Source organism: Rhinolophus hipposideros (genome assembly GCF_964194185.1).
Source record: "Rhinolophus hipposideros genome assembly, chromosome: 21".
NCBI classification, from domain to species: domain Eukaryota; kingdom Metazoa; phylum Chordata; class Mammalia; order Chiroptera; family Rhinolophidae; genus Rhinolophus; species Rhinolophus hipposideros.
The window spans coordinates 48,078,077-48,150,165 of record NC_138067.1 but is presented as its reverse complement, the minus strand read 5'-3'; the positions used below and the strand labels follow the sequence as shown (position 1 = coordinate 48,150,165).

The window sequence follows — 72,089 nt, the reverse complement described above, 5'->3', positions numbered from 1 at the left end:
TAATGATTCTATGGCAAAAATATGATGCAATCAGGGAACCCAGGACCAGTGTCAGGCGGGGATGGAGTATATGGTGGGGCTTGACAGGGTCAGGGCAGGTGTGAGAAATATTTACATATTCCCAGACTGACTGACAGCATGGGGATTCCTGCAGGAAGGGACTATGTCAATACTCATAGGACATGTTGGTTGTCATCAAAAGAAAGTGGCTGATGTGAATTTAATAGTCTACTTGTCTCTAAAGAGCATTCTCTTATAAAGTCTCTGCCATCACTTACTCAGATTGCACATTTTCCAGATGAACACAACGGGCTCAACCTCTTCCTGCTTTTCTTTCTATTCTCTCTCCTCCTCACCTTCATTCCCTGCTGTCTCTGTTTGTTTCCTTATTCCATATTGTACTTTAGTTTCATCTATCCTCTTTTGTGGTTTTCATTCTAGGACTTAAGAGCCAGTGTAGAGAGGATCAGCCAGTTCCTGGGCATGAAGCTAAGTCCAGAAGAACTGAACTCAGTGGTCAAGAATGTATCCTTCCAGGCAATGAAAGAGAATAAAATGAGCAATTACTCCCAAGCACCTGATAATTTTATTGATCACAGCAGAGGAGAATTTTTGAGAAAAGGTAAGAGAGAATTTCTAATTTTAGGACATGAATGAAATGGACAGCAAATGCCCCTGCTTGTATTGATACACTAAGATATGGAACAATGAAAATATCCAAATCTATAAAAATCACATAAGTGGTACCAGACCTTAAGAGTTTAAGGAATGAGTTTTGGTATTTATAAGGTTGTAATGAAAACTTAGTAAAAATGAAACATTGCTGATGAATAATATGTTACTTGGGGACCTACCTGGCCCCACCCATTTTACGCATATTTTCTCCTTAGAGAGTTTCCACTCATCCCGTAGAGTGACCTTCTTTTCACATATATGGACAATGGGAAGATCTATTCCACTGAAAGAAGCTAGCAGATAGGGGCCTTGTGGAGAGAAAAATGAGAGGAAAGACTTAGCTTGAGGCCAAACCTTCAGCTGAGTCCCCTATAATAAAGATCAAACATGTCCACTACATTCAAGGAATGAGGGTGTTGACTGCATAGATTTATTGGTTGGGGAAGATTTATTGGTTGGGGAGAACTCAATGATATGATGACATTGGACTATTTGCTGGATTATCCAAGGCAAGAGCATTCTAGGTAAGGAAACAGCAAGTTGAAAAACACTGGGTAATATAATTGAATGATATGCTGTTCAAATGTAGAGAGTTCAAAAGAAATGGAAGGACTGCTTGGGGAGTAGCACTCAATAGCAAGAATACCATTCCTACCTATATGACCCAGGGTAAGTCTAGTATGGGAGAAAAGAACCTCCACTATATTACTACTAAAGAAATGTGTTGTTAGTGTGAAAGGATCAGAGAACAGTCTCTCTTTAGTTCTTTGGAAGAACGTGGATAAAAAGAAACTTCTTTAAAAATGCCAATGGTATCAGAATTCCTCCAGCAGGCCTGGTTTATTGACAATGAAGAGCAGGAATACATTAACACTGTGAAAGGATCCAAAGGTGGTCCTGGGTCAGCAGTGAGCCCTTATCCTAGCTTCTATCCATCCTTGGATGTTGCTGCCTTGCATAAAGCAATAATGGTTAAAGGTGTGGATGAAGCAACCATCATTGACATTCTCACCAAGAGAAAAAATGCACAACGTCAACAGATCAAAGCTGCGTATCTCCAGGAAAAAGGAAAGCTCCTGGATGAAATTCTGAGGAAAGCGCTTGCAGGTCACCTTGAGGAAGTTGCTTTGGCTCTATTAAAAACTCCAGCCCAATTTGATGCTGATGAACTCCGTGCTGCCATGAAGGGCCTTGGAACTGATGAAGACACTCTGAATGAAATTTTGGCATCAAGAACTAACAGAGAAATCAGAGAAATTAACAGAGTCTATAGAGAAGAATTGAAGAGAGACCTGGCTAAAGACATCACCTCCAGACACATCTGGAGATTACCAGAAGGCTTTGCTTTCTCTTATTAAGGGTGACCGATCTGAGGATTTTAGCCTAAGTGAAGATTTCGCTGACTCAGACGCCAGGGCATTATATGAAGCAGGGGAAAGGAGAAAAGGGACAGATGTGAATGTGTTCAACACCATTCTTACTACCAGAAGCTATTCCCATCTTCGCAGAGTGTTTCAGAAATATGTCAAGTACAGTAAGCATGACCTGAACAAAGTTCTGGACCTGGAGATGAAAGGTGACATCGAGAAATGCTTCACGACAATTGTGAAGTGTGCCACAAACAAGCCAATGTTCTTTGCTGAGAAGCTTCATCAGGCCATGAAGGGTGCTGGAACAGGTCATAAGACACTGATCAGAATTATGGTTTCCCGTTCTGAAGTCGACATGAATGATATCAAAGCATGCTGTCAGAAGTTGTATGGTATCTCTCTCTGCCAAGCTATCCTGGATGAAACCAAAGGAGATTATGAGAAAATCCTGGTGGCTCTCTGTGGAGGACAGTAAACATTCCTTTGATGATCTCAAGCTTCTTTGATCAGAAGATTTTTTAATTATATCTTTTCATTCCATATTATAGACGTAAATAGGAAAGTTTCTTCAGCAGTATTAGTCTAGCTAACTGCCTTCTGAAAACTGTAGCCTATAAATCCTTTTTTGTATCACAACTCTGTATAATAGAAATAAGTTTTTGAAAACTATATTTACCCTGACTATAAAACCCCATAAACAGGTTCTAGTAACATTACCTGAGAAAGATGTCTATGTAACAGAAAATAAAATGATTTTACAGGGAAAAAAAAAGTGTTGCGTATTAAATGGGGCACACATGTAATCCTAACACAGTGCCTCACGTATAAGAAAGTACTTGATATATGTTAGGTATCGTTGTCATTGCCATTTGTTATTTCTCAATCCTCACAATATCATTATGAGACCAGCAGTAGGAACAGTCATATTAGACAGATGGCAAATCAAAACCAATGACCATCTGACTCCAAACAGGAAAAGTATAACCACTCGGCTATACTGCCTGCATTTTCCAGGTTCCCTGTTTATGATAGATTGGCAGTAGGGACAGACACAGAAGAAGTTCAAAAGAAATCTTGAGACCGTATTTATATATCTGATCTGTAATTGTTTTCTGTGTTTGACAGGAATCACTGGAGACTGGAAAAATCACTTCACAGTGGCTCAGAGTGAAGCCTTTGATAAAGTTTACCAAGAAAAGATGGCCGGGCTTCCTCAAGGCCTATTTCCATGGGACTAATGTCCTCATATTAGGTCTGAGTTGACCTAAATGCTGAATTTCCTGATGTTCTGTGTATGGCCATGCCAAACTTTCAGCCTACAATCCATTATATACTGAATGGAAAACAATCATGTTCCTTATTAACTTTAAGCCATGCCACCTCCAAAAAGTTATGTAATCTTATATGTGGAGTCTAAAAAACAGAATAAACAAAAAAACAAAATGGAAGTAGACTCAGAGATATAGGGGGGGAAAAAACTGATGGTTGATAGATGGGAAGGGGGTGAGGATGGGGGAGAAGGTAAAGGGATTAGAAAGTACAAATTAGCTACAGTATAGCCACAGAGATATGAAATACAGTTTGGGAAATATAATCAATAATGTTGTAAAGACTATGTAGGGTGTTAGATGAGGACTGGACTTATCAGGGGTTCACGCCATAGACTGTGTAGATGCCTGACCATTGCGCTATACACCTGAAACTGAAGTTGAATAACATGGAATATCAACTATTACATATATACATATATATATATGTATATATATATATGTATATATGTATATATGTATACATATATATAGTACAGCATAGGGAATATAGTCAATGGAATTGTAACAGATATACACGATGTCAGGGGAGTAGCTTTGGGGGGAGGTTATCACATTGTGAGGGGTGTAAGTAACTATGTAATTATTAGCCATTTTTTCTCAGTCTAGTTGTGAGGACACAGCTCCCTTGCCCATGCTGGTATTATAAGCCTTGCGCTCCCCTTGGCTGAGGCAGTCAGTCACCACTACTCACGGTGGCACACGGTAGCCCATGACAGCACACAGCAGCCCACGGCAGGCAGCTTACACCAACCTCCAGCTGCTCACAGCAGCTCAGCTCCAGGGAGAGCTATTGTTTACAATCTTAGTGGCTCACTGGCCCATATGGAAATCGAACCAGCGACCTCAGCATTAGGAGCACGGCACTCCAACCACCTGAGCCACGGGGCCAGCCCTGGAATACATTCTTAAATGTGGTTATGTTATACATCATTTTAATGCACATTTCTCACTTTGTTTTTTTGCTAATGACTTATTACTTGCTGTTTATTTTATACTATGGAAATTATGTTAGACAAAAAGCAAATTCAATCGATTTTCTTATTCGAGTTCAAAATGGGTTGTACAGCAGCGGAGACAACTCACAACATCAACAACGCATTTGGCCCAGGAACTGCTAACAAATGTACAGTGCAGTGGTGGTTCAAGAACTTTTGCAAAGGAGAAGAGAGCCTTGAAGATGAGGAGTATAGCGGCGGGCCATTGGAAGTTGATGACCAATTGAGAGCAGTCATCGAAGCTGATCCGCTTACAAGAGAAGTTGCCAAAAAACTCAACGTCGACCATTCTATAGTCATTCGGCATTTGAAGCAAATTTGAAAGGTGAAAAAACTCAATAAATGGGTGCCTCATGAGCTGAGCTCAAATAAAAAACAATCATTGTTTTGAAGTGTCGTCTTATTCTACACAACAACAAACCGTTTCTCAAATGGATTATGACGTGCGATGAAAAGTGGATTTTATACGACAACCCGCGATGACCAGCTCAGTGGTTGGACCAAGAAGAAGCTCTAAAGCATTTCCCAAATTCAAACTTGCACCAAAAAAAGGTCATGGTCACTGTTTGGTGGTCTGCTGTTGGTCTGATTCACTACAGCTTTCTGAATCCATTACATCTGAGAAGTATGCTCAGCAAATCGATGAGATGCACCAAAAACTGCAATGCCTGCAGCAGGCATTGGTCAACAGAAAGGGCCCAGTTCTTCTCCATGACAACATTCGACCAAATGTTGCACAACCAAGGCTTCAAAAGTTGAACAAATTGGGCTACGAAGTTTTGTCTTATTCGCCATATTCACCTGACTGCTTGCCAACTGATGACCTCTTCTTTAAGATTTTAAACAACTTTTTTCAGGGAAAATCCTTCCACAACCAGCAGGATGCATAAAATACTTTCCAAAGTTAGTCGAATCCCGAAGCACAGATTTTTACACTACAGAAATAAGCAAGCTTAGTTCTTGTTGGCAAAAATGTGTTGATTGTAACGGTTCCTATTTTGATTAATAAAGATGTGGTTGAGCCGGGTTATAATGATTTAAAATTCATGGTCCAATCCCGCAATTACTTTTTCAGCAACCTAATACATTGTTTTGTACACCTGAACTAATTTTTAAAAGTTATGTAATATTACACACATACAAAATAATAAAGAAAACAACATTTAAAAAGTCATGCAAATTCTAAACAGATTAATAAATAAAAGTTAATGCTTTCCCATATCTATGACATTTTACAGCATACCAGGAAACACTGCATATATATCATGTCATCCATAGCCATCCACAATCACATATTTTCTCTGTATTTTTGGCATCCCATAATAAATAAGAACTTAGAATTTAGTGTGTACATTTCTGTAGTGGATGCTTTTCGTGCTGTTCTCCAACTGCTGTGAACGAGACTGCGGAGTGCTAGCAGAAAAGTGCACTAAGCACACAGGAGACATGTTTCCTTGAAGGGCAGGCCTACTGCAAGGCAATCAGCTCCCAATGAATGATGTCTATGGAAGTTCTATAGACTAACACCATGACCTACGAAGCAATTACATTTGTGGTGTAATTTATGTTCAAGTTCTCTGAGGAACCAGAAGGAAACTAGTCTCCAGTCCCAACCATATCTATGCTGACTCTTTGTTCCTTCCATGTCATGCTGACGTCACTCCTGTTCTCTAGAGCACACTCATTTGTCAAATCATTTATACAAAAATGTCCATTTCAAGGCAGTCTCTAAGAGCTTCAAACAATCCTAAGGCTATTACTCAGGGAGGGAGAAAAGGAACGTCTGTGCCCTTGTCCCAGCATCTCAGAGCCCTGTCCTAGGGACAAGAAGTAGACAACACTCAGCACATGACACAGCTCTTTGGGGCCAAGAAACGACACCACCCTAAACTTCCCCTCCAGGAGGGAGAGAGAGGAGTGGAGTGGGTGCCTCCAAAGACAAGGTTTGGGAGACTCCCAGTATCTCTTGCTGGGCTGGATGGTGAAGACCTTTCCATCCTGGAGTCCATCCATAAAGACTGGAAGAGGTGGCTCTTCTTCAAATGTGTAGAAATCAATGCATGGCTCCAAGAGTCAGAAAGAGCTGGGAACACGAGGCCACCGAACGAACAACATAAAGCCCAGTACCTGACTCCAAAGAAATGGAGACGTAAGATTCCCTGAAAGACAATTCAAAATCAGTGCCTTAAAAAAGCTCAGTGCCTCATTTCACTTAGCACAATACCTGCTAGGCCCATCCATGTCTAATATAATATTGTGTTGTATATCAACTACACTTGAATAAAAAATAATGATGTAACTACATAGTTAAAAACACAAGTGTATTAACAAAAAGAAATAAACTGTATTTAGAAAAGAAAGAACAACTGTATTCAAAGAGAGGAGGAGGAGGAGGAGCTCAGTGCGCCACAAGAAACACAGACATCAAGACAAAATGGGGAAAGCACATTTTTAAAAATGAGGTTTTGGAGTGACATAGCAAGATGGATAAAGAGATGGTTCTTGTCCTCAGTCCCCCTCACAGAAAGAGCCATAAGCAGATGTCCAGACACAAGACTCCTTCGTGGAGATGCCAGAACCCAGGGCTGAGGCCCTGAAGCTCCCCTTGGACACAAAAATGAGGCAAACCGCAGTAGAGAAGAAAATAAGCATTTCACATTGACTGCGTCGCCCAGCCCAGGCTGGCACAGTGCCACACCGAGGGGGCCACTGAGCCCACAGTGTCTCCAGTGGAGACCACGCATGGGAGACCCACTTACATATTGCTCCATGGGCATCAATGAAGGAATCAGACAGACGAGAAGGGGACGGGGCTATCCACACCCTCCTTCCTATTAAAGGCAGAGCCTGAGCTGACATCCCAACCAGTGGTCTGCTCCTCCGTGGAGCCCAAAGGTGGCCCCACATGGCCCAGCATCATGGTTGGCACTTTTCACTGGTATGGGTCCCCAAGGGAGAGCCAGCCTATACCCTCCTGGCTTTGTTGCCCACTCTACAACCCCAGTCATAAAGGGAAGCACATCACTGGCCCCAGCAAATGCAGAGAAAGGCTAGAAAATATTAGCTTGGAGGTGACATCCTTTGGTGATAGGCTGTCCACCTTAAGGCTGCAGTATACATTATAACAATAGCTATTGTGTGGCAGGTAATGGCCACCAACATGTGACCAATCCCAGGCTAGCCTTCTGGGGAGAGCCAACTTAGTTAAGGTCACTCAAGACCAGCTGTCCCCCAGCCATCTGGCCAGCAGGGTACAGATACAGGGTACAGCAGCCGAGACCAGTATTCCCCAGTCTAGACCAGAAGAACAGTATTCCCCTGTGGAGGGGAGACTGTTCCATGGCCTGACCGCTGACTGACCCTCAGGCTGGACCCAGGCAGGAAAGGTCATTTGTCATGGATTCTCTTGGAGGCTACTTTCATCTTCATCACTGTGTGTTCTGACACAAACCAGCACCCCTCCCCTGTCTTCTGGTACATGCTGGGTTGGAAAACATTCCAGTTGTCCTGACTTGGACAAACATGCAAAAGAATATCCTGTACTTGGTAGCACTCATGGACTAGTGGGTGTGACTTGTCCCATCTTCTGCTGTGTGTAAATCTGTGGCACCTGCCAAGGGGACTGGAGATCTGTCTTGTCTTGCAGCCACCCCAGACGCTCTCCTATGTAAGTTTCCTTTAAGAAACTCTATTCATTACCAGGGTCTTTCTTCCATCTTTCCCTGCCCTGCACTTACAATGGTAGATCCTGTCACAGGGCCTTTTCCTGGGAGTGCGTGTACTAACACCTTCCCAATTCTTACACTCTTGAAGAATCATTAGAGCTCTTTTTTTATGCCACCAACTTTTGGTCTTGTGTGTTACATACACAGCAATAGTTGACTGATGAAGAGTATATTCCTAGAAATGGAATTGCTAAACACAGATAAATATGTATTATCTGCCAGCCTTGCTCTCTTCCCTCAGTGGTCCACGTTGACCAGGATGTGCAGGTAACAGAGACTCTGTTGCTGTGTGTCTGTGGTTATTACGGATCAGCTGGGGTAATGGAGAAATCATGGATGAAGAGAGGAGGGACCTGAGCTCTGTCCTTCAGCCTTGCTTGGGTTGGGCAGCAAAACTCTGTTTGTGTCCATAAGGCACAAGAACAGTCTTTATAATGCTGAGTCAGGATGTTGTCTCTTTAGTGGTTGAGGAGTCTGTCTCTTCTGAGAACTAGGACTTAGTCTCTGGAGCAGAAAGTGGGAATCTAGTGCCCATAAGGAGAGGTAGGGTGCTGTCTCTGCTTGGGCAAGGAATTGGTGGCAGTGACCAAATGGCCCATGATGGGGGTTGACCAGATGTTCCAATTGGAAAGTGGGGACATGCGTTGGCTATCCTGTGTGGGTTGGGAAAACATATTGCTGTGCAAAGTTAAGAGTTACCATAAGTAGAGCTACCCTGCGTTGGAGGCAAGGCTGATCAGCTGCGGCAGACCTGGGAGCACAGCTCTATTCACCATGAGGATGCAGGGAAGCCTGGTATGTGGCTTCCTTCCATTGCCCCCTGGTCCCAGGGCATCACTTTATTTTTTTTTCTTTTTATTTATTTATTTATTAGTTTCAGGTGTACAAGACAAGGTAATACTTAGACGTTCATCATTTATATCCCTCACACTGTGAACCCCCCTCCCCCCATCCACTATCCCTCCGACCTCACACTGAACCGTCACATTATATATATAAAATTATAGTTGGCATTCATTAATGTTTAGCTTCTGGTGTACAATGCCATGATCAGGCATCCACATTATCTCTGAGGTGGTCTCCCAAATAGGACGCATGTCCATCGGATACCCAACAAAATCTTTACAACATTATAGAATACCTTCCCCAAATTAATTTTCAAAAAAACCCTGAGGCCATCTTGTGGTTACCAGCTGCTTCCAAATCCCTTCACCTTTCCCCTTATCCCCAACCCCCTCCCACACACCCATCTAACCACTCTCGGTTTTTTCTCTGCGTCCCCAAAACTGTCTCTGATTAGTTCATTCACATAGTCTTTTCTTTAGATTCCATATATAAGTGAGATCATATGGTACTTGTCTTTCTCTTTCTGACTTATTTCACTTAACATAATGTTCTCTAGATCCATCCATGTTGCTGCAAATGATAAGATTTCTTTCTTCTTTATGGCTGCGTAATACTCCATTGTATAAATGTACCACAGCTTCTTAATCCAGTCATCTACCGATGGGCATTTCGGTTGTTTCCATATCTTGGCTATTGTGTAAAGTGCTCCCAGGGCATCACTTTAAAAAGCCTCGGCTTTCTCCACGGAAGGCACAGGAATTCTTCAGTCTGATGGTGCCATTCTCTAAATTCCTGTGCCCTAGAAACAGTAGAGTGAAGAGACCTGGTTGAGGTCAGACTGTGAACGATTGGTCCTCAATAAGCTGCAGTACCTTTCAACTCTAGACCATGACACATGCAACCCACCCTGTCCTTCCCTGTCTTCATCCACATTCTCTTCTTTATTCCTGCACCTCCAGATGAATGCTTCTTTCTAGAAATTCTTCACTAATCTGCCCCTTCTAGCCACCCAGCATGATCGTTAATCTCTGCATTGGATTCTGCTATAAAAGCCTTTGGAAGTCTTCAGTACCCCACTGTCATGTCCTTTTAAGTTATAATTTTCTATCTCCTCTCCCAGACTACTGGCTCCATGAGGACACCATACTAGCCACCAAACACAGCTAATCAGAAGGAATCGAGAAGACACTACTCATTTGGGAACCTCATTCCACTGCCTTTGTCAATTTCTCACCACCCTTTCCTTATGTGACCCTGGGTAACAGAATGTAGTGATATCTTCATCCCTCACCACAAATTCATCCTGCAAAAGTCTGAGTTTTAATACTGCATACGACATTGGGGAAAGGCATCCCTTCAAACCACATGAGCAGCAGTGGCCATCTAATGGACTGCCTGTCAAGGTAGACCTGGTGGTCCCAGCCTTGGCAAACTTAGAGACGGGGGCTCTGTCTCCTGGTTGTTAGGTCTCTGAATGTTAGGTCTTAGAGACCTTGACTTACAGACAGCGCCATGTCTGCAAGAAAACAACAAAATGTCTGTTGGCCTGCACCTGCAGACAGAGCCAAACTTGCGATAACAGAAAACGCCACAAAACAGCTAATGGCTACAGTCAGCACTTTCTGTTCAAACAATGCTACCCTGTCAGCACCGCCCCTATAAAACCCTCCTCATCCCCTTCCTCGGGGCTCCAAGTCTCCTTTAGACATGCAGCCTGGGTTGTAGCCATCTTTTGCTCAACCTAATAAACATTTGTCTCTTACAATAAAAACTTTCTTAACTTGCCTGACCATACGCGTTCCTTTACCAGCTGACCTATCACCGGTTTTGATGGAAATTCTCTAAGAAAGTCAGGTCTGGGTACAAAGGATACAGAAACTAAAACAGAACGTGCACCTAGCAGAGGTGGCCCTGTGGAGTCACCACCATGTAAATGAGGAGGGTGACAGGTTATGGCTTTATCATCAATGATAGTTGGAGTAACCACTACCATGTTTCCCCGAAAATAAGCCCCAGTTAAGATCGTCAGCCAGACGGATGCATTTAGTATGTTATGACAATGTTCCAGAAGAAGATGACATGACTGTATTTGAATGTAGATTGTTGTACATGAAAAAATAAGACATCCTCTGAAAATACGCCCTAATGCATCTTTTGGAGCAAAAATTAATATAAGACCTGGTCTTATTTTCTGGGAAATATGGTATAAGACCCAGTCTTATTTTCAGGGAAACACGGTAGCTAACTTTTTCAGGTTCTGTGGATTTTTACAGGTATCCAAATGTCAGTAAATAAGCAGAGATTCCAAGAAATAAGGATTTATTTACATCATTTGGTGGACTTAATGACCCTCATTCTCTGGCAATGTTTTCCAAGGTCACACAGTTAGTCATTGATTCAGTTGTGGAGCAGTCCCTTTCAATAGTACGAATAAAATCCAGACCAATTGTGACTCTAATAGAAATAGTTTACATTTATAAAACACTTGGTCTGCAAAAATCATGTAAGCCAGGTTAACGCATGATCTGGTGGTGTTTCAAAATGTTCCTGATTAATGAAATTAGAATTTTTAACTTCCTCTTCAAGTGAAGGTGCTGCTACTCATTCACTTGCAGTTTTCTCCTTCCAAGAGTTTGCCAGTTACTCGATGCTGAGATTCATGAGTTCAGCCAAGTTCAAGTAAGTCCAAATGAAGATATCACTACAGTTTGCCTGAAACCAGGTCTACCTTGACAGGCAGTCCATTAGATGGCCACTGCTGCTCATGTGGTTTGAAGGGATGCCTTTCCCCAATGTCGTATGCAGTATTAAAACTCAGACTTTTGCAGGATGAATTTGTGGTGAGGGATGAAGATATCACTACATTCTGTTACCCAGGGTCAACATAAGGAAAGGGTGGTGAGAAATTGACAAAGGCAGTGGAATGAGGTTCCCAAATGAATAGTGTCTTCTCATGCTGCTGATGTGACCGCTTTATGTGTGACTATGTCAAAATGACTCTGGGTGGTGAACACACAATGGGATTTATAGATGATGTATGACAGACTTGTACTCCTGAAACCTATGTAACTTTACTAACATTTGTCACCCCAATAAACTTTAATTTAAAAGAAAAAGAATTTCAACTTTCTTTCAGGCTCATTGTTAGTCCACCAATTTGAATTTGGTGTTTTCTTTTAAAATTTTTCTAATGTTTAAGAGTAGGTATTATTCTGTGCTTTATGACTACTTAACATTCGAGGGCAGAGAGAGTAAAAAGTTGATATACATTTGGAGAATGACCACTTACTTTGTTATTATGTGTCCGTTCATGGAGGCCATTACAACCACTGCAGGAGCATTGTGCACACCCACAGAGCTCTCCTTGGGAGCAAGATGGACAGACTGAATGACCATGTATGTCACCTGGTTGCTAGTGTGGCTAGTATAAGCAACATGATGCTAGTTGCGTTTTTTTTCCAACCACATTAGACATTTCTGGGCAATGGTTACAAGTATAAAAGGCTCGGTAAGACCCTATTAGGGGCTCCCACAACCAGAAGTTTCCCTAACACCTATGTGGCCAAATTCCCATGTAACCTGCCTTGTGTGGTGTTGCAAAGAATTTATGAAATGCCTCATTTTGTATGAGGTCTGACAATTAAGTTCGTGACCTTGTCACTGTGCACTTACATTGGCAGCACTCTACAAACAGCTCGGTAAGGTTTCATAATCTTGCTATATCAGTGTCTCACAGTTGTGTTCATGTCAACCTGTGGCGGTGTCTTGCTGAGTGGCTTTCATTATTGTTGTTGCATGTTTTAGTGTGCTTTTGCGAGAATGTTTGAGCTTGAATTAGAGCAACAAACAAACATTACATTTCTTGTTAAACTTGGCAAGAGTGGAAATGAAATCAGGGACATGTTAGTCCAAGTTTATGGGGATAATGCCGTGAAGAAAACAGCAGTGTACAAGTGGATTAAACGTTTTTCTGTGCGGAGAGGATGCATCACTGATGAAGAGAGGTCAGGGCAGCCTGTAACGAGCAGAACTAACGATAACATTGCAAAAATTAATCAAATTGTGCATCAAAATTGTCTGCTGAGTGTGAGAAGCATAGCAGACCAGGTAAACATCGATAGAGAAAGTTAGGAAAATCTTAACTGAAAATCTTGGCATGAGAAAACAGTGTGCAAAAATGGTACCAAAGGACTTCTTGCATCACGACAATGCACCAGCGCTCACGGCACTGTTTGTGAAGGAGTTTTTAGCCAGTAAACAAATAACTGTATTGGAACACACTCCCTACTCACCTGATCTGGCCCCCAATGACTTCTTTCTTTACCCAAAGAAAATATTGAAAGGAAGACATTTTGATGACATTCAAGACATCCAGGATAATACGATGACAGTTCTGATGGCCATTCCAGAAAAAGAATTCCAAAATTGCTTTGAAAGGTGGACTAGGCACTGGCGTTAATGCATAGCTTCCCCAGGGGAGTACTTTGAAGGTGACCGTAGTGATATTCAGCAATGAGGTTTGTATTATAGCACTTTTTCTAGGATGAGATGGTGATCTTAATTGACAGACCTCATATAAGGAAATGAGGTTGAGAGGCCTAACTGCTTTACTGTGGCCACCTGGTAACTGAATGGGGACTCAAGGAAATGTTAGGGTTTTCCTGCAACCCATGCTCTTCTCTGTTACAGGACTGACTATGTGGGCTTCTTGTCACCCCACAGGGAATTAAGGATTCCACTGGAATCACAGTGAGGAAGCCTCATGTGGTCCAGGGGGTCAGTGAAGTCCAGTCTGGAGACCAGACTGTTAATGCGAGGACTGGAGTGTGAGTGTGAGTTGGCCAAGTGAAATGGGTGGAGGGGAGTGCTGCATACAGACCGAAAGGCTTAGGGACGCCTCTAATCTGCCTCTACTCTGTACCTCTCATCACTCCCATGAAGAATTAGAGAAACAAACATCTCCGTCCAGAGTTTATCCTCTATCAACAGCCAGTGTTGGTCTGTGACCGGGGACTAAGTCTAGTTTGCCCATCACTTGCCTCATTGTGCCCTGACTCTGCCCTGTGTGGATTACTGACACATATCATGAAGTGCTTTCCAGATCTTTTATTTGCTTGTATTCATGATGTGCTGGTAAACATTTAACAATGGACTAGGGTGGAGTGAAGCCTTGACTTACAGCACTTGCCTATTTCCACAGTGTAAATAGTCCCATTGTGAAGGATTTCAACCTACCAATATAACATCAGTGAATGTGGACTTTGGAAGAGATGTACAATAGTATTACAACATGTAGCATTGCATGTTACCACCATACAGACACAATACACACAAGTAACCGCAGGAGCATGGTGAATGGAAAAAAATAAAATGGTACAGTAATTAGCAAATGATAAATTTGGAGCACTTATTACCTTTGTTTTTCTAGAATCAATTAATTGTAAGTTTTTCTAATTTAATTTATTGTAATGGCTGTGTTTAGCAACTGACTCACAGAATTCCTGAAAATATTATCATTAATCTGGTGACGGCTCTCTCCAGCACGGCACTGCTTTACTTATCTCCTACTGTAAATTCCCTGATGTCAGGGACATCTTTTTATTTGACACATTGTATGTGGTCACTGCTCTTGAAGCAGAAGGATAGGCACATAAAGAGACTAACCACACAGATTAACTGCTTTAAAAGAAACAAGAAGAACAATCTAGAAACACAAAGTGGGAGCAACCAAGTCACCCTGAAGACAAAGGGTCTAGAAGAGATTCTAAAGGCACTAGTACCTGAGCTGAGTCTGAAGAAAAGTAACCTAGCCCGCATCAGAACTGCTGAGGTAAGGAGGACACTTAGCTTCAAGGCAAAATGAAAGAGTGCCAAAAAAAACCACACCACAAAGCCATTCAGATGAATACTTTTTAAAAGGACAGGTTAACCAGACATACCAGCCATATTGCTCCTGGAGGCTGGATGACCGCATGCCTGCTTGTCAGGCAGCCTGTGCAGGGTGGACTGATTGCCCAGTAGAGCTAAAGGCTTACTATTAGCAGGAAGGACAGCCAGGGTCTGCTGAGATCCCAGGACCAGCTGACCTGGGGAGGGGAAGGCGGGCTGGAGACCCATCCTGTGCCTATGAATCATTCATTAGTTGTTTAATAAATGTTTGTTCAATGAACAAATAAATGAAGGAATCATTAAATAGTTAACAATACTGGTCATACATTATGGAATCATTATATAATACCCATTTTAATGTTATATATAATACAATGAGTATTACATATATTATTACTATATAATACCCATTTTATACATATTACATAACATGTATTATATGTAAGATATAATACCTATTTACATGTACATATATATTAAATATATGATGGGCATTATATACATTTATATAATTATATATTTAGAGAGCTGATATATATGGCTATTTTACACATATAGCTATTACATATTACATACGTATTTACATATATATTTTTAATGTATATATTTTACAAGTAAATGAAATAAAGTTTAAATGAGTAAATTGCCAAGTATTCTTAGATCATAAATGCATCTTAATGAGAATACCAAGAAATGTACAAAGATTTATGTGCAGCACTAAAAAGTTTTAATTAGTAAATATAGGACGTATCTCTAAAAATAGGTCACTTAGGTGACTCAATAAATCTTTTTTGCTTTCCTGTAATAAAATAAAATAAAATAAATAAGTAAAAAGAGGTCATTTATTAACTCCATGACAATACATGCACTGTGTTCAAAGGAAAATTAAATCTTCGACTTTGAAAATATTATGTTATGTAAAAGAAGCTATTCACAATAATTACACAGTGTGTGACTTCTATCTACATGAAAAGTCAAAATGGCAAATTTGTAGATATAGAAAGAAGATTAGTGATTGCCAGAGACTGAGGGAAAGAGGGCAATGGAGAGTGATTGGGAATGGCTATGGGGTTACTTTTGGGGATGATGAAATATTACATGATATGATAGTGCTGATGGGTACACAATTCTATAATTATACTACAAACACTGAATTGTACACTTTAAGAGGATTACATTAATGACATGTTAATTATATTTCAATAAAGCAGTTATAAAAATTATATTTAAAATTCTTTTTTAGACATCTACACATTTATATTTGTTCTTAATAAAGTAACCCATAAAATGTCAATATACGTCTCCTGAGAAACATTGACTTTCCTTGTATATGAAACATAACTTGTTACATTTTATTTTATTATTTTTTTTACTTAGACTTTTATCATTTATATCCCTCAAACTGTGTGAATCCCCCTCCCCCCATCCACTATCCCTCTGACATTGCACACAGCCATTACATTTCCACTATCTCTATTCCTAATGCTGTACTCTGCTTCTTGTAAGTATATACATACATATACATACATATATAGATATATAAAATTATAGTTGACATTCATTATTGTTCAGCTTCAGTTTCAGGTACAATGCAGTGATCAGGCATCTATATCATCCCTGAGGTGGTCTCCCAAATGGGACAAGTGTCCATCAGATACGCTACAAAATCTTTACAACATTATTGGTTACATTCCCCAAATTAATTTTCAAAACCCGGTGGCCATCTTGTGGTTACCGACTGTTTTCTAATCCCCTCACCTTCCCCCTTATTCCCACCCCCCGCCCCCAGCCCATCTAGCAACCCTCAGTTTTTCCTCTGTCTTCAAAACTGTTGCTGATTAGTTCCTTCACTTATTCTTTTCTTTAGATTCCACATACAAGTGAGACCACATGGTATTTGTCGTTCTCTGTCTGACTTATTTCACTTAACATAATGTTCTCTAGGTCCAACCATGATGTTGCAAATCGTAAGATTTCTTTCTTCTTTATGGCTGTGTAATACTCCATTGCATAAATGTACCACAGTTTCTTAATCCAGTCATCTACCGATGGGCATTTCAGTTGTTTCCACGTCTTGGCTATTGTGTATAGTGCTGCAATAAACATAGGTGTGCAAAAAGATTTTTGAATTAGAGTTTTTGATTTCTCCAGATAGATACCTAGGAGTGGAATTGCAGGATCATAAGGTAGTTCCATTTTCAGATTTCTGAGATACCTCTATACTGTTTTCCATAGTGGCTGCACCAATCTGCAATCCCACCAACAGTGCACAAGCGTTCCCTTTTCTCCACATCCGCGCCAGCACTTGTTGTTTGTTGATTTATTGAAGATAGCCATTTTGGCTGGGGTGAGGTGGTATCTCATTGTGGTTTTTATTTGCATTTCTCTGATGGTTAGTGAGGTTGAGCATTTCTTCATATGTCTGTTTGCCATCTGTATGTTCTTTTTAGAAAAATGTCTCTTCATGTCCTCTGCCCATTTTTTAATTGGGTTGTTTGGTTTTTTGGAGTTGAGTTGAGTGAGTTTTTTATAAATTTATGATATTAACCCCTTATTGGATATGTCATTGGCAAATATCTTTTCCCATTCAGTAGGATCCATTTTTGTTTTATTGATGGTTTTCTTTCCTGTGAAAAAACTTTTTAGTTTGATGTAATCCCACATGTTTATTTTCTCTTTTACTTCCCTCGCGCAAGGGGATATATCAGTAAAAATCTTATTCCGGGTAATGTCTGTGAAGTTTCTTCCTATATTTTCTTCTAGATATTTTGTGGTTTCAGATCTTACATTTAAGTCTTTAAGCCATTTTGAATTTATTTTTGTATATGGTGTAAGGAGGTGGTCCAGCCTCATTTTTTTGCATATGTCTGTCCGGGTTTTCCAGCACCATTTATTGAACAGACTGTTTTTACCCCAACGTACATTCTTGCTTCCATTGTCATAGATTAAATGGCCATATAGGCATGGATTTATTTTTGGGCTCTCTATTCTGTTCCATTGATCTATGTGTCTGTTTTTATGCCAGTACCATGCTGTTTTGATTATTGTAGCCTTGTAGCATAATTTGATGTCAGGTATCGTTATACCTCCCACTTTATTCTTATTTCTCAAGATTGCTGAGGCTACCCGGGGTCTTTTATGGTCCCATATAAATTTTAGGATTATATGTTCTATTTCTGTGAAAAACGTCGTTGGTAGTTTCATAGGAAATGCGTTGAATATGTATATTGCCTTAGGCAGTATGGACATTTTAACTATATTAATTCTTCCTTTCCATGAACATGGGATGTGTTTCCATCTATTTGTATCTTCTTTCATTTCTTTCTTCAGTGTCTTATAATTTTCTGAGTACAGTTCTTTTACTTCTTGGTTAAATTTATTCCCAAGTATTTTAGAGTCTTTGGAGCAGTTGTAAATGGGATTTTTTTTTTAATTTCTCCTTCTGATGTTTTATTATTGGTATATACAAATGCAACTGATTTCTGAATATTAATTTTGTATTCTGCTACTTTACTAAATTAATCTATCAGCTCTAATAGTTTCTTGGTGGAGTCTTTAGGGTTCTCTATATATGGTATCATGTCATCTGCATATAATGACAATTTTACTTCCTCCTTACCGATTTGGATGCCATTTATTTCTTTTTCTTGTCTGATTGCTTGTGGCTAGAACTTCCAGCACTACGTTGAATAGAAGTGGAGAAAGTGGGCAGCCTTGCCTTGTTCCTGATCTTAAGGGGAATGGTTTTAGCTTTTCCCCATTAAGTATGATGTTAGCTGTGAGTTTATCATATATGGCCTTTATTATGTTGAGATATGATCCCTCTATTCCCACTTTCTTAAGGGTTTTTATCATAAATGGCTGCTGGATTTTATCAAATGTTTTTTCAGCATCTATTGATGTGATCATGTGATTTTTATTTTTCATTTTGTTAATGTGGTGTGTCACATTAATTGATTTGCGAATGTTGAACTACCTTTGCATACCAGGGATGAATCCCACTTGATCATGGTGTATGATCTTTTTAATGTATTGCTGAATTCTGTTCGCTAATATTTTGTTGAGAATTTTTGCATCTATATTCACTAGAGATATCGGCCTGTAGTTTTCTATTTTTGTCTTTGTGTGTTTTTGGGATCAGGGTGATAGTGGCTTCGTATAAAGTGTTTGGGAGTCCTCCCTCCTTCTGGATTTTTTGGAAGAGCTTGAGGAGAATAGGTGATAATTCTTTTTAGAACGTTTTGTAAAATTCACCTGTAAAGCCATCTGGTCCAGGGCTTTTGTTTGTTGGGAGATTGTTGATTACTGATTCAATTTCCCTGGTGGTAATCAGTATATTCAGGTTTTCTGTTTCTTCTTGAGTTAGCCTTGAAGGTTGTACGCCTCTAGAAAATTGTCCATTTCTTCCAGATTGTCAAATTTGTTGGCATATATTTGCTTGTAGTAATTTCTTAAAAAATTTTTTATTTCTGAGGTGTCTGTTGTCACTTCTCCTCTTTCATTTCTGATTTTATTAATTTGGGTCCTCTCTCTTTTTTATAATGAGTCTGGCTAAAGGTTTGTCAATTTTGTTTATCTTCTCTAAGAACCAACTCTTGGATTCATTGATCTTTTGTATTGTTTTTCTTGTATCTATTTCATTTATTTCCACTCTGATCTTTATTATCTCCTTCCTTGTACACCCTTTGGGCTTATTTTGCTGTTCCTTTTCCAGATCCCTTAAGTGTGAGGATAAACTGTTGTTTAGTGACGTTTTTGTTTCTTTAGGTAGGCCTGCAATGCTACGAATTTCCTTCTTAGGACTCCTTTTGCGGCATTCCGTAGATTTTGGGTCATCGTGTTTTCATTTTTGTTTGTCTCGAGATATCTTTTTATTTCTTCCTTGATCTCCTGGTTGTCCCATTCATTATTTAGTAACATGTTATTCAGCCTCCATAAATTGTTGTGTCTTTCAGTTTTTTTCCTGTAGCTCATTTCTAATTTCATAGCACTGTGGTCAGAAGACAATTGGTATGATTTCAATTTTCTTAAATTTATCAAGACTTGTTTTGTGGCCTAACATGTGGTCTATCTTGGAAATGTTCCACATGCGCTTGAGAAGAATGTGTATTCTGCAGCTTTGGGGTGAAATGCTCTGAAACTATCAATTAAATCCAAGTGGTCCATTGTGTCACTTAAGGCTGTTGTTTCCATATTGATTTTCTGACTGGAAGACCTGTCCCTTGTTGTCAGAGGTGTGTTGAAGTCCCCTACTAAGATAGTGTTACTGTTGATCTCTGTCTTTACATCAGTCAATGTCTGTTTTATATATTTAGGTGTTCCTACGTTGGGTGCATAGATGTTTACTAGGGTTATGTCCTCTTCTCGGATCGATCCTTTTAATATTATATAGTGCCCATCTTTGTCTTTTAATATGTTCTTCATTTTAAAGTCTATTTTGTCAGATATAAGTATTGCAACTCCAGATTTTTTCTCATTTCCAGTTGCATGAAATATCTTACTCCAACCCTCACTTTCAGCCTGTGTGTGTCTTTTGATCTGAGGTGAGTCTCTTGTATACAGCATATAGAAGGGTCTTGCTTTCTTATCCACTCAGCCACCCTATGTCTCTTGATTGGAGCATTTAATCCATTTACATTTAAAGTGATTATTGATAGGTACATAGTTATTGCCATTTTTAAATTTGTGGTAAGATTGTTTTCATCTTTCTTCTGTGTACAGAAGTCCTTTTAGTATTTCTTGCAATGCTGGCTTGGTGGTAATAAATTCCTTTAGCTTTTTCTTTTCTGGGAAGCTCTTTATCTCTCCATCAACTTTAAATGATAACCTTGCTGGATAAAGCAATCTAGGTTGTAGGCCTTTGTTTACTATCATTTTGAGTATCTACTGCCACTCCCTCCTGGCCTGCAATGTTTCTGTAGAGAAGTCCTTTGATAGTCTTATGGTAGTTCCCTTGTATGTAACCCTCTGTCTTTCTCTTGCTGCTTTTAGGATTCTCTCTTTGTCTTTAACCTTTGCCATTTTAACTATAATGTGTCTTGGTGGGGGCCTATTTGGGTTTATCCTGCTTGGAACTCTCTGCACTTCCTGGGCTTGTATGTTGGTTTCCTTTATCAGGTTAGGGAAGTCTTGGACATTATTACTTCAAATATGTTCTCAATCCCTTGCTTCCTCTCTTCGCCTTCTGGTATTCCTATGATGCTCATGTTGTTGTGCTTGATGTTATCCCAGAGGTCTCTTAAACCATCTTCATTTTTTTTTATTCTTTTTTCTTTCTGTTGTTCTGTTTGGGTGATCTCTGCTAACTTGTCTTCTAAGTTGCTGATTCGATCCTCTGCTTCATCTAACCTGCTGGTAATTCCTTCAAGTGAGTTCTTTATTTCAGTAATTGTGTTGTTTAGTTCTAACTCGTTGTTCATTATGATTTCTCCATCCTTCTTTATGTCATCTCTAAGCTCCTTAAACATTCTTATCATCAGTGTTCTGAACTCTGTCTCTGATAGGTTGGTTACCTCTATTCCATTTCTGAAGGTTTATTCTGTTCTTTTATTTGGGACATGTTTCTTTGTTTCCCCATTCTGGCTGACTCTCTGTGTTTGCTTCGATGTATTATGTAGCTCTCCTAGAGTTCTTAGTTCTTGCTGGGTTATCTTATGTAGTATGTGTCCTTTATATTTGACTTGCACCACTTCTTCTTCTCTGCGTGTGCTCTAAAGGTGACTCTTGTGTTGTGTATATTGTCCTGTTAAAGTTGATCTTTAATTGCTTTTTGCTTGTGAGTAGGTGGGGTTGACTCCTAGGCTGACTAGTTATGAGACTTGGCTCTGCCCACAGCAGGATGTTCTGCTGCGTGAGGGTTGACCACTTAAATGTGGTTTGGCCTCTATGGGCTCTTGTGCCTGTAGAGAATTCCCTCTGGGTGTGTCACTTGTAAGTCAAAACCGGTAATATTCTTGTTTGGTCTGGAGTTGTCCTCTGGGTATGTTGAATCTTGTGCCTCTTAAGCTGGGCCCGGTATGGCAATTGCAGAACAAAGCACATCACCAAGCACAACAACAACAAAGAAAAAAATCAAATACCTTCACATGTAAAACAACTGATAACACACACTCAACACAGGCAAAGATATCAAAGATAGAAAGACAAAACAAAACAAAACCAAAAGCAGCGCCAGTCTTGGCTTATGCCCACCAAGTAATCTGCAGGTTGTCCTCTGCTGTACCAAAGAGTCCCCTGCGTATTGTGCAGGCAGAGCTGATCACCTGGTTCCCAGAGTGAGCTTGGGACTGCAGATTTAGATGCGTGGGGCTGAGGGGTCTGGATGGTAGTTTCTACAAAGTCAGTGCAGTTTCTGCTCTTGCCTGCACATATGCACACTGAGAGTAGCACCACCAGCCCTGTGTCCAGTTCTCCTGAGTCTTAGGGCACTTCTTCGGCGTGTGTGTGTGTGTGTGTGTGTGTGTGTGTGTGTGTCGGGGGAGAAAGAGCTGGGTCAGAGCTGCTGAAAGCCCAGAGCTGTGTCTGCCGCCTATTGCTGACCCCTGGAAGTGCCTCTGCAGTTGTACTTGCCCCGCCCTTGGCAGGCCAGAAAGGGTGGTGCTGGGGATGGAGGGGTCTTCTCTCTCTCAGCCCAGCCATGTCACACTCTTCCCACAGGCCACAAAAGGTGATGGCTGGGGGTGGAGGAGTCTCTTCTCTCCTAGCCCAGCAAAAATCACACTCTTCCCAGCCTCTTCCCTGGGTCAGAGCTGCACGCCAATCTTCCCAGAGCCTGAGCACTAAGGCTTCTCTGTAATCTGACACTACTCCTCAGTTCAGGGGCCAGTTTAAATCTCTGGAAGGGCGGGGGTAGGATTGGAAGAGCGGGGGGAGGGGTCCAGGTATGGAGTTTGTGTCCTTTGTCCGGCCAGGGCCCAACTGGAGGTCTCACTCTGGTTATTACCTCAAATGCTGGATATGCTGCCCCTTCGGTGGGAGAGATCAGCTGTGGGATGCAGGGAAAGAGCCCACCTCCTGGCTTTTGTGTTCTCTGTTCCATCCTGGGATCCCCTGCATCTCTGCAGCTGCAGATGCAGCCGCGTTTCCACCGCCGCAGATGCAGGTGTGTTTCCACAGCCACAGGTGCAGACCACGTTTCCACAGCCGCAGATACGGACCACATTTCCACCGCCACAGATTTGGGCCACGTCCCCACAGCTGCAGATGCGGGCCGAGTCTCCACTCCACTCCCTTCCCTCTTTCCCCTGCTTGCCCAATTTGCCCACCTTCAAGTAATCCTCGCACGAGTCTCTTAGCTGCTCTGCATGATGAGCAGAGTCCTTTGATGGGTTATAGATGTCCCGTTTGTGATAAGATCTGGAGGAGAACTCAAAAAGTGTGCCCTGCTGCCGCCATTCCTATGATGTCTAGTCCTAAAATTCTTTTTGTAATGAGAATCTAAGTTGAATCAACACAGAAAATTTCCTAGGACATGGTAAGTGAAAAACTAGTTTGTCAAACTACCTCCTAAATGGGCCCAATTTATATGTTGAAAATATGTGGAAGGTGCATCAAAATGGAAAGTGTTGTTTCTAAAAGGATCACCAGTGATATTTTCCTTCATTTGTCATTTTCTGAAATGAACATGTTTCTTATGAATCTAAAAATTAATAGTCACTTAAAATGACTAAAGTAGCTCTCTGAAACACTAAAAGGAAGTGGTGAAAATTGAACATCATTAGAAGATAAATTTAAAACTGCTTGAATGTCTCTGATAGCTTCCCAGAATAACACTAAGAAAAATTAATCATGAGAAAGGTAAATTTCAATAGCCTGATTAAATTTGAGGCAGGGTGGCTTTTAACTAAATTCTCATTTTTGCAAGAAGAACTGGCAACTCTCTTTTGCGGAGAAATGAGGTACCCCCTCTTTAAAGTTAAAATTCTTAGCAGTTAGTGTGTAACCCCCAAACCAGTTGAAAATGGTCCTATCCTGTTTCTAACAAGATACTCAGTTGCTTGTCAGACAACAGGCCAAAACCATACGTCACGCAGCCGAAGGACGCACAGAGGAGAAGACATTGACCTCCAGCTGCACAGGGAAGTCACAGCCCCCACACCCCCATCGAACTAAAGGACCGGGACATGACTGGAACTTGAACACCCGAAACTTTCAGAAGCAAAGGGTCAGCTGTGAAGGGAGATCTGGTGCTGATGCCCCTTTACCATAAATGGCCAAGTTCCAAAATCCTCGGATTAAAACCTGCCCCACCAGTGCTTCTACACTTCTATTCCCCCAATTCCTTAAAAACATGCCCGAACCCTGGATGGAGAAATGGATTTGGACTTTCTCCAATTCTCCCCGTTTGGATGCCTCTGGAAATACACCCATGCCGTGTTGCATACTCAATGCGTTAGTGATTGGTCTTACTCCTCGTCAGGCATATCAATTTGGGTTCCACAACAAGTGCAATCCCTGAGTCACTCTGTTCAGCCTTGTCAGTGATGGAGATGGAGAGCTTAGTGCCCTAGGCAAAAGGGGGGAAGGGAACTTTCCCTTCCTTAGTAGAGTTTCAGTTGCTAGAGGAAATTTCATCTCACACATCCAAAACTTCGTTCCAGCCTTTGAGCGAATTCTCAACGGAGATGTTGCCCATCTGATTAGCCTGCAACTAAACATTCATTTCACAAGTTGTTGAGTTCACTGACAAGCTGAAAATGCATGTTTCTGAGGAGGTTTATTTGCACTTTCTGTAGAGGCACAATATTCAAAGGAGTGTCCTAATTTATCAAGGTGTGTGGGAGCCTCGCTCTTGAATCTTTTTTTCCTTTCTCGTCCTAACTTGCAGCTGGGCCTCCTGCATTCCCTGTACACATCAGCAGGGTCCATGTTCCCATCCCCAGAACCAGACCTGGACATGACCCACATTTCCTGTGCCAGCTACATGCTTAGTTGATAGGTGGAGAACTTGGGCTGAGGGGCTCCCATTTGAGCAAGGCGGACCTGAAACTTCACTGAGGTTTTGGGATGAAGGTCTGAAGTCCTGCATTATTGGTGGAGGTCCAGCTATTAACAACATTGTTAATTCTTTTAACCCACGAATGCTGAAACAAAGAACTTCATTGTCAGGAAACTTTGTAAGAGAAGAGTGAAAGGTAGAGCTTAAGGACCACTGTACATACAAAACTTAAACCTATCACAGTAAACTGTACTGACACGTGCTCAAAAAATGAAGTGTGTTCACTGTTGATTCACAGTTTACTCTCCCAACCCCCAGGCACAGAAACAACGCTCATAGAAAGCAACCCAGTGAAGTTATTTACATATTGCGTTTAGCAAAACATCTAGCACATGCCCAGAGCGCAACAAATGTTAGCCATTATTATTATTAATGATGTTACAATTGAGACAATAATCACTACCCTTCAGGTTGTAGGGGAAATGCCGTGACAATGATGCAGGTAACGGATGGGGCAGATAATAGGCACCTAATAAAAAGTCACTGGATGTGGCAAGGTCTTCCAGAGAAGTAGAACCCATTGGCTCACCTGGTTATGGAGGCTGAGAAATCCCACAGTGTGCGCTCTGAACTGGAGACACAGAAGAGCCGTGACAAATTCTGGTCAAAGGGCAGAAGACTGATGCCCAGCTCAACAGTTAGTCAGAGAGACAGAATTCTCTGTTCCATCACCGTTTTAGTTCCTATTCAGAAAATGAATGGTGCCCATACTGGGAAAGGCCACCTGCTTTACGGGGTCCACTGATTCAAATGTTAATCTCTCCCCAGTACACCTCACAGACATACCCAGAAAACACATTCAACTAAATATCTGTGCTTCCTGGGACCCAGTCAAGTTGACACAGGAAATTAGTCTTCACAATCACCAAAAAAAGAAGAGAGGGGAAGATTTATTTAAAAATTTAAAAATTGTAAGACCACATGAGGTAGGATAGACGTCACAAAGCAGTGGGCCACAGGCTATAGCCAGCCTCCAGGTGTGTTTCGCCGATATAGTGTTTGCAAAACAATTTTAATTAGTGCTCATTTCTAAAAAGAGACACAATTTGCAAGAGTTGGGATTTCTTTTTTAAAAATCACCAGTTAGGGAAATTCTGGGTCTGCATGACCACACAGCTGGAGATTTGGGATGGCTTCCGCAATCCCCATCGCTCTCTGTCTCACACCCAGCCTGCCTCCATCACTTGTGTCATGTGTCTGGCCCCCACAGGGAGCCCACTTTGAGAACCCTGCCTTAGCAGCAACACCCCTAAGTGCTCGACGGAGCAATTGCGGGATGTGGCCACCAGGTGGCACCATGGCTGTGCTGTTCAACCATTAGATAGCAGGGAGCATTTCCCACCAGCCAGCAGCTCTCAGAAAAGCAGGTCATCTGTAGAGGTCCTACTAGGGGCTTGGAGCTTGGTGCCTTACTTCAAATCCTCAGAAGTGCACATAGGGAATTGTGCCTCCCACATAGCAGGGGAGGGAACTGAGGCTCAGAGAGCGACACTGCGACTCATTGTCCTCATTTTTAAGACAGGGCCAAGCATCTCTCTGGGCTACAGCAAAGATTCAATGAGATCATATGTATGTGTCAAGTGGTTAGCAGACTTTCTATTGCAAGGGTGTGCTCAGCAAACGCATTTAGTTGTTTTATTCTCACTGCTGTTTGGTTAATATTATCAGATGCATTGGACCAGCCAGTCCCTGCCTACAGCCAGGCTCTTTCCAGCACAGCCATGAGGTCCACTTTGAGCCGCTTCGTGGCCGCTGAGTCAAGGCTGTGCTTCTCAGCCTCCCTTGCACCTGGTGTTCTGGGCCATGGGCTATGCACAGAAGTGAGGTACCTCTTCACCCTCTCCACCAGTCACTCTCTTTCTTCAGACGCACAGCACTTTTCCCAGAAACCATCCCTGGGGTGACCCCTTGCCCTACCTCCCGTCCCCAGCTTGGGTCAAAGAAGTACTTACTTGCTCTTCGTCCCCTGGGATCCTGTACTTTCCTCATCATAGCACTTTTCACACTCTTATGGCTGCCCATGCATTTGTCTGCCAACGTCTCCCCATCCCAAAGGGCCGGGAGGTGCAGCCCCTCACCCCCGCAGGCACCCTGAGTTGGAGGAATGAATGAGGAGGTACTTCCTAGATTACAACGCCTGCTGACAACCAGGGCTGGGCAACTGGGAAACGTTTTTTCTCTCCAGCTTTATCAAGATATAATTGACACAAAACATTGTGAAAGTTTAAGGTGTTGATTTGATACATTTATGCTGCAAAATGATTGCCTTCATAGCAATTAGGTAACACCTCCAGCACATCACATAACTACCATTTCTTTAAAAAACTGGCACAGCACTTCCTGGGGTCAACCGAAGCCCAGTTTCTGGGATGGAGCTCCCCGCTCCTCCCCCACATGATTCCAAAATACAACAGATTAAGTGAATGCAATAATGCTACTGTGAAGCTTTATAACTACAGAGGACCAGACCCTGCTTTAAGTTAGTGGTTGTTTCAACGGTCCTGGTTTTATTTAGAGTCAAAAAGAAAGAAGGGGCTTTTCCTGGAGCAAGGAGAACCTTGTTCCGGTTCTGATACCAATTATAATGTGTGTGTTTTTCACACACCACCAGGCAATTCTCCCACACCAGCTAGGTGTTCCACAATTCAACTCAATTCTGACTCCATCTACTGGAGACAGCATCAGATCCCAAGGTGAGGGGCTTAGTTCCACAAGACTGTCCCCCTCCTCCCTTCAGACATGAACAAGTCCAGGTTATCACCTGGGCTTCTGATCAACCATCTATAGGTCACAGGTTGCCACGACTCCTTCCTTGGGTTTAATTTGCTAGAGCAGCTCATAGAACTCAGAGAAACATTTCACTCACTAGAGCACTGGTTATCATAAAAGGACACTACTCAGGATGGCCAGATGGTAGAGACGCACAGGGCAAGGGATGAGGAAAGGGCACGGAGCTTCCATGACCCCTCAGAGTTCACCATCTTTCCCAAATCTCCACCTGTTCACCAACCTGGAAGCTCTCTGAACCCTCCTTTTGGGTTTTTATGGAGGATTCATACATAGGCGTGTCTTTGGCCATTGATGATTGATTTCAACCGGGTCTCTGGCCTCAACAGAGAACGTTCTGAAGCAGCACCCTCACCTCCTTGACCTACCTGCCCAGAGCAGATACCCGCAAGGCGATGAGCAGCCAAGTGGCCCCATGACCAGTGACCTCTACACCCTCAGGTTCAGCTCCAAAGTGAAGAGGCGTAGAAACTCCGAGACTGACATAATAAGGCTTTCTAATAAATATTTCAAATAGGGGACATAATGGGGCCTCTACAGAAAGCTCTCTTCCTGCCCCAATCCTGTCCCGTGTCTCGGAAATATTGCACAAGGCGGCAGCGTCAACACCCGACCCACGGGTTAACATTCGGACGCGGGTTAGCTGGTGCCGCCGCCCACCCTCGTAGGATGACGGGTTAGCGGGTGTGCAGCCGCCAAAGCTCCCCGACGGCTGCGATGCCCCTGAACATGCTCCCGCACTGCACGCAGGTGAGGGGTGCGCTCGCGAGGGTGTTCGCCCAAGGGTCCCCGCAGGCAGGGGCACCCAACCAAGGCAACACTGGTGTCCACATGTTCCTGGTGCCGCTCCCCGGCGGCGTGTGCCCTCCCTTCCGTGCCCTAGCACAGACGTGTGCCCCGCTGTACCGCACCAAGTGCACGCACTTACCGAAGGCCTTCGAGCACCGGTGGCACTCCAAGGGCCTCTCGCTCCAGTGCACGCGCAAGCTGCTGGTCCAGGTAGGGGCGCCGAGGGAGGGCCTTCCTGCACAAGGGGCGTCCAAGGGCCTCTTGCTCGTTGTGGTGCCGCAGCAGCCAGGCTACTGCTACTCGTGCACCTTCAGGTAGGCGCCAGGTGCGCGCATGCGTAGGGCCGCTCCCCGCGCATCCTCCCCCGCTGAGGGCCCAGCGGGAACGGAGGCCTTCCCACACTCGCTCCACTAGCCCGGATTCCTCCGCGGGGAGATCCTGAGGTAGTTGCCCAAGTCCGAAATGCTGCTGGAAGCCTTTCCCGCAGATGACGTGCTGACCGGCCTCTCTTCCCAAGGAGCGTTCCCAGGCTTGTTGACAGGCTGGCTGGTGATACTCCCAAAATGCCTAACGTGGGTGGCCTTCGTCCTCCAGGATGGTCAGTTCCCTCAAGAGCCGCTCCAGTCCTTCCGGTGGGATCTGTCTCCAGGCCTCTTGGGGCTCAGGGGCTGAGTGACCTCCATCGTGTCCTCACGGGTTTACTCTCCAGAAATGTTCCTACTCTGGTGCCTCTCTGACTCAGACGCTCCAGCTGAAAGGGTTTGAAAATGCACATCATCCAGGGTGGGTCAGCATACGATAGACTACCTGGAGGAGAGGCCGCGGCTCAGAATCAGCATCACCTTCAAATTTGCTCTCCATCGCCCCAGGGGGAACTATGACATCACATGCAAGCGAAGCTGGGCTGTTACTATAGAGACTGGGAATCCCATTCGGAAACCCGGGTGGGGGAACCGGGTATCGCACTCACCTCCGAGGGTACTTCTTTGAAGCCCTCACTTCTGGCTTCGGGAACTAGGCCCGGGGCCCCTTGCAAATGCAGACTCGGCCTCCCCCTGCGCGACTTGTGACACTGCCCAGGTGACTGAGGCTTGTGGACCCCTGGACCCCGCTGACCTAGGATGCGCGCGAGGCCAATGCAATGCGCACGTGCACCCCTGACATTTTCTTTAAGGCAGAAGGCCTTCACCAATCGGAATCCTTTTGCACCCTGGCCCCGCCTCATTCTTCAGGCTTCCGGCGTCCAGCTGAATCCAAGGCAACCATTGGACTGAGGGATGGAGTGGGAAGGAAAGTGACCTAGAGACTTCTGAGTATTATAGTCTCAAAGGGGCAGAGAAAAATGAGGCATACTTGTTCATAAAAAAGAGATTATGTCAAATATGCCTACTTCCAGGGATGAGTTCTTGGATATAAAGCACTTGTAAATGTTTTCGCCAACTGTTACTGGGGAATCAGGATGGGAGGAGGAGGAGAAAAAGGATAGTCAGGTCACCACAGAGGCTTCTGGGAGTTGTAGTTCCGCACTACCGCCCACCCCACCCCACCCCCACCTCAACCCCAGATCTGGAAGTGGCCACCGAGAGACAGGGCCGCTAATGGGAGTGAGAAATGTCCCCAACCCAGGCATTCCCACTGTCTTTCATTGGCCCCGCTTACCAGGTCCTGCCACGGTGGCTGATCCGTTTGCAGACCTTAGGGTCGGTTGTATGGGGCTGGACCGTCACTTGCGGACGATTCTGAGTGTGTGTTGGTCGCCATGGTAACACTTGCTGCTCTCTGCCCTTTGTGCGGTAACGTCATGCACTTTGCCCCACACTGGGGCAGTGGGAGCATGTGTCTGGGGAGGGAGGCAAAAGGGCCACGTGTGGGAGGAGGAAGGAGCTGGACCAGCTCTTCCAGAGTAAGTTGCCGCTGTTGGGTTAGAAAGCTTAATTTAAATAATCAGTGGTATGCGTGAAAGCACCTAGCATTGTGCCTGACCTTCGCTGGAATTTATATACTCATTTCTGGTTTTTATTTTTGTCTCCAATTTGGTTGGGGGCAAAAATAAAATTTGGTTGAAAAGCTAGACTTTATGGTTTCGTGCCTGTGTGTGAATGAATGAATGAATGAGATACTTTGAAATGGAGTGGAAGCTGCCATACCAGAGGAACTGCCTTGCATGTGTCATGCCTCAAACCTTTGGAACGGTAAAATAGGGCAAAATAACTTTTGTTCTGGGACTAAAGCAAACTTGAATCCCAAAGAACTATTTGCAAAGGTAACAGACTACTGAACTGAAAATTAAAAACATCATTTGGAATTAACATCACTATGCTATGTTATTTGTACCAATAGCAATGCCTTCCTTCTATTGATGCAATTCTTCCCCATCCCTTTCTCATAAATACCCCCTTGTTTTGGTCTCCTAATTGGAACACTATTTAGGTTTATGCCTGAATTAGTGCATCCCAAATAGCTATTCCTTTTTTTTAAATCTTAAATAAATGGTTGTAGCTTTCTTACTTTGAACGGCCTTTTTATTTTTAAATTAACACTTGGGTCCAGGAAAACTAGGTCACTACTAGTTTTCAGGAGCACTCGGTCCTTGATAACAGTCTCTTGCTGTGCATTTATTCAGTCAACAGGTCATTATCAAATGCCCAACAAGTGCAAGTTGCCAAGGAAACAAACAGGTGAATGGCCTCCAACGTCGTTTTGAGCAAGGAGATGCAGAAAGTGAATCCCTGTTTGTTAACCTCAAAGTTATTGACATTTGGGTCTGATCACTCTTTGCTGTGGGGTGCTGTTCTGTGTACTGGCCTCCACCCATTTTGCCCCACTCATGACAACCAAAAATGTCTCTGGACTCTGACAAATGTCCCATAGGGGGCCAAGTCAGCCCTTTGGGAACCACTGCTCTTCAAGGGCTTTTCTTAAGCACTGCTCCTTTCAGATAACTTGAGCACATGGTAAGCTCAACAGCTCATGAACATCTGACATATGTGTGTGTGAGAGTAGCAAACACAGTGGACATTTGGAGTTCTCATCACAGGAAAACAAAAAAAATCATCAAAAAATCATCAAAAAAAATCATCAAAAGTCATCAAAAAGGCGGCGTGAGGTGAGCCTCTATAAAGCTGCCCTGGAATTTACAACTAATCGAACAACAATAACTCCACAAAGGGCTCACTGCAGAGCAGACAGGCAGGACGAAGAGGCCCACTACTAAATTCACCTAAAGGTGGGAGAATCGTGTGAGCGGGGGAGGAGGGAAGGAAGAAGTGCGGAGACGAAGCCGTGCGGGCGCAGGACACAGACCTAGCTCAGTGCTCCGAGCTCGCTGCATCCCGGAACTACTGCAGCTGTGGGAGAGGGAAGAACTCGGACTGCTAGGGCTCCGCTTATGGCCCACAGGGCTGAAGGGGCAGCATATAACACGGCTGAACCCAACGCTCATGGCAGAGACCTTGGAGAAAAGACTGAGGGAAGAAGGCTGAAAACGGTCCTTTAAGCCCTCACTGCCGAGCAGAGAACAGAAGCCTTAGGCACTGAGACTGGCCGCCCCCTCCCTACCATCCCAGAGCTCGCCCCGCGCCCACCACCGGGTGCTAGAAGTGGAACAGTAGCAGTGTCAGATCAAAAGAACAAAATATTTGCTGTTCTGAGAACTGTGGACCACAGACACAGATTCGCCGCCCAACTAGTTCCAGCAAAGGGGAGGGAGCTGTGGAAGCGGGACCGGCTGTGGTAGTGGTCGCTGCCATTGCTCTGGGTCACCTTTCACAACTCACCCCACCCCTGGCCCCACCTATCTGGGCAGAACCCTGCAGGCGTAAACAGAACTGCTGAAACATACGGGCTCTGATTCCAGTGCAGAAAGAGTTTTGGAACTTCAAAACTTCTCCGCATGCCCACAGGGACGTGGCTCCATATGACCCAGGAGAACTGTTAACAGAGGAGAAGCCTGTTTCCCAGGGAATCCCCTCATTGTGTGAGAAGCTGGAATAGTGCAGAGAAAACATAGCATTACTGTGTGAGACAGGAAAAAAAAGGCTGCAGTTGGAGAGAAAATAAAACATTCTACCAAAAAGTATTGAAAAACAAAAGAAAGACCTCTTCCTATCAACCTGTTACAGAAGCCATTCCTGTAGATGTCTAGGAAGGAAAATAATAAATCAGTAATTGCCATGAATAACCAAGTCAACAAGACACCTCAGAAAGAAAGTGAAAAGTCTCCAGAAAAGGAATTTAAAGATATGGAACTATGTGACTTAAATGACAGAGAATTCAAGGTTGTAGTTCTGAAAAAACTTAACGAGATGCAAGAAAACATGAAAGGCAATTTAATGAACTCAGAAATGCAATTAAAGAACAACATAAGCATTTTACGAAAGAGATTGAAATTTTAAAAAAGAACCAAATGGAATTTCTGGAGATTAAGAACTCAATAGAAGAAATTAAGAATGAAATAACCAGCTTAGATAGTAGAGTTGACCAGATGCAGGAAAGAATCAATGACATCGAAGATAGAAACCTGGAAATTACACAGATGGAAGAAGAAAGAGACTTGAGACTTCAAAGAAATGAAAGAACTCTACAAGAACTTTCTGACTCTATCAGAAAGAGCAATATAAGAATAATGGGCATACCAGAAGGAGAAGAAACAGAGAAGGGAACAGAGAATATATTCAAACAAATTGTTCATGAGAACTTCCCAAACTTGTGGACAGAACTGGATCCTCGAATCCAAGAAGCAAATAGAACACCTAATTACCTCAATCCCAACAAGCCTTCTCTAAGGCACATTGTATTGAAGCTGTCTAAAATCAACGACAAAGAAAGAATCCTCAAGGCAGCCAGGGAAAAGAAGACAGTAACCTACAAAGGAAAGCCCATTAGATTATCATCAGATTTTTCAGCAGAACTCTACAAGCCAGGAGGGAATGGAACCAAATATTCAAATTATTGAAAGAGAGAAATTATGAGCCAAGAATAATATATCCAGCAAAGATATCCTTTAGATATGAAGGAGGAATAAAGACCTTTCCAGACATACAGAAGCTGAGAGAATTTTCTAGTACACGACCTGCACTACAAGAAATACTAAAGAAGCCTATTCGACCACCATCAACAGGGACAATTTGTGGCAACATAAAAAGGGAGAGAGTAAAGGCCTGAACTAGAATATGGGAATGGAGAAAGTAAGTGTGCTGAAGAAAATGGAAGACTCTAAATATCAAACTTTCTTTTACATAAACTTAAGGGTAACCACTCAAAAAAAAATCCAGAACTGAAATATATACTGTAATAAAAGAAGAAACAGAGGGAAATATCATAGAATACCACCACACAGAAATAATAGACAACAACAAAAAGGCAAAGAAACAATGGAGACACAGCCTTACCAGAAAACTAAAGACAGAATGACAGGAAATCCTCACATATCAATAATCACCCTAAATGTAAATGGACTGAACTCACCAATAAAGAGACACAGAGTAGCAGATTGGATCAAAAAACTAAACCCAACCATATGCTGCCTACAAGAGACACATCTCAGCTACAAGGACAAGCATAGACTCAAAGTGAAAGGGTGGAAATTGACACTCCAAGCAAATGGTACCCAGAGAAAATCAGGTGTAGCCATAATGATTTCCGATGAAACAGACTTCAGGGTGAAAAAGATAACAAGAGACAAAGATGGACATTTCATAATGGTAAAGGGGACTATACAACAAGAAGACATAACAGTCATCAATATTTATGCCCCCAATCAGGGAGCACCGAAATATACCAAGCAACTACTAACAGAACTAAAGGGAGAAATTGACCAAAGCACAATTATACTAGGGGACTTAAATACATCATTGACAGCTATGGATAGATCATCTAAACAGAAAATAAATAACAGAATAGCATCCCTAAATGAAACATTTGATGGAATTGACATAATTGACATATATAGAGCACTTCATCCTAAAACATCAGACTATACATTCTTTTCGAGTGTACATGGTACATTCTCCAGGAAAGACCATATATTGGGACATAAAATGAGCCTCAGCAAATTTAAGAAGATTGAAACCATACCAAGCATACTCTCTGATCACAAGGCTTTGAAATTGGATGTCAACTTCAAGAAGAAAGCAGGAAAAAACATAAATACATGGAGATTAAACAACATACTTTTTTTTTTTTTTTTTTTTTTTTTTTTTTTTTGTCTCCTAAATAACTTTTAATATTGATTACATGTTGAAATAACATAGAGAATATACTGTATTCAACAGAAATATATGAGAATGAATTTCATCTATTTCTTTTTACTTTTTAAATATGCCTACTTAGAAAATGTAAAAATTACACATGGCTCACATTTTATTTGTTAGCTCTTTTCAAGAACGCACATCTCGGAGGCATTATGTTGATTGGGACTAGAATCAAACCTATTCACCATTGTACAATTACAAGGAATTTGAAATCATAATAAAAAACTAGAAATCTTGGCAGCCTGCATCATAATTCTGTTATTATTCCAGTGATTCTAGGATACCCATGAGAAAAGTCAAGAGCAAGAGTGGTGGGGTGGTACTCCCCTTATATGCATTATAGCAGGTAACTTCAGTTACAAAGGACAAGAAGTATGAATCAGTTCCAAATTAACTGAAGTACTGATGAAATTAACTTACACAGACTTTGATCATTCCATTTCTTTCTTAAAGACTGCCCCAAACCCATAGCTGCTAATATACAGTTTGCCACAAGAATATAACTTGAAGTTATTGTCATTTAGAAATAAACACTTTTTGTACAGCCCAAATCACAGAATTTTAAAGTAGACTGGATAGATAGCTTTGATTGAAATGTCTAGTCATTACAATGGAAACATTAAAGGAAGAAACTTTTTGTCATTGTAGGTTTTCAAAATGACCACTAGTTGACATAAACTCAAAGTTCCCAAATATTCTAAATTCTAAAAATTACCTTGACATACTTTCCCCCTTACCCACTCTCTTCTGTTATTCACGTTAATGTCTTTAGGTAAAGCAAACTGGATTTTAAGTAATTGAGCACAAAATTTAAAAACTACAGAAATGTCTTTATCAAGCACCTCTTGATAGTCTAATGAAAATTATTCTCCAAGGAGCAAAACTGTGTGTTCTGTAAAAACACATCGTAATACTTCTTTCTGTAATGTAAACAATTTTTAAGCTCTTCGGAGCACATCCAGATTTCCTGGTAATTTCAGGAGGCAAACTTTTCCTCCAAGTCTCTCTACTTTGTAAACCATAAATAACAGTCTCAAACAACTTCACTCAACTACTGGACCTCCAAAATGTTACTGTCAAAGTGAAAATCTGAAAAAAATTATAACATTATAAAAAATCATTCAAAATAAAGAACAAATTCCAAGGCAAAAGGATTTACAAATTTTGGAACTATAATCCCATTATTACCAGAATGTATAAAACACTGATCCTTTTGTAATTCTGCAAATTATTGAAACTCAGAATCCCAGTTTCAAAACAACTCGTCTTTCAGATTTCTGTTAACATCCTTTTAGAATAAACGTGATTTTGTTGCTGTTCATAACAGAAGGAAATCTTTAGCTTTGATGGTTCAGAACTAATTAAACAGAACTGACTGAGTCTGGGCCTGAGATAAGTATGGGATAGGAAGCGCACGGAACTCTACCAATGCATGCAGACCATACTCCATTAGAATAGTCCTGGGACTGCATCGAATGGGCTTTCAAAGAAGTAATTAAGTCTCCAGTTAAAAAATATTAAACATTTTTAAATGTATTGATTAATAAAATACAGAAAATGCAATGTCACCATATATGTGCATTTTCTAGGATTCACTTAAAATTCAGGCTAATATTTAACAGTATTTCAATTAAATTATGGCATTTGAAAAAGGTACTTCTGGGAAAAGATCACATAAAAGTACTTTTTTGGAGGGGGGATATGTTAGGAAAACTACAATAATGAAAATTAATATTGCTTTAACATTTCTAAAATCACATAAAAATGATCATCTTTCATTGCCATTTTAATTAATTTTGATACAGGGAATGTTACTGCCTGATTACTAGTAACCAAAACACACATAGAACAGACTTGTAACAAATATTCAGAATCAATTATTTTCATGAGCTAAACATTTCTGAGATTTTTAAGATTTGTGTTTGAGCATACAGTACTGTAATGTTGGCTGCATAAAATAAATAGAAAATCTTTTTGAGAGAAAGCTCAATTATCAGAGGCTGTATTGCATTTAACACTGAATATATACAGAAGGGAAAGCACTTCAATTAGAAATACTTCACCTGTTACCGAGTTCTCTCTTTTAATATGGCAACATTTCGCGGCTTTCCATTTTGACATTTAAAAATCAACAGGAATAGTGCTCCTCTTTTATCCTTTGGTTCCCAGTGACAAACAATGCAGTAATAATGCCTCTGGTTTTCAGTTCCTCTTGGATGACATTTATTAGCAGAGAGAAACCTGATGCTTTAGCTGAAATTTGGCAGCCCAAGAAGTGCACCAACTGCTCCAAAGTATCCCTCATGTTCTAGAAACAGTGCTTTCAGTTGACCTTTTGACCAATAATCCAGTGCATATGCCAAAAGTTTCATTGAGAGAGTATTGACACGTAAAAAGTTTCCAACAAAGACAACTCTGTTTATTTTCTCATTAACAGCACACATTCGTGCCACAGAACCAATGTTATTGGTGATAGTTACTAAAGTAGCTCTTGCTAGATCTTCTTTACTAACAGATTCTCGCTTCTCCTTATAAATCATATTCCCAAAACTAGATGCTACAGCCCAACCTGGCAGACCAAATCTTTCATAATCTCCTCCATAAATATCACGGACCAACTTGTCAGCTTGGGTGCTGTCACCTTTGGATGCCATTTCAAGAGCCTCTTCAAAACTTTCACAGCCAGTCAATAAACTGCATAAGCCCAGAAAAGTACCCCCTCCAAGGCTTGTCCCAGTCACTCGTTTATAGTTGTCTTTGGAATGGACTGCTAAAATGCTGACTCCCGAGCCAATGTTCACTACCAGCAGTGGATAGGGGTCATCCAGGTTAAAAGGCATCTTTTGGCATCGCTCAGGTTCTGAGGCATTAGCAAAATAATAGCACTCTGCTTGTCCATTGAAACTGACAGAATCTATATACAGCAAGCCCTTTACAAGGCAGTCAAGTTCATCCAGTTTGTGCAGGTGGAGGTTTCCAATTGTACGAAAATCTTTTTCAAACTTGTAAGCACCACCTCCTGTAGCACATAGCACCGTGTGTAATGTTGAGAAGTTTTTATCTCTTCCCATTTGGATAAAAGTAGGCAGGTCCTGGGTTGGAAATCTGATGAAGTGCAGGTTCCCTCTTCGGCCAAAAAGTGTTAAATCCTTCAGCTCAAGGTGTACGTCCCGAATACCAGTGGATCCATATGCGACATTGGAAGTCAAATATTTCCGGATGCTTTTCAAGCTCTCCACTTCTTCTTGTTCCTCCTCTGCTGTGATGTCAATGGGTTCAAAATATGAAAGCTTTACCAGAGTTCCCCCAATGTCCATGCCAAACCATGGGAAAGAAGGTTTCTTGGCATCCTTGATCTTCATGGCGACGGCCTGGCGGACGAGGGGCAGCCGCGGGTTCAGCGCACCGAGGGCAGTGGCGGCGACTCCGGAGGTGGCTGGGCAGCGCCGAGGCCCGGCGGGTCCCTCCCCTTGGGCCGGGCAGGCGGGGCGGGCCTAGGGCGGGGCAGCGGGCCGCGGTGCGGCCCAGCCTGGGGGCGGCCCCCCACCCCTGCGAGGGGCGGCGGACCGAGGGAGCTGGGGAAGGCCGCGGGCCTCGCCGCGCCGGGGCCCCCCCTCCTGCAGCCGCTCCAAACAAAAGGCCCGGGTCCAACAACATACTTTTAAAGAACGACTGGGTCAAAGAAGAAATTAGAGGAGAGATCAAAAGATACATAGAAACAAATGACAATGAAAATGCATCCTACCAAATGTTTGGAATGCAACGAAAGCAGTTTTAAGAGGGAAATTTATATCATTACAGGCCTATCTCAAGAAACAAGAAAAATCCCAAATAAATAACCTCATGTTACAACTTAAAGAACTAGAAAAAGAACAAGTGAAACCCGAGTCAACAGAAGAAAGGAAATAAAAAAAAATCAGAGCAGAACTAAATGAAATAGAGAACAACAAGACAATAGAAAAAATTAATGTGACAAAAAGCTGGTTCTTTGAAAAGATTAACAAAACTGACAAACCCTTGGCTAGACTCACTAAGATAAGAAGAGAGAAGACACTAATTAACAAAATCAGAAATGAAAAAGGGGAAGTTATCACGGACACTGCAGAAATACAAAAGATCATCCAAGAATACTATGAAGGACTATATGCCACCAAATTCAATAACCTAGAAGAAATGGACAAGTTCTTAGAAATATATAGCCTTCCAAGGCTAAACCATGAAGAACTGGAAAATCTAAACAGGCCGATCACCAGTAAGGAAATTGAATCAGTCATCCAAAATCTTCCCAAAAGCAAAAGTCCTGGACCAGATGGCTTCACTAGTGAATTCTACCAAACCTTCAAAGAGGATCTAATACCAATCCTGCTCAAACTCTTCCAAAAAATTGAAGAAGAGACAGTACTCCCTAACCCATTTTATGAGGCCAACATTACCCTGATACAAAAACCTGGTAAGGACAACACAAAAAAAGAAAACTACAGACCAATATCTCTGATGAATACAGATGCAAAAATCCTAAACAAAATTTTAGCAAATTGAATACAACAATGCATTAAAAAGATTATTCACCACGACCAACTGGGGTTCATCCCTGGGGCACAAGGATGGTTCAACATCTGCAAATCCTTCAATGTGATACATCACATAAACAAAATAAAGGACAAAAATCATACGATTCTATCAATTGATGCAGAAAAAGCATTTGACAAGATACAACATCCATTTATGATAAAAACACTTAATAAAATAGGTATAATACCTTAACATAATAAAGGCCATGTATGACAAGCCCTCAGCTAATCTCATAATTAATGGTGAAAAACTGAAGCCTTTTTCTCTACGTTCAGGAACATGACAGGGCTCTCCCCTATCACCTCTGCTTTTCAACATAGTGTTGGAAGTCCTTGCCAGAGCAATCAGGCAAGAGAAAGAAATAAGAGGCATCCAAATTGGGAATGAAGAAGTTAAATTATCACTCTTTGCAAATGACATGATGCTATATATAGAAAACCCTAAAGACTCCACCAAAAAGCTGTTAGAAACAATCAATGAATACAGTAAAGTTGCTGGCTACAAAATCAACGTACAAAAGTCCATTGCATTTTTATATACTAACAATGAAATCTCAGAAAAAGACATACAAAAAGCAATTCCCTTTGCAATTGCAGCAAAAAGAATAAAATACCTAGGAATAAACTTAACCAAGGATGTGAAGGACCTATATGCTGAAAACTATAAGACATTTTTGAAAGAAATTGAAGAAGACACAAAGAAATGGAAAGACATTCCGTGCTCATGGATTGGAAGAATCAACATAGTTAAAATGGCCATATTACCCAAAGCCATATACAGATTTAATGCAATCCCCATTAAAATCCCAATGGCATTTTTTAAAGAAATAGAGCAAAAAATCATCAGATTTGTTTGGAACCACAAAAGACCCCGAATAGCCAAAGCAATATTAAGAAAAAAGAACAGTGCTGGAGGTATCACACTGCCTGACTTTAGCTTGTACTACGGGGCGACAATAATCAAAACAGCACGGTATTGGCAGAAAAACAGACACATAGAGCAATGGAATAGAATTGAGAACCCAGAAATAAAACCACATAAATATGGACAGATAATTTTTGACAAAGAAGCTAAAAACATACAATGGAGGAAAGACAGCCTCTTCAATAAATGGTGCTGGCAGAATTGGATAGCTACGTGCAAAAGAATGAAACCGGACTGCTAACTGTCACCATGTACCAAAATTAATTCAAAATGGATCAAAGACTTAAGCATAAGACCTGACACAAGAAACTGCATAGAAGAAAACATAGGTACTAAACTTATGGACCTTGGGTTCAAAGAGCATTTTATGAATTTGACTCCAAAGGCAATGGAAGTAAAAACTAAAATAAACGAATGGGATTATATGAAACTGAAAAGCTTCTGCACAGCAAAAGAAACTATTGACAAAATAATGAGGCAACCAACTGAATGGGAGAAGAGTTTCGCAAACAGTGCCTCTGATAAGGGGCTAATATCCAAAATATACAAGGAACTCATGAAACTCAACAACAAAAAAACAAACAACCCAATTGAAAAATGGACAGAGGGGGGTAGTGTAGTTCCAGCGCGGTGCTGGAGTCGCTCCCCAGCTGGAGGCTGAAGTGACCCCTTGTTCTTTAGTGGCGTTGGTGAGGGAGACTCCCGGGACCATTGCCGCAACCGTGCCCTTCCCCGCGCAGAAAGGCACACATGGCATTCAGAGACGTGGCTGTGGATTTCACCCAAGAGGAGTGGATGCTGCTGAGCCCTGCTCAGAGGTCCCTGTACAGGGAGGTGATGCTGGAAAACTACAGCAACTTGGTCTCGCTGGGAATTCCATTTTCTAAATAAAGCTCATCACCCAGCTGGAGCAAGGGAAGGAAACCTGGAGAGAGGAGAGAAAATGCCTACCAGCCACCTGTCCAGCAGAACCAAAGCAAGAACTCCACTTCTGTCCTTTTTGCCCTCCGGATTTCTCCAGTCCTAAGTTCCCCATGCAGCACATGCTGTGTAATCATCCCCCCTGGACCTTCCCATGCTTGTGTGCAGGAAATCATGTCCAGCCAGGGGATCTGTGCCCAGGGGACCAGAAGAAGCAGGAACAAGCCTCTGATCCAAGTTCCTGGAGGGAAACAGCAGAAGGTCATGAGAGAGGAGCCAAGCTTTCATTTGGAAAGACAAAGAAAAGGACTTTAGCAGCATTTTCCACGCCACCCCAAAGGCAGCCAGTCAGCTCTAGGAATGGCATCAAAGGGGTGGAAATAGAGGCCAGCCCCACTCAGGTGGGGAATCCTGAGGAAACAGACAAATTGCTGAACAGCATAGAAGTCTTAGGATTTGGAACAGTCAATTGTGGAGAGTGTGGACTGGGCTTCAGCAAGATGACAAACCTGCTTAGTCACCAGAGGATACACTCAGGGGAGAAGCCATATGTGTGTGGGGTGTGTGAGAAGGGCTTTAGTCTAAAGAAAAGCCTTGCCAGGCACCAGAAGGCACACTCGGGGGAGAAACCTATTTTGTGCAGAGAGTGTGGGCGAGGATTTAACCGGAAGTCAACACTCATCATACACGAGAGGACACACTCAGGCGAAAAGCCTTATATGTGCAGTGAATGTGGGCGAGGCTTTAGTCAGAAATCAAACCTCATCATACACCAGAGGACACATTCGGGGGAGAAGCCCTATGTGTGCCGGGAATGTGGGAAAGGCTTTAGCCAGAAGTCAGCTGTCGTTAGACACCAGAGGACACACTTAGAGGAGAAGACCATTGTGTGCAGTGATTGTGGACTAGGCTTCAGTGATAGGTCGAACCTCATCTCACACCAGAGAACGCACTCAGGCGAGAAGCCTTATGCCTGCAAGGAGTGTGGGCGATGCTTTAGACAGAGGACAACCCTCGTCAACCATCAGAGGACGCATTCAAAGGAGAAGCCTTATGTATGTGGAGTGTGTGGCCACAGCTTTAGCCAAAATTCAACCCTCATCTCACACAGACGGACACATACCGGGGAGAAGCCTTATGTGTGTGGGGTGTGTGGACGAGGCTTTAGTCTGAAGTCACACCTCAATAGACACCAGAACATACACTCAGGGGATAAGCCCATCATGTGCAAGGATTGTGGGCGAGGCTTCAGCCAGCAGTCAAATCTCATCAGACACCAGAGGACACACTCAGGGGAAAAGCCCATGGTTTGTGAGGAGTGTGGGCGAGGCTTCAGCCAGAAGTCAAACCTCATTGCACACCAGAGGACACACTCAGGGGAAAAGCCGTATGTGTGCAGGGAGTGTGGGCGGGGCTTTAGTCACCAGGCAGGTCTCATCAGGCACAAAAGGAAACACTTGAGGGATAAGCCTTACATGTGCAGGCAGTGTGGACTAGGCTTTAGCAATAAGTCAGCTTTAATTACGCATAAATGGGTACATTCAAAAGAGAAGCCTTGTGTATGCAGAGAGTGTGGCCAAGGCTTTATCCAAAAGTCACACCTCATCTTACATCAGATGACACACCAAGGGGAGAAGCCTTAGGAGTGCAAGACCTGTGGGCAAGGCTTTAGCTGGTAGTCTCACCTTAACAGACGCAGGAGGATAAAATATCTTCACCACAATCCACCACTCCAACCTGACTCTCAAACCTCTTCTCTGTTTGGGGCAATCTTCTGACTCCTTACATGGTCTTTGAAAGTAGAATGGTGGTGAGGACTAAATCAACCTTTTTACACTTTCATGAAATGGAGTGGAAAAATGCATTCCATAAGTGGTCAGAGGACATTTGGCTTAGTTTACTTTCTCCACACTAAATCTTCGTGTTTTGTGGCCTTTTGTTTTAATAAACTTTGCTTCTTTACAAATCTGAAAAAAAAAAAAAAAGAAAAAGAAAAATGGACAGAGGACCTGAAGAGACATTTCTCCAAAGAGGATATACAAATGGCAAATAGACATATGAAAAAATGCTCAACATCGCTAATCATCAGAGAAATGCAAATGAAAACCACAATGAGATATCACCTCACCCCAGTCAGAATGGCTTTCATCAACAAAACAAATAGTAACAAGTGTTGGAGAGGCTGTGGAGAAAAAGGAACTCTCATACACTGTTGGTGGGAATGCAGACTGGTGCAGCTGCTATGGAAGGCAGTGTGGAGGTTCCTCAAGAAATTACGAATAGAATTACCATATGACCCAGCAATCGCTCTCCTGGGTATCTACCCAAAAAATCTGAAAGCATTTCTTTATAGAGACACGTGTACTCCAATGTTCATTGCAGCTTTGTTTACGGTGGCCAAGACATGGAAACAACCAAAATGTCCTTCGATAGATGAATGGATAAAGAAGTTGTGGTACATATACACAATGGAATACTATTCGGCGTTAAGGAAAGATGATATAGGAGCATTTGTGACAACATGGATGGATCTTGAGAGCATAATGCTAAGTGAAATAAGTCAGACAGAAAAAGCAGAGAATCCTATGATTTCACTGATATGTGGTATATAAACCAAAAACAACAAAAGAACAAGACAAACAAATGAGAAACAAAAACTCATAGACACAGACAGTAATTTAGTGGTTACCAGAGGGTAAGGGGTAGGGGGTGGGTGATGAGGGTAAGGGGGATCAAATATATGGTGATGGAAGGAGAACTGACTCTGGGTGGTGAACACACAATGGGATTTATAGATGATATAATACAGAATTGTACACCTGAAATGTATGTTAATTTACTAACAATTGTCACCCCAATAAATCTAATTAATTAAAAAATTGTTAATTTTGTTAGGTGAATATTATCTTCATTGAAAAAAATTTTAAGTAAGGAAAAATACATGAGTCTCTAAAAATAGCAACAAAATAGCAGTCTGTATTTTTTTTAAAAAAAAGTACAAGCACAATGACTGTACATATTAAAACAAACCAAATTTAAAAATTAAACCAGCAGTTGGGGCGGCTGCTTAGCTCAGTTGGTTAGAGCACGATGCTCTTAACAACAACGTTGCCAGTTCGATCCCTACATGGGGCACTCTGAGCTGCGCCCTCCACAACTAGATTGAAACAACTACTTAACTTGGAGTTGATGGGTCCTGAAAAAATACATTTAAAAATAAATAAAAGTGAAAAAAAATTTTTTTAATTAAACCAGCAGCAGCAACCTCCCAGCTCTCTAGGTGAAAATGAATAGAAATTGTTTGATCCTGGCAGGCTGGTGCTGGGGCAGTCCCAGAGCTCAGTCATGGTGGGAGGGATGAGCATTCTGTCCTTTCCCCAGAGGCCGTTACTCCCAGGAAGCAGCCCAAACAGAGATGGCCACAGCATCAGCAGCTGTGACCTGTGCAGTCACACCCATGCCCCTCTGACCTGCGCAGTTTGGCTTACTTCTTACTGGGAAGGCCAAGCCTTTGGCTAGGTCTTGGAGTGGAAAGCCCATGTCCTGGGCTCTGGCTGGTGCTCCAGTGGTCAGTTTCTTCAAAGCCATCCTGGATGGGGGCCCATTGGAATCTCTTGTTCCCTTAATGAACAGATGAGGGGGCAAGGAGTTGAAGAGATTTGCCTGGAAGGGACTTGCTACATCCCTTCTGTGAATGAGCAGGCTGTGAAATCAGAACTGTGTGGGATAAAACCTCATAGGGCTCTGTGAACTTGGGCAAATTAGTTCTCTTTTTTGGTCCTTGGTTTCTTGAGGAGTCAAAATGGACATATTGTAGCAATAGCTAATACTTTTTCATAGTGTTGACTAATGCCAGATGCTTTTCTAAGTGCCTTTGCATCTTGTAATTCCTACCATTCTACAAGATAGTCACCATTATTGGCCCCATTGTATAAATGAAGACACTGAGACCCAGAAAGTGTAAGGTCAACACAAAGTCACAAAGCTTGGATTTGAAGCCAAATATCCAATGCACACTTGAAACCAATCCTGTCCAGTAAACTTTTTGGCAGTGATGGGCATGTCCTCTATCTGGGTGCCCAATATGGCAGCTGCATGGGGCTACTGAGCACTTGAAATGAGATTAATACAATTGAGAAAACGTAGCATCAATTTTACTTCATTTTCATTCATTTAAATGTAAATAACTCCAGGTGCTGGTGGTTGCCATATTGGACAGCCCTGCTCCACCTATCACATTAGGCTGCTTCTCAGCCCAGCTGCCTGTCTCCCTCGTAGGGTGGCTGTGAGACTTAAGGAAGAACTATAGAAACAAAGCATTGAATTTGCACCAAATAGTCCAAATGTTGGGAGGTATTTTCTGTAGCACTCAGGAGTTTAGATTCTAGAGTAAGAAGAACAAACAATAATCCTAGCAGAACCTACTTCAGGTTCTGGTGATTGTTGCAAAAAAAGTTTATAAAATAGGGTCCTATGTCAGTGAGTGTGGGGTTGTGCTGCTGTCTTGGTGAGAGCTGTCCAGAAAGATCTCACCAAGGGCATGCCACTGGAGTTTAGATCTGAACTGGAGACAATCCGGGGCAAGAGTAGCTCAGACACAGTTTGTGCAAAGCCCCAGAGGTAGAAAAGTGGGGTAAGAATTTGAAGGACAGATAAGACATGGAAGCCTGGATTTTCAATCAGCCCCAGTGTCTTTTGTGCAGGATGCTATATCCACATGACGCATCCTAGAAGAATCTCCACACAGCAAATCAGGAAATGCAAAATTTCTGTAGTATCTGTTCTGGAAACCATGAATGAACTAAGTCAAGAAGAAAAACTTGAGCAAAACTTATTAAACATTCATTTTTGTTTATTTGTATTTCTTTACTTAATTATTAATGGAAATGACTTAAACTTACAAAACAAAACAAACTATGCCTTTCTAAAGCTATAATGTGAAAACTATCATCCAGCCAGTCATTTCAATAAAATGAACCCATTTACTGAATGAGGCTCCCAGAACACATTCCTAGAACAGCCCACAATGACAGTGCCAAACAGACATGTGTGCCTCCCCAGCAAGCAGGACAACACAGAATTCTTTAAAAACCTGTATAAAGGCCTAACATACCATTTTTGTGATATTGATTTAAACCTACTTATGATCTTTCGTGACCCAAATTCACAAAGCCAATAAGCAGGGAAGCAAGATTTGAATCCATACTTTACTTTCATATCAACAGCTTGGTGCGCTCACAAATCCTGAATGTGAAAATCCTTGAGGAGCTGTTTTTAGCTACTCAAACACTTGAATTTGTTTTTTGCCCCCAGCCCCCCATCCCTGATTTTTAAGCCATTGTTTCTTAGTCTAGTTGTAGGGCACAGCTCACTGGCCCATGCTGATATTATGAGCCTTGCACTCCACCTGGCTGAGGCAGTCGGTCGCCAGTCGTTAGTCACCTGCTCACAGCAGCTCATGGCAGCAGGAGCACAGTGCTCCAACCACCTGAGCCACCAGGCTGCCCCATTGAATTTTCATCCACTTAAATTTTGAGCGTGCATGCTTTCAAAGATTTTACAAATTCTTCTGACCAACAGAAGGGTAAATTTGAGGAGAGGCATGAGATAACCTGATCCTACAGATTGAGACAGCAGGTGAATCTTATGAGGGACAAGGTCAGGAGAAAGTGAGAACAGAACTGCAAGGTGGGGTACAGTGCCAGATGGGAGATTGCTTCCTAAATTACATAAATGTCTAACCACTGTGATGTACACCTGAAACTAATATAAAATAATATTGAATGTCCACTATAATTGGAAAAAAAAATAAATGAAATGCAGGGTGGGAAGATATGATGCTGTTCCAGTTCTTGGTGACTAAATGACACATCACCCCAAAACTTAGTGACTTAAACCAACAGCAATCATTTTAGTGTCACTCACGGTTTCTGTGGATCAGGAATCTGGGTAAGGACTCTGCTGGATGGATGGTCCTGGCTGAGTGTCTCTCATATGATGACTAGAGGGAGAACTACAAGGGACTGAAGGGACTGATTCAACGGGGGCTGGCCACCCTCTCTCTCTCTTCATGTTGACCCATGGACTCTTTGTAAGGAATGCGCTGGTTGCGTTTCCTCACAACATGGCAGCCTCAGAGCAATGAGTCAACTGAAGGAAACTCAGGCCTTCAGTACAAGTAAGGAAGAGATTGTTTTGTCCTGTCCATCACTGTTGGATACAAATAAGGTCACCTCCCAGTCTAAAGGAAGACATAAGCTAAAGGAAGTCAAACTCCATGAGGAACTGGCAAGTCTAGAACATGAGACTGGAGAGAGTGCCGTGACCAACTTTGAAAACCACAGCAGATGTGTTTGTGTGTCAATTGTGAGACGATAGAGGGCTGGACCTCTAAGATTTCTCTGTCTTCCCAGCATGCACACAGGCCTAGAACATGGTAGGTGCCCGGTATTTATTGAAGGCCTTGTAGGTGGCCTGAAGGAGGCTCACAGAGAAAGAGGGGTTGATGGCCTTACACTGCACCTCTGTAACTCCCAAGGGATGACAGCAAGAGGCAGTGAAGGCAAAGTTCTGGAAATGTGCCAGAGGCTGTTAGAGTCCCCTGGAGCTGCACCTACAATGGGGCAGTGGTGGTAGGGAAGAGACAAGTGTGGGAGGCAGCTAGCTCTTCCGCCAGGTGAGGACCGTGGGCATCTAGTTTCTGCACATCAGTGATCCGTCCGGTACTGAAGGGACTCCACAGCCCATGTCCCAGGAACAAGTGTCCCATGTCCTCCCCATAACTTCTCTTGGGAACGTGGAGATCAGCCTTAGGTGAACTTCCAGCTTCCCCCTGTCCCTGAGGAGTCACCTGCTTCCAGGAATTCTAATGTCTCACTGCCCCTCACATCTCTCCTTGGCTCTCCCTGTCTGGACTCTGCCACCCTCATGGTTACCCAAGTCCCATTTATTTTTCCCTTACTCCTTCTTCTGGTCCTTTACCCTGATACCCTTCTGGGATGATGGCTGGAATGATTAGATGACCATCAGCTGTAATCAGACGACCATACGCTGTGGCTGGGTGGCCATCAGCTGTTACCATCCAGAATCCTAAACCCGAGCATCCCACGGACTCCAAATGTGTCTCTGGACATCCCACAGACCTTCCCACTTAATTCCCCCTTCCGACCTGCTCTTCCTCTTGGGCTTCCTTTTGGGGCGCCCTGAAAGCCACCCATTTGCTTTTGTTTAGCACATCTGTAGCACATGAGCTCACATACCTGCTCTTTCCACTTTTTGAATGTTTCTCAGATTTTTGTCTTTCCCCATCCACTGCCTGACTCAGGCTCAGTCATCATACATCAGGATATCCTGGTCACTGCAGTGGCCTCCCCTCTGGTGCATGCCACCATGGACAGCTGTCATGCAGGGTCTCAGCTCCCGCTCCCCACACGAGAATGCAGGACATGGTGAGGCCAAAAAGGAACAACAACAGAGCCATAGATAGTGGGTTCATACCACTATATTCGTGATGGTGGCTGGTCGAGACACAAGAGCAAACATCTGCCAGTACGCCAACAAGGGGTCTTCCTGCACCCCAGTCTTGCTGGCGGTCCGGCGAGACATAGGACATGGGATCAACATGGTCCTCAATGTAATCTGCTTGCTAACCGCACTTGCTAGCCGCAATCCGCCCTCCGCTTCTCTGCCAACCAACCAACCCCCTAGCGTAGCCATGGCAGCTATATTAGTGGCTAATGGCTAACTGGTAACAGCTGATGGCCACCCAGCCACAGCGGATGGCCATTTGATTACAGCTGACGGCCATCTACTACCTGAGCCAGCACCTTTCCACGTGAGGCCGAGAGCCTGGAAACTGCTCTCTGGGGCTCTGTCCCCACAACAGCTGTCCCCACAGTGACTGCAGAATATATAAGGAAGTCCAACAACACAACAACAGCAAAAACTAACAACCCAATTAAAAACTGGGCAAAGGGCTTGAATAGACATTTCTCTGAAGAAGACATACACGTGGCCCAAAAGCACATGAAAAGATGCTCAGCATCACCAATCATTATAGAAATGCAAATCAAACCACAGTGAGGTACCCCTCACACCCTCGCTACCGAAAACGAAAACAAAAACAGAAAATAACAAGTGTTGGTGAAGATGTGGAGAAATTGGAGCCATTGTGCATTATGGGAGCACAAGGACAACAGTATGGAGACAGAATTACCAGCAACCCCACTCCTGGGTAGACACCCAAAGAGTTGGAGGCAGGGACTCAAACACGTCCACAGCAGCATTACTCACAACAGCCAAGAGGCAGAAGCAACCCAAGCGTCCATCAATCATGAATACATGAACAAAATGTTGTCCATCCATACGATGGAATATTATTCACCCCTAGAAACGGAAAGACATTCTGACACGTGCCACAAGATGGATGGACTTTGAGGATAGAATGCTGAGTGAAAGAAGCTACACACAAAAACAAAAATCCTGTATGATTCTATTTATATGAGGCTTCTAAAGTAGCCAAATTCACAGAGACAGAAAGTAGGATGGTGGTGACCAGGAGCTGGGGGGAGGGGACTGAAAAGAGTTCTGGGGGTTGGTGACACAGCAATGGGAATATGCTTACTACTGAATTCGACACTTAAAAATGGTTGAGATGGTCTATTTTATGCTATATGTGTTTTACCACAATAAAAAAAAAGGGAGGGAGTATGTTCATTTGAATTGATTCTTTGTTGTATTTTTCTGTTTTAGTTTTTTGTGGGCTTCATCAGTAACAATTAACGTGGGGGAAAACCCTAGGTGAGAACATTGCTGTCCCGTGATGCTGTATCCTGTATTTGGCTGAAATTAAGAGCTGTAAAATCTTTCCCTCCTTGGCACTCCACCTATTTTCTTGAACCCTTTATTCAATGATCCAGTTAAGTTTCTTTTTTTCCATTTTTATCTTTACTGTCTTTCTGTTTATTCTTTCTGAGCCTTTAAAAAATTCTTTCTGGCTCTCTTTGCCACATCTTCTGTGAGGATAAAGATCACTCTCAGCAATCAGGCGGTGGACATTCCAGATAGTGCGGACATCACTCTGAATGGACCACAGTTATTGTGAGGGGCCCAGAGGCACCCTGCAGAGGGACTTCAATCACATCAGTGTAGAGCTCAGTTTCCTTGGAAAGAAAAAGAGACTCCAAGTTGACAAACGGTGGGGGAATAGAAAGAAATTGGCTCCTGCCCACACTATCTGTAGTCATGTACAGAACACGATTAAGAGTGTTACACGGGCTCCCGTCACCAGATGAGGCCTGTGTGTGCTCAGTTCACCACCAATGTCATTATTCGGGAGAATGTTTCTCTTGTTGAAATCCAAAATTTCCTGGGTGAAAAATACATCCGCAGGGTCCAGATGAGCTCAGGTGTTGCTTGTTCAGTATCTCAAGCCCAGAAAGATGAGTGAATCATTGAAGGAAATGATATTGAACTTGTAACAAATTCAGCTACTTTGATTCCACAAGCCACAACAGTTAAAAAAAAAGAAAGAATATCAGAAAATTTGGGGATGGGATCTATGTTTCTGAAAAAGGCTGATGAGTAAGACCTAAGTTGTCCAGCTGTAGAAACACCAAGATGTTGAGTGATTCCTCAGACTCATTTGTGATATTTTGAAGATGCAATAAAAGCCATATGTTGATTTTCGAAAAAAATTCTTTCTGACAAGCAGAGAGGTTACATAATAGCTTAGCAGTTTATCCTAGAATTTGTTACAATTAAAAATATGTACACCTGAAACTAACATAATATCATCTGTCAATTGTAATTGAAAAAATTTTTAATTTTTTTAAATAAAAAAAATGTACTATGGGGACACAGTCCCAGAGAGCAGTTTCCAGGCTCTCCACCTCCCGTGGGGGCAAGGGGTGGGGTGCTGGCTCAGGTGGTGGTTGGCCGTTGGCTGTAGCCTGTTGGCCAATTGGCTGCTGATGTAACTGCCGTGACTGCGTTGGTTGGTTGGTTGGTTGGTTGGTTGGTTGGTTGTTTGGCAGAAAAACGGATGGCGGATTGCTGATTATGTGGATCCTACTTGTGTGTCTCACCCTGCCTCCAGCAAGAATATATAGTGGTATGACTCCCCTATCTATGGCTCCATGGGTGTTCCTTTTTGGCCTCACCATATCCGTTCTTTTTTTTTTTTTTATTAATTTTATTGGGGTGACAATTGTTAGTAAATTTACATAGATTTCAGGTGTACAATTCTGTATTACATCGTCTATAAATCCCATTGTGTGTTCACCACCCAGAGTCAGTTCTCCTTCCATCACCATATATTTGATCCCCTTTACCCTCATCACCCACCCCCCACCCCTTACCCTCTGGTAACCACTAAATTATTGTCTGTGTCTATGAGTTTTTGTTTCTCATTTGTTTGTCTTGTTCTTTTTGGTTTATATACCACATATCAGTGAAATCATAGGGTTCTCTGCTTTTTCTGTCTGACTTGTTTCACTTAGCATTATTCTCTCGAGATCCATCCATGTTGTCACAAATGCTCCTATATCATCTTTCCTTAACGCCGAATAGTATTCCATTGTGTATATGTACCACAACTTCTTTATCCATTCATCTATCGGAGGACATTTTGGTTGTTTCCATGTCTTGGCCACCGTAAACAAAGCTGCAATGAACATTGGCGTACACGTGTCTCTATAGAGAAATGCTTTCAGATTTTTTGGGTAGATACCCAGGAGAGCAATTGCTGGGTCATATGGTAATTCTATTCGTAATTTCTTGAGGAACCTCCACACTGCCTTCCATAGCAGCTGCACCAGTCTGCATTCCCACCAACAGTGTATGAGAGTTCCTTTTTCTCCACAGCCTCTCCAACACTTGTTACTATTTGTGTTGTTGATGAAAGCCATTCTGACTGGGGTGAGGTGATATCTCATTGTGGTTTTCATTTGCATTTCTCTGATGATTAGCGATGTTGAGCATTTTTTCATATGTCTATTTGCCATTTGTATATCCTCTTTGGAGAAATGTCTCTTCAGGTCCTCTGTCCATTTTTCAATTGGGTTGTTTGTTTTTTTGTTGTTGAGTTTCATGAGTTCCTTGTATATTTTGGATATTAGCCCCTTATCAGAGGAACTGTTTGCGAAACTCTTCTCCCATTCAGTTGGTTGCCTCATTATTTTGTCAATAGTTTCTTTTGCTGTGCAGAAGCTTTTCAGTTTCATATAATCCCATTCGTTTATTTTAGTTTTTACTTCCATTGCCTTTCGAGTCAAATTCATAAAATGCTCTTTGAACCCAAGGTCCATAAGTTTAGTACCTATGTTTTCTTCAATGCAGTTTATTGTGTCAGGTCTTATGCTTAAGTCTTTGATCCATTTTGAATTAATTTTGGTACATGGTGACAGATAACAGTCCAGTTTCATTCTTTTGCACATGGCTATCCAATTCTGCCAGCACCATTTATTGAACAGGCTGTCTTTTCTCCATTGTATGTTTTTAGCTTCTTTGTCAAAAATTATCTGTCCATATTTATGTGGTTCTATTTCTGGGTTCTCAATTCTATTCCATTGGTCTATGTGTCTGTTTTTCCGCCAATACCAAGCTGTTTTGCTTATTGTAGCCCTGTAGTACAAGGAAAAATCAGGGAGTGTGATACCTCCAGTATTGTTCTTTTTTTTTAAATATTGCTTTGGCTATTCGGGGTCTTTTGTGGTTCCAGACAAATCTGATGATTTTTTGTTCTATTTCTTTAAAAAATGCCATTGGGATTTTGATGGGGATTGCATTAAATCTGTATATGGCTTTGGGTAATATGGCCATTTTAACTATGTTGATTCTTCCAATCCATGAGCACGGAATGTCTTTCCATTTCTTTGTGTCTTCTTCAATTTCTTTCAAAAATGTCTTATAGTTTTCAGCATATAGGTCCTTCACATCCTTGGTTAAGTTTATTCCTAGGTATTTTATTCTTTTTGCTGCAATTGCAAAAGGAATTGTTTTTTCTATCTCTTTTTCTGAGATTTCATTGTTGGTATATAGGAAAGTAATGGACTTTTGTACGTTGATTTTGTAGCCAGCAACTTTACTGTATTCATTGATTGTTTCTAATAGCTTTTTGGTGGAGTCTTTAGGGTTTTCTATATATAGCATCATGTCATCTGCAAAGAGTGACAATTTAACTTCTTCATTCCCAATTTGGATGCCTTTTATTTCTTTCTCTTGCCTGATAGCTCTGGCGAGGACTTCCAACACTATGTTGAAAAGCAGAGGTGATAGGGGACAACCTTGTCGTGTTCCTGAACGTAGAGCAAAGGGCTTCAGTTTTTCACCATTAATTATGAGATTAGCTGAGGGCTTGTCGTATATGGCCTTTATTATGTTGAGGTATTTTCCTTCTATACCAATTTTAGTAAGTGTTTTAATCATAAATGGATGTTGTATCTTATCAAATGCTTTTTCTTCATCAATTGATAGAATCATATGATTTTTGTCCTTTATTTTGTTTATGTGCTGTATCACATTGATGGATTTGCGAATGTTGAACCATCCTTGTGCCCCGGGGATGAACCCCACTTGGTCGTGATGAATAATCTTTTTAATGCATTGCTGTATTCGATTTGCTAGAATTTTGTTTAGGATTTTTGCATCAGTATTCATCAGAGATATAGGTCTGTAGTTTTCTTTTTTTGTGTTGTCCTTACCAGGTTTTGGTATCAGGGTAATGTTGGCCTCATAAAATGAGTTAGGGAGTACTGACTCTTCTTCTATTTTTTGGAAGAGTTTGAGCAGGATTGGTATTAGATCCTCTTTGAAGGTTTGGTAGAATTCACTGGTGAAGCCATCTGGTCCAGAACTTTTGCTTTTGGGAAGGTTTTGGATGACTGATTCAATTTCCTTACTGGTGATCGGCCTGTTAAGATTTTCCAGTTCTTCATGATTCAGCCTTGGAAGGCTATATGTTTCTAAGAACTTGTCCATTTCTTCTAAGTTATTAAATTTGGTGGCATATAGTCCTTCATAGTATTCTTGGATAATCCTTTGTATTTCTATGATAACTTCCCCTTTTTCATTTCTGATTTTGTTAATTAGTGTCTTCTCTCTTTTTATCTTAGTGAGTCTAGCCAAGGGTTTGTCGATTTTGTTAATCTTTTCAAAGAACCAGCTTTTTGTCACATTAATTTTTTCTATTGTCTTTTTGTTCTCTATTTCATTTAGTTCTGCTCTGATTTTTGTTATTTCCTTTCTTCTGCTGACCTTGGGTTTCGCTTGTTCTTCTTTTTCTAGTTTTTTAAGGTGTAGCATGAGATTATTTATTTGGGATTTTTCTTGTTTCTTGAGATAGGCCTGTAATGATATAAATTTCCCTCTTAAAACTGCTTTTGCGGCATCCCAAAAATTTTGGTAGGATGTATTTTCATTGTCATTTGTTTCTATGTATCTTTTGAGCTCTCCTCTAATTTCTTCTTTGACCCAGTCGTTCTTTAAAAGTATGTTGTTTAATCTCCATGTAGTTGTGTTTTTTCCTGCTTTCTTTTTGCAGTTGATATCCAATTTCAAAGCTTTGTGATCAGAGAATATGCTTGGTATGATTTCAATCTTCTTAAATTTGCTGAGGCTGATTTTGTGTCCCAATATATGGTCTATCCTTGAGAATGTTCCATGTACACTAGAAAAGAATGTATAGTCTGATGTTTTAGGATGAAGTGCTCTATATATGTCAATTATGTCCAATTCATCTAATGTGTCATTTAGGGCTGCGATTTCGTTATTTATCTTCTGTTTGGATGATCTATCCATAGCTGTCAATGATGTATTTAAGTCCCCTAGTATAATTGTGTTTTGGTCAATTTCTCCCTTTAGTTCTGTTAGTAGTTGCTTGGTATATTTCGGTGCTCCCTGATTGGGGGCATAAATATTGATGACTGTTATGTCTTCTTGTTGTATAGTCCCCTTTACCATTATGAAATGTCCATCTTTGTCTCTTGTTATCTTTTTCACCCTGAAGTCTGGTTCAACGGAAATCATTATGGCTGCACCTGATTTTCTCTGGGTACCATTTGCTTGGAGTGTCAATTTCCACCCTTTCACTTTGAGTCTATGCTTGTCCTTGTAGCTGAGATGTGTCTCTTGTAGGCAGCATATGGTTGGGTTTAGTTTTTTGATCCAATCTGCTACTCTGTGTCTCTTTATTGGTGAGTTCAGTCCATTTACATTTAGGGTGATTATTGATATGTGAGGATTTCCTGTCATTCTGTCTTTAGTTTTCTGGTAAGGCTGTGTCTCCATTGTTTCTTTGCCTTTTTGTTGTTGTCTGTTATTTCTGTGTGGTGGTATTCTATGATGTTTCCCTCTGTTTCTTCTTTTATTACAGTATATATTTCAGATTTGGATGTTTTTTGAGTGGTTACCCTTGAGTTTATGTAAAAGAAAGTTTGATATTTAGAGTATTCCAGTTTCTTCAGTACGCTTACTTTCTCTATTCCCATATTCCAGTTCAGGCCTTTACGCTCCCCCTTTTTATGTTTCGGTTGCCACAAGTTGTCCCTGTTGATGGTGGTCTAATAGCCTCCTTTAGTATTTCTTGTAGTGCAGGTCGTGTATTAGAAAATTCCCTCAGCTTCTGGATGTCTGGAAAGGTCTTTATTCCTCCTTCATATCTAAAAGAGATCTTTGCTGGATATATTATTCTTGGCTCATGATTTCTCTCTTTCAATAGTTTGAATATTTGGTTCCATGCCCTCCTAGCTTGTAGAGTTTCTGCTGAAAAATCTGATGATAATCTAATGGGCTTTCCTTTGTAAGTTACCGTCTTCTTTTCCCTGGCTGCCTTGAGGATTCTTTCTTTGTCATTGATTTTAGACAGCTTCAATACAATGTGCCTTGGTGAAGGCCTGTTGGGATTGAGGTAATTAGGTGTTCTATTTGCTTCTTGGATTCGAGGATCCAGTTCTGTTCACAAGTTTGGGAAGTTCTCATCGACGATTTGTTTGAATATATTCTCTGTTCCCTTCCCTCTTTCTTCTCCTTCTGGTATGCCCATTATTCTTATATTGCTCTTTCTGATGGAGTCAGAAAGTTCTTGTAGAGTTCTTTCATTTCTTTTAAGTCTCAAGTCTCTTTCTTCTTCCCTCTGTGTAAATTCCAGGTTCCTATCTTCGATGTCACTGATTCTTTCCTCCATCTGGTCAACTCTACTACCTAAGCTGGATATTTTATTGTTAATTTCTTCTATTGAGTTCTTAATCTCCAGAAATTCTATTTGGTTCTTTGTCAAGATTTCAATCTCTTTTGTAAAATGCTCATGGTGTTCTTTGATTGTGTTTCTGAGTTCATTAAACTGCCTTTCTGTGTTTTCTTGCATCTCGTTCAGTTTTTTCAGAATTGCGATCTTGAATTCTCTGTCATTTAAATCACAAAGGTCCATATCTCTAAGTTCCTTTTCTGGAGACTTTTCACTTTCTTTCTGAGCTAATTTGTTGCTTCGGTTATTCATGGCAATCACTGATTTACTATTTCTCTTCCTAGACATCTACAGGAGTGTCTTCTGCAACAGGTTGATAGGTATGCGAAGAGCTTTTGAAGTTCCAAAGCTCTTTCTGCACCAGATTCAGAGCCCGTTTGTTTCAGCATTTCTGTTTACTCCTGCAGGGATCCGCCCAGATAGGTGGGGCCAGGGGCGGGGTGAGTTGTGAGAGGTGGCCCAGAGCAATGGCGGCGACCACCACCACAGCCAGTCCTGCTTCCACAGCTTTCTCCCCTTTGCCGGAACTAGTTGAGCTGCGAATCTGTGTCTGCAGTCCACAGTTCTCAGAGCAGCAAATATTCTGTCCTTTGATCCGACACTGCTACTTTATCGCTTCTAGCACCGGGCAGGTGGGGGCGGGGCGAGCTCTGGGAGGGTAGGGAGGGGGCGGCTAGTCTCCGTGCCTAAGGCTTCCGTTCTCCGCTCGGCAGTGAGGGCTTAAACCACCGATTTCAGCCCTCTTCCCTCAGTCTTTGCTCCGAGGTCTGCCGTGAGCGAGCGTTGGGTTCAGCGGTTTTGTATGCTGCCCCCTCAGCCCTGTGGGCGGTAAGCGGAGCCCTAGCAGTCCGAGTCCTTCCCTCTCCCGCAGCTGCGGTAGTTCCGGGAGCAGCGGGCTCCGAGCACTGAGCTAGGTCTGTGTCCTGCGCCCGCGCGGCTCCGTCTCCGCACTTCTCCTCTCCCTCCTCCCCCGCTCCCGCGATTCACCCACCTGGAGGTGAATTCAGTAGTCGGCCTCTTCGTCTTGCCTGTCTGCTGTGCAAGGAGTCCTTTGTGGAGTTATTGTTGTCCGATTCGTTGTAAATTCCAGGGGAGCGTTACAGAGGCTCACCTCACGCCGCCATTTTTTCCGCAAGTCCACCATATCCGTTCTTATGTGGGAAGCAGGACCAGAGACCCTGTGTGACACCTGCATGACATGTACCCTGATAATTTTGGTCTCCTAAAATTGCATGATAAATGAAACCAGTTAATTAGGTATTATGTAGTAATCACCATTTTATCTCTGTGCAATATTTTGAGGTTAATTATAATGATTTGTATAACAGTAACATATTTCATAACAAAATTTGAATATGCCATTCTAGTAAAAGTGGCTGACCGTTTCTAAGCACAGAAAGATTTCTTTTGACACCATACATAGTTATTACAATATTACTGACTGTATTTTTTATGCTGTGCTTTACATCTCATGACTACTTTGTAACCACCAATTTGTACTTAATCCCTTCACCTTCAGGACTGGTTATTTAAAATGTTGGCTGCAGAACAGGCTAGTAGCACCTGTTCGAAGACCATTGCTGCCATCTAGTGGACATTTATCGTAATAACTATACAAATGAGCTCTGAAATCAAGTTCCAATTTTACAATTTAAAATGTTGAAAATAATCAAGATGTGTATGCTAGTAGTGGCCCCAGGTTAGACATAGTCACCTTATTCTGTGAAAAACCTGAACCAGCGAAGAAACACCACAGCCCTGAGCTTTCCAATTCCCATTCACTCCTCAGACCTTGAACCCATACCTGTCCGAATTTTTTTTCCTTTAATGCCAATAACACAAGATAATTTCTCACCGTGAGATCTCGTTTTGCTCGCCCGAGTGGAGGGCTAAGAAGAGAACAGGATGGGAAGAAATACAAGCAAATCCATCCACTTGTGCTATCTGTGCCCTGTCCCCTTTAGATTTTTGAAAAGCCTTACCTTGTGCTGCTTGCAGGCATATTTTTAATAGACTGCAGGAAGGGTACATGAGACCTCCCTGAGCTCTTGTTGCAACTTCCTGTGACACTATAATTATTTCAAAATAAAACTAAAACAAAGCAAACCCCTACCCAGGTGATTCCAGGTCTAAGAACCAAGGATGAAGAGCACTGATTCGTGAATCATCTGCAGGGCACGTTAGGCAGCTTGCTGGACCTCACCCCCAAAGTTTCTGATTCAGTAGGTTTGGATTAGGGCCTGGTGGTTTGAATTTCCGACAAGTAGCCCAGCTGTGTACATGCAAGGGGCTGGCGGCCACAGCTTGAGGCAGGAGTGATCGAATGGTTTGTCAGGCATGGCCCCACTCATCGTCCTCCTAAACTCAGCTATATCCTCCAGGAGGGTCTTGAGGCACGGGGAACACCGTGTGAGGGGAGCAGGCCTTTGTGGACATGCAGCAGTGTCCATCCTGGGCATGGACGTGGGCGTGCAAGCCGCTAAATGGACTCACTGATTTTAATGAGAGCATGGGGCCCTGTAACTATAGCATCGCTATGGTTACAGTGGGTGATGAGAAAACTCTGACCTGGCAGAATCAGCCACACACTAGGATCACCGGAAGAGCTTTTAAAACTCCCAAGACGGGGGGCCACAGCCCAGACCAATCAAATCCTTGTCTCTCAGTGTGGCCGCCAAGCACTTGTGGACCTTTTTGTTTTCTTTCAGCTCTCCATGTGATTCCAACATGCACAAACTGGAAAATGGGGCTATTAAAAACAAAACAAAACTGTGTGTGGTTAATTGATCACAGAGTCCCTAGGGTTAGAATCAATGAGTATGTTGTATCATCAAAATATTTTCTTGGTCCCACGAAGGAAGTCGGACTGAATCGCGGAGGTGGACAGCCAGCTCCTACTCAGTTCCAAGACAGCTTACAACCCAGTTTGGGGATGAAAACGGAGTCCAACACGCTGATTATAGATGGTGAGCCTGCCTCAGGGAAGTCCTCTAAAGCCTTCTCCTAAAGGGACCTGAGGACTTTTGTAAATGGGCCACCCCTGGGGGAAGTGACATACCCAGACCTTTGAAGATTACTGGACCCTGCTGACGAGCTAAACCCACTCAAATGTGCTCAAAATGTCCCCACAGACCAGAAGTATTGGCATCGCCTGGGAACTTGTTTTTAAAATGCATTATCGGGACATCAAAAATAAGGGACATCTGAGAAAGTGTCACCAAGAGGAGTCTGAGGAGACGTGACAACTAAATGCAATGTGGTGTCCTGGAGGGGGACTGGGACAGTGGGCTTGATGTGAACACCAAGCCAAGGAAATGTCAATAAAGTATTGCTCTTAGTACGTTTCAATGTGTCGAGTTAGTTATCAGTTGTGACAAATGTACCGTTCTAATGTGTGATGCGAATAATGGGGGAAAGTGTGTGGGACTTATGGAAATCCTGTGGACTTTAGAAAACTATCGTAAAATTCAGTTTGTCTTAAAATTCAGATCCCCAGGTCCTGCCTCAGAGCCACCAAGTCAGAAACAGTGTGGGGCCCCTCATCTGTGGTTGACAAAGCTCTCAGGGGGTTCTCACGTAACAACATGTCGTCCCCTTGTCAAAGTAGGAATGCATGGGCTGCCAAATTTAGCAAATAAGAATAGATGGTGCAGGGGGGAAACAGAGAACAAAGGATGTTTAGGGCAGTGAAACTACTCTATATATTACGATAACGGTGCATACATGTCATTATACTTTTGTGCAAACCCATACAGGTTTTGCACTGCAAATTCTCCCTTTTGCAAATCAAATTCACCTTTTTGCAAATCAAATTCATCCTTTCGCAGATCAAATTTTTCCAAAAAAAAAGGTTTTCTTAATCTTTGTAATAAAAATAAATCCAATGTTAAGTTATTGTTAAAATTAAACATTTTATTGCATGTATTTAATAATAAACATAAAATACTTATTTAACATCAGAAATACTTATTTACTTATAGTTTCATTTATTTCTTGCACAGAACTTAATTTTTGAAAAAACTTCTTCAGTGGGGTTCATCATTGGAGAGTATGGTGGTAGAAATAATAGTGTGTCTTCTCTGACCAACAAGATCACATACCTCCTGGCATTTGTGGAGGCTTACATTGTCCAAAACAAACCAGATTATCTTCGTCCAATTCCTGCAATAATCTCTGAGGAAATTCGCAAAAAGTACTTGAAGTAACCATAGAATGTGCAATAACTTCATGCACATCATTCCCTGAATGTTTATTGCTGCAATTAGAGAAACATTTTGTTCTCTAACCGTTGGCACGGTGACACAAGCTGGTGTATTAACTTTCAATCGCACCTTCATTTTTCAAAAATTAAGTTCTGTGCAAGAAATATTTTGGCTGACCCATCAAACCATGAACATTTAGTAGATGTTATTAATCATTCTGTTGCAACTATTACTCCTACAGATTGTCATAATTGTTTTATGAATATGTATATGAAATGACCACGAGCAGCGGCAGGAGAACCATTATAAATGAAGCTGTAAGCAAATAAGTATTTCTGATGTTAAATAAGTATTTTATGTTTATTATTAAACACATGCAATAAAATGTTTAATTTTAACAATAACTTAGCATTGGTTTTATTTTTATTACAAAGATTAAGAAAACATTTTTTTGTGGAAAAATATGATCTGCAAAAGGATGACTTTGATCTGCAAAAAGGTGAATTTGCTTTGCAAAAGGATGAATTTGCTTTGCAAAAGGGTGACTTTGGAATGCAAAACCTGTGGAATGGACATTGCCTAAAGTGAACCTTGATGTAAACCGGGGACTTTGGGTGATTACAATGTATCAGTGTAGGTTCATCAATGGTAACAAATGTACTGTTAGTGGGGATGTGGACAATGGGGGCTGTGCACGTGGGGGGGACACAGCGTGTAGATGGGAAATTTTGGTACCCTCCTCTCAATTTGGCTGTGAACCTAAAACTGCTCTAAAAAGTTTATTTTTAAAAAACACAAGATGCTCAGTGAAATTTTAATTTCAGATAAATGAAAAATTTCAGAATACTGAAAAAACAAGTTGTGTGTTTGTTTTTTGCGTTTGCCAAAATAAGACTATTTTGAAAGTCATTTGAAAGACACTGAATAAGAAAGGAGACCTAAGATGCAACGGATGTAGAGTCTTATTCGTATTATGTCCAACCCCCACCAATGGTCTCTATCTTGCCAAAAAGTTGCTTTCTTTGGTGATTCCTATTTTTAGCTTCCTGGAGAAGAGCTCTTTTCCCATAAGCCATCTTCATTTTTTTTTGTTTTTTAGAGTAGAGCATTATTTCCAGGAAACAGCGTGTTTGTTGTAGATGGGTATTTTTAAAAAACATCAAGGTAGATCTAATATGTTCAACAAAGTTGGGGGAGGGGCTCTGCCAGAGGTGAAGTGGAAAGGTTCTCTAGTATTTCCTTATCAGCTTGCTGAGACCAGTAATCCCCATGTGGAGATGGCATCCAGGAATGTGGTCCTTGCAGAGTTGTCTTTGCTTCATAAATGCTAATCATGTTAAAGCCGGTGCAGAGCCAGCTCCTCCTCTGTACCTGTCTTGGAAGGAGGCTCTGTAAATCTCCAGTTTTAATGTTGACAGCAATGCCATAAATTATTGGAAAGTGACTTTCATTTTCTTTCCGGTCATTTAGTTCTGTCACACATGTCACTAAGTGAATGTCATCTTTTCCGTCAAATTCACTAAGAAGCTTATGAGTAAGTTCTTGTGACAACTGCCTCTCGTCACTGAAGCTGCCCATGAGATGCACGTCCAGGCTCCCACACTGAGCGTGGGCGGAAAGGATTTCATGAAGTTCATGATGAAGGGCACCTCAGCCTTGGTATGGGCTCCATCCCAATGTGTCAAGCAGGTAGCCCCATTACCTCCAGAAGCTGGTGGGCTCAGACCAGCGCAATCGCCCTCAGGCTGCCGCCAACAAGTTGTTTATTTGAAATTCAAATTTCACTGGGACTCTCGCCACCCTACTGGGATCAACCTATTTTAAATGAAAGAATGGATAACAGGAGACAGTCAGCAGCCTGGGTTTAATTATGAAATATTTATTGAAACAACTAACAAGTCTTGCTTTCATTGCACTCAGTTAACACCACAAAACAAAAACAAAACAACCCCAAAACTTAAGGAAACCAATAGGGAAGAGAAGCAAGTATTCAGAGACTTTAATTCTAGACACCCTCATGGTGTCGCAGAAACCTTGCAACTGCTTAACATGTCATACATCGGTTTTCAACATAGGTGAGAAATCACCATTAATTTCCTTCTTGGGCAGAAGGGACTCAGGCTTGACGGCAGAATTTGGGGAAGTCACCTTTAAATGTGTTTTTTGGTGGCGTTTAAAAGTTCCCAGCTGCCGGAAAGCCTGGCCACATTGGTGGCATGGGTAGGGCTTCACCCCAGAGTGGGTACGCAGGTGAACGTTGAGGTTCCCTTTGTGGTTGAAGTGTTTGTCACAGACTTCGCACTGGTAAGGCTTCTTGTTGGTGTGGACCCTCTCGTGACCACGCAGGGTGGAGTCGTGGGTGAACCGCTTGAGACAGAATCTGCAGCTGTAAGGCTTCTCCCCGGTGTGGATCCGCTGGTGAGCGCGGAGGTCTGAAGGCTGCACGAAACCCTTGAGGCAGAGCATGCACATAAAGGGTTTCTCTCCTGTGTGTTTCCTCTGGTGAATACTTAACTGGGAGTTATAATTAAATCTTTTCTTGCATGTGCCACATTCAAACGGTGCCTGTCTCCTGGCTTCTCTTCCAACAGGATGACCAGTTGGTTCCCCGGTGCTTGGTGAACGCCCTGAATTCGACCTGAGTTGTCTGGTGAATTTTTCTGTGATCAACGATGTGTCCCCTTCTTGAGTTACCTCTTGGGGAATGGAGGTGTTGGCCCGTTTTATTCTTTGGCGACCCCTTGGACTCTGAGAGTCTCTTCTTTTCCAAGTCTGAGTCAAAATGTCTGTCTCCAAAACACCTGTAGAAGGTAGGTTAGCATTCACATTTTTAATACAAGTTGCTTCTTGGGGATTCTTCCCGCTCTCTGCCCTCACAGAATCTTCTGAAAGAAGGAATTCAACACAGAACATGTACTAACGAGTGTTTTTGACAATACCAAACTCACTTGAACCAACACTGATGTTCGCTTAGAAATTTCCCGTCGACCAACAAACCCGAGAGACTGGATTGCAAGACACTAGAAAGTCAGTTAATGGAGGCTTGTCCCCAAGAGATGGTGATGGATACCCAGCCCGGTACCCAGCTTGGGAACAGAGTCACTGACTCCTCTAAAGTCCCAGTTTCCATACTCACCAGGACCCTTTGGAGTCTGGGGCTGTCGACAGGTAAGTCCCATCATTGCTTCCCCATCATCCATCAGGTTCTTCTCCAGGTTCTGCATGGGTCTCAGACCCTCCAGTTCACCTTTTCCAGGAATGCTGTCTGGTAGGAGGACTTTCTGCCCCTGACAACAGGCAACCAGGTGTAATTACAAACTGTCTACATAGGGATGTGGAAAGCTCTCTTCTCCCCTGATCTCCCTGATCTGATCTGACACACCAACTTTCCTAGTAACACAGTTCTGTGGATATGCCCACACATCCTTGGGGCCACGCCCATCACCCCCCGATAATCACCTGACCCGGACGTCTGTCGTTAACCTGTACCCACCACACCTTTAAATCAAGTCCATGTGTTTCAGTTTTTACTCTTAATTCTCTGATGATGTAATACGGCTCCCTGTCATCCTAAAGTCTTCCTGACCCTGACTGTGGAAGCAGAATGACTGTAGACCCTGGTCTCCTGACTCAGCACTACTGATATTTCGGCTGGGTCAGTCTTTGTCTTGGGGCCCATCCCGTGCGTTTAGGATGACAAACAGCATCCCTGGTCTCTATTCACTCAATGTCATTGCAACCCCCATCCCCACTTTGACGACCAGAAACGTCTCCAGACATTTGCAAAGGTCTTCTGGAAGGCAAAATGACTACAGCGTGGAACCGTTCCTTTAATTTAAGGAATTGACAATATTCCGAAAACTGGTCCTTTGGTCAATTGTGGTTTTTATGGAACACCTTTGAGGAAAATGAGCTTTCAGGTCATTGACCTGTGGCAAGTTGACCTGGCACCATTTCATGGAAACTTTCTTTCTTCCCACCCCTAATACTGAAAGCTTGGACGGCAGAGGGACAAAGGTTGACGAGTCTTTATCAACCACATTGACTTGGAAGTGTCTAGGAATTGAATGCCTCCATGGGAATTGCTGGAGAAAATGGGTCCACTTCATTCCTGGGCCAAATGCCCAAATTCCTCTAACAGCTACTACACACACCATGTCCTTTATCCCTCCTGCCACCTGTCCCCAGACATCAGGGCATCACACTCACCTGCACCCTTGACATTTCATTGATTCGTGGCAGATTCTGCAGCTCTCGGCAGACCTCCGGGCTGTTCTCAGGATGTATCTCCATGTCACTCCCAGAGGACCAAGGCTCCCTGGACACATCTCTGATGCTGTCCGTGTCACTGACCTCAGTTTGAGCCATCTGAACATCTGGATTTCGCACAAGAAATTTCTGTCCTTGTAAACTGATTATGGTCTGTGGGGAGAAAATAAAACAAGAACCGGATGCAGCACCTCGTGCTGCATCCTACTCGGCACACACTTTACTGGAATTACTTGTTTAAAATCACAACCTCCCAAGTTGTGGCAACCAAAAGTATCTCCCAGCATAGCCAAATGCTCACTGGGGTGGTGAGGTGGACTCACCCCACCCCCGACATTGCATCAAGATTATGTTGTGTCACCTTTGAATTGTCACAATGACATCTGTGATTTGAGTCTGGCCACAACATCTAATCAACCTGATTGCCTCCCCATTTTTTCCCACCTCCTCAGCTAAAAATCAGCTCAAATGTTGTTATCCTAATACATGCTTTGTCCGCCCCTGACCTAGGAAGCTAAGATGTGGCGCGGTGAAAATCTTGACACCTTGCTAAAGAGATGCTTCAAATGTTTGGGGTTTGCGTGTCACTCAGCTGGGTTGTAACACCTTCACGATTATTCCAGATTGACATTTTATAGTTCCCCACAGCAATTTTTCCACCACGTGGGCAAAGCTTATAATTCTCACTCTCAGCTCACACCTAAAGTTGTGTAAGGATTGCCCTGCTGGACTGTCTTAGTTCCATCCTGTCCATGTACAAATGTCACCTCTAGACAAACTTATATCCCCAAGATGGGAGCAAATGTGCATCATGTGCTCCACCAGGTCTCATCCTTTCCTGGATCCCTTGACCCTTGCTTCCTCCACCCCCTTTGCTTCCTTAACTCTTTCTTCAAAGCATGAGGGTACTCAAACCACAATGATGAAAAATGTCCCCATGGAAGTCTCCCCTAATCCAGTGGCTCTCACTGGGGAGTCGTTGACCCTGTGGGACATATGGCAATGAGCAGAGATTTCCCCCCATGACTAGGGAGGTTGTGATTGGTAGAGACCAGGGTTGCTTCTACACACCCTGCACTGCATAGGACACCTCCAGAGCACGGGGCCGTCCCCAAACACCACTGTCAACTTGAGAAACCGTGATCTAGTCAAATGCCCACTCTCCCACCCAGCCCTTTCTTTCTCCTCAGCATTCGCTCAAGACTCTAATTACAGTGGACTGGTGTCAGGTTCCCTTTTCCTTGAACCTCTGAAATGTCCCTTACACAACCGTCTCCATGAATGGTAGGGCAGGTGATGGTAAAGTGTGTAGACTCATGAGACCCATTACCCAGGTTGAGACCACTGTCCAATGACAGAGACTGGGTCACTGTTTGGCTATATCCTGTCTGTGCCTGTTTCTTTACCAGTAGTAACCCCCCCCTCCTCCCTGCTGTGACAACCGAAAAAATCTCTAGACATTGCCAAGGGTCACCGGGAGGGTGGGGGTGTAAAAATCACTCCTATCTGAGAACCACGGGCCTAGAATAGACCCCTTCTGCCCTTTCTCGTCCAAGTCCACCTTGCAGCCCCCATACCCACTCGCCCTTCCCCAGACTGATCACGAAGGTCCTACTCACCCATTTCTTGGGTTTGTCTTTGTTTCTCAGCATGTCCTCCAGGTCTTGACAACTGTCCACACCACTCTCCTTGACTAAGACCTGGAGCTCCAGGGGCATGGAGATCATAAACTGCTCCATCACCAGCTTGTCCAGGATCTGTTCCTTGGTGTGGATATCTGGCCTTAGCCACAGGTGGCAGAGCTCACGGAGTCTCTGCAGACCCTCCAGGGGGTCCGCCTCCTCTGAGCTGGTAAATGTTCTGAAGGTAATGTGCCAAGTCTCCGAGGTACAGTCCTGCTTGTCAGACACGTTGAAACCTTGGGGTGGTACGGACTCTAGCAGCTCCCATCCAGGGCTGTCTTGGGATGTCCCACAGCCCCATGAAGATGTCTGGTCTGCAGCCATATTTACCAGAAATGTGACTTTGAACAAACGCTTCCTGAAGCCAGTGCCTAATGAAGACCTATGTGAAGGGATTTACTCTGTAAGAGATCCAGAATTCCGGGCTGAGGGTGGAGAATGCATCAGATTAGTTTAACGTCTTACTCCACCCTTCCCTGTTCTGAATCCCACCTCCCACTGGACACCACTTCTGCACTGGTCTTATACTTCACACCATGGAACTTCATCCATACTGCTATTCTGACATCCGCTTTTTACTATATGTGCCAGTTGCCATGTCTGAATGGGCTCTGATTCCTAAATGTACAGAGATGGGGTCAGTCTTCTCATCTGTAAACTGGGACAGTGTTGTTCTTTTTACTATACATTAAACATGGCCATGATGTATGAAGCTTCTAAAACCTATTTGCATAGTAATGTCAGTTTTCGTAGCTTCCCATCAACACAAAGTACATGGATTTGACTGGTAATATTTAATCACTGCGTTTAGTCATGATTCTGTAGGAAATTACAGAAAAATATTTACAACCTGGAAATTCCATGTGGTGTGGTGACACTGGAAATATTAGCCTAACATTATCCCCAACACATTTCCTACAAGCTCCTACAGATACTTTGTTAACAGTGATCAAATGCACTACATAAAATTCACTTTTTTAGCTCTTTTATAAAAGTGTACAGTTTTGTGCCACTAAGCGGCTTTGTGATGCTGCGTGACCCTCAACACTGTCTCGTTCCAGAATCTAGTTTTCATCACCCCAAAAGAAAACCCTGCGCCCATTAAGCAGTCCTTCTCGCTCTCTGCACACACCCTGACCCCCCTACCCGTGACAATCCACTAATCTGCTTGGATTAATGTATCACGTATACATAATCTCATCCCAGAAAATGGATTAAAACCCAATGCTCTTTGAAATTTTCAGGAAGCAAGATTTTAGGAGTTTTTCACAGGTCCTGAACCTAGCTTCCAAAGACAAGGGCCACCCTCTGTGACTCTCCAGAGACCCATTTTATTCCGAACAACAGCGATGAAAAAACAGCCCAGCATTCCTTTTACACAGGTTGGGTCCACCTGAAGGTCTGGAGAGGAGAAAGAATTGGGAGGGAAGGTCTTGAGCAAGGTCACAGAGAGTCAGGAGGAAGAGACCCGAGGAGAGGGGTGTGGGGGGGAAAGGGGGGTTCCCAGAGTTTCCTGTGTCCATAAGGTGAAAAAAAAATATGCAAAAGCATGGAGATGTGAGAAAAGACAGCTTGAAATCCTGGGAATTAAAAGAGGTTTCATGCTACTGGAAATCTGGAAGAAGGAATTCAACTGGTAATCTGTAATCGCTTTGGGTTCCTTTCACTTTAAAGCAAGCCACAGAACGTCCGAAGACAAAATCACAGCCAAGATGTGGAAGCCACCTAAGTGTCCACCGATAGACACCTGGATAAAGAAGAGGTGGTGCATGTATGCGATGAAATATTAGTCGGCCATAAAAAAGAATGACATCTTGCCATTTGTGACAATATGGATGGACCTAGAAGGTATTACATTCAGTGAAATAAGTCAAAGACAAATACCATATGATCTCACTTATACGTGGAATCAAAAGAATGAAATAAATGAATAAACAAAACAGAAACAGACTCATAGATACAGGGAACAACCTGATGGTTGCCAGAGGGGAGGGAGACTGGCGGGTGGGTGAGAAAGGTGAAGGGATTAGGAAATACAAATTGGTAGTTGCAAAATAGTCGTGGGGATGGAAAGTACAGCATGGGAATATAATCAATAATATTGTAATAACTATGTATGGTGACAGGTGGGAACTAGTTTTATCAGGGCGATGACTTCATAAATTATGTAAATGTATAACCACTACACTGTACACTTGAAACTAATTTGTATGTCAACTGTCTTTGAAAAATAAATAACATAAATATACAGCCTGTTATGTAAATCGTTATTTACAGTTAGAGGCTGTAGCCTCTAACTAAAAAAAACTAAAATAAAATCAAATAAGTACACATGTTACTGTTCGGTTCTGTGGGAATGTACATACCAGTGAGGCACTGGCCACCCAGTGGTGCCTGTTTACCAGAAAACAGACTCTGATCCTAACGGGACAGAGGTTGATATCAGGCCCTTCATTAAAGGTTTGATTTTATCCTGGTAAAATCTAATGCTTTTAAAGCATGAGTGTGACTGGAAATCTCTTTAGGAAATCCATATCCTGTATAGAAAAATTCAAAGGTAACAAACACATTTGCCTAAAATCCCTAATGGTGAATTTTTCTCATATCTCAGACCATTTGGGGAAGCTTGTTCGGGTCAGGGTTGTTTTAATTCCACCTTTTAGCTTTAATTAGCTGTGGTGTCTCGAGCAAATCACTTAACTCTACCAGAATGATAATCCTCATAAACTGGGATGACAAAATCAACCCCTTAAATTGTTTGAGGATAAAATAAGAGATGGTAATACTATGTCTGGCATGGTGTTATTGTTTCTAGTCATTAATACTTTAAGCAGTGGTTCTCAACCGGCGGTCCCCCCTAGCCCCAGGGACGTTTGGCAATGTCTGGAGACATTTTGGGTTGTCACAATCCACGCACGGAGGAGGGGGAGGTGCTGCTAAACATTCTACAATGCATAGGACAGCCCCCCCAAAAATAAAAATTATCTGGCCCAAAATGTCCTTAGTGCTGAGGTTGAGAAACTGGTTGAAAATGTAAACCACAAGTTACAAAGGGAATCAAAGTTAATGGGGTATAAAGGAGACATATTGCTTTCACAAGATTTCAGAGCTAATGCACAACGAATATAAACCCAAATTTTTCTGAAACCCACCTCCATCCATCCTAATTTCCAAGCACCCTTAGATGTCCCCCGCCCCCCATCACTTACCTCCGTCTGGTCCTCTGACCCTCAGCCTCCTTGAGTCTGGGACTGGCTCTCAACCTGTGCGTTGAGCTGAACCGTCTCTGTTTATATACAGGCTCCAGGCAGCACTTTCTGTTGCCTATTAGCCCAGTGATTGCATTAAGACCATGGAATGAATACTTTTTGATGACCCGCATTGATTAAATTTCTCAATGAAATCCCACTAAAACAAAAACTAACTCTACGTTGGATCTAGTGTTGGTTGTCCTGGTCTACTGAGTTAGATATCATATGTCTGAAGTGTTTGAAAGAATCAGGGACTATAGAGCCAAAAGTTTTAACCAATTTGGTTTACCTGCTCTTTTTTTTAAATGTAAATGATTCTTAAATGATTTTATTTAAAATAAGATGAGAAGGCAAAGTGTGAGGAGAACCTATTTTGAGCACTTAGAAAACCAGAAGTTGTACACCAGGAGAGAAAAACAATGACACCATATCAATTTAGCAAGCCAAGATATTGAACAAATGAAAAGTAATTATTGATATATAAGAAATATTGGTAATTTAAAAAACATTTTTTACTATTTTTTAATATCTTGAAATTAATATGTTAAAGCTTTGCTCAAGTTGGATTAAATCACTGGTTTGACGTTAGTCAACTTGCCCTTTTATGAAAACAACAGAAACCAGAAAAAAAGCACATAGACACCATCCGAGTATTCATTCCTCACCGCCCCCACCCCAGGGGTGGAGAAGGTGGTTTCTAGATAGACTGAGGCTCTCCTTATCCCCTGAATTAGATCCTAGAAATCCTGAAAAGCTATAATGGTGAGTCTGAACGTTATTTTGTGAATCATTGAGTCATTGTTGAATTTTAATTAATGGCTGGGGGTGATTAGATTACGTCTTGGAAGTTCCCCAGGTCAATCAAATCATAACAAATCCATTCAAATAGTGACAAATAGTGACTTACTTGTTTCAGGTTCAGAGTAGACTTTTTTGTTTAACATATCAGATGAATTGCAGGGTGGTTAGCTGTAGACTGATTTTGGTTTAAATCCGTGGGGAATCTTAAATGAGTCTTTTAACCCTATGAACCTCAAACTCCCTGTGAGTAGAACAGGGGGATTTTGAAGAGTAGAAGACTATCAGGAAAGTGCCTGATACAAGCTTGTTTTGCCCCCCAAACTTGTGATGATTATTTTCTGATGCTTTCTTTTTCCCTCTTACCAACTGAGTTTCCATCAAGAGCTTAACGTGAATAATTTTGACACCCAGAGTTAACTGGGATCTGCCTGCAACCGCCATCTACCTACGCAACTTGTCCAAATCCTTCTTTCCAGAAATTCATCTCGTGCTTGTAACCTTCAATGATTTTTTTTTAACTCTAGTTTTTAGCACAGTTTAAGTTTCTGTGGCCTTCATTATTTTGATCTTAGATCTGCTGTAAATTCTCAACTGAGATAAAAATGTCTAATTTTGGTAGGCCTGAGAAACCGTGAATTCTCATTTTGTTTCAACATAACCATTCATGAACTCTTGGCTTAATGATTAGATATGGAAAACATCAGTAGTTCGACCTAGGAATTATTTTAATTATAGGACTAGATTCTTCCTTGTCCAGACAAAATGCCTGGGTTAAATGCCTCCATAGCAAATGTATCCTTGGAAATAGTCATCTGTTTTATTTTCTTTCTCGCCCAGGACCCCTTGTCTCTTTGATCTGGTCATCCAACTAAACTGTGTTGTTTAGGTAATAGTGCCATTGTCATCTGACTGGTGTTGACCATTTTACAAGGGTTATGTAAGGTAATCACTAGGGGAAGCTGGGTGAAGGACATATGGGTACACTCTCATCTTCATTATTTCTTAGAATATTTCCTCCTCTCCATTTTTATTTTCCCCCTTTTTTGGGAATCCTATTACCTCATGAATCCTATTCTTTCTCTAGATTCTTTATACCTTCTTGGAAGAGTCCCCCATATTGTCTTCACCTCTCTAATTTGTTTTTCTACCATATGTCCACTCTACCATATGTCCCACTTGATGTGTTCTTTATTTCACCTAATATATATGTGACCTAATATCAGTATGTATATATGTATATATATATATATATACTAATATATGTATATAGTGTATATATGTATATATATTAATATATGTATATCTATACTAATATATATATTAATATATATGTATATATATACTAATATCGAATTGTGTTTATGTTTTTGAATTTTTATTCTTATTTCATCTGGCAAATTTGGCTACTAATTTCTTATGTTTCTTATGCTTATTTACATTTCTTGGATGACAGTTCTAACACACTGTTTCTGAAAGTATCTGCAATCCAGTTTTTATATTCTTTGTTTTTTGAATTAGTTGTCTCCTTATTTGGCCTGCGAGTTCATATCCTTCACGAATTTTCAGTCCAG

At 42.2% G+C, this 72,089-nt stretch overlaps 3 protein-coding genes and 2 pseudogenes across 5 annotated transcripts in view; 2 read left to right on the top strand and 3 right to left on the bottom strand.

Moving 5' to 3' along the window:
• The window catches only part of LOC308489494 (sulfotransferase 2A1-like), a gene marked incomplete at its 5' end in the record, with an annotated part of 12,251 nt that extends 8,791 nt beyond the window's left edge, over positions 1 to 3,460 (top strand). The window contains 2 exons of the mRNA XM_081030692.1: positions 442 to 622; positions 3,171 to 3,460. Coding sequence (XP_080886818.1) covers positions 442 to 622; positions 3,171 to 3,283 — 294 coding nt within the window. The 3' untranslated portion in view covers positions 3,284 to 3,460. The remainder of the gene's footprint in view (positions 1 to 441; positions 623 to 3,170) is intronic.
• LOC308489492 (annexin A1-like) lies at positions 1,470 to 2,520 on the top strand (annotated as a pseudogene). The gene has a single exon. The product of its transcript is annotated as an annexin A1-like (transcript).
• A 33,261-nt stretch (positions 3,461 to 36,721) lies between the features above and the next one.
• LOC308489487 (pantothenate kinase 3) lies at positions 36,722 to 38,286 on the bottom strand. Its single transcript, XM_081030687.1, has one exon. It carries the CDS (start codon positions 38,015 to 38,017, stop codon positions 36,905 to 36,907), a length of 1,113 nt encoding a protein of 370 aa, XP_080886813.1. The 5' UTR covers positions 38,018 to 38,286; the 3' UTR covers positions 36,722 to 36,904.
• A 23,267-nt stretch (positions 38,287 to 61,553) lies between these two features.
• LOC308489493 (protein N-terminal asparagine amidohydrolase-like) lies at positions 61,554 to 62,212 on the bottom strand (annotated as a pseudogene). The gene has a single exon. The product of its transcript is annotated as a protein N-terminal asparagine amidohydrolase-like (transcript).
• Positions 62,213 to 62,567: 355 nt separating this feature from the next.
• ZSCAN5B (zinc finger and SCAN domain containing 5B) lies at positions 62,568 to 66,790 on the bottom strand (the record flags this gene model as incomplete). The annotated part of the gene is made up of 5 exons (XM_081031567.1): positions 62,568 to 63,014; positions 63,210 to 63,400; positions 63,598 to 63,802; positions 64,725 to 64,937; positions 66,404 to 66,790. The coding sequence occupies 5 exons, from the start codon at positions 66,788 to 66,790 to the stop codon at positions 62,568 to 62,570; spliced, it is 1,443 nt and encodes a 480-aa protein (XP_080887693.1).
• Positions 66,791 to 72,089: the final 5,299 nt, after the last annotated feature.

Bases quoted from the DNA above. Each gene is read 5' to 3' on its own strand.
- LOC308489487 (XM_081030687.1), bottom strand. From the start codon at position 38,017: ATGAAGATCAAGGATGCCAAGAAACCTTCTTTCCCATGGTTTGGCATG.